The sequence below is a fragment of the Hibiscus syriacus genome, unplaced genomic scaffold (assembly GCF_006381635.1).
Source record: "Hibiscus syriacus cultivar Baekdansim isolate YM2019G1 unplaced genomic scaffold, ASM638163v2 tig00005406_pilon, whole genome shotgun sequence".
In the NCBI taxonomy this organism is placed as follows: domain Eukaryota; kingdom Viridiplantae; phylum Streptophyta; class Magnoliopsida; order Malvales; family Malvaceae; genus Hibiscus; species Hibiscus syriacus.
In genome coordinates this window covers 325,810-397,898 of record NW_024062056.1, presented here as the reverse complement: position 1 = coordinate 397,898, position 72,089 = coordinate 325,810, and the positions used below count along the sequence as shown (strand labels likewise).

The following is a 72,089-nucleotide window of genomic DNA, read 5'->3' as shown; positions in this document are numbered from 1 at the left end:
TATTCACCCACATACTTGTTCTTGAATTCTTCGAGGAAAAATTACCAAGTCATTTGCTCCGATGGTGCATACATTGTCATATTTAACCACCATACCCGAGTTGATCCTCTAAGTAAAGATACAGCTCCACCCAACTTTTTTGGATCCAAACATTGCATACTTTCGAGCATTATGATGACATCATTTAGCCATAAGTCAACCTCCATAGGACCTTCACCCTCTTCTCCCCGAAAATCTGGAGCTCCCAAGTTCTTCGGCTCTTTTGGGATCAACATTCTTGGTGCTGGAGGAGCAGGGGGAGGTTGAAATCGAGTCAACATGGCATCAAGGGCTTGCATGAAAGTTCCAAAATCAGGTACCAGAATACCCTGAAGTGCAGGTGCACTTGCATTTTCAGAGGGGAGAGGTTGTTCACTATTAGCCTCATAGCTTTCAGTACCAGTTTCTTCTTGCATCTCTTGTTTCTCAGCTTTTCGCGAATTCAAAGATTTCAACATCTATTATAACATACATAATAATAACATTACAAATAGTAAGGAGTGTCATCAATTTTACACTAATGACACCATACTAGTAACGTTTACAATCATTATGGCATGTAATCCCTTTTCTATTTTAAAATAAAACTGATTTCGATTGAGAATCGGCTATACCTATGACTCTGATACCAATAAATGTAACACCCTTCTCCCGTATACATTTCCGTACATGAGATACAAATGTCACATCACTTTTAAAACAGTTCCTCATTTTGAAAACCCATAAAAATTTTCTTTTTCGATTTCTTAACACATAATATTTTTAAGATAAAACAAAACATTGATTGAAATATGCTACAAAGTTCTAATTAATTAAAAATTCAGAGCATTTTTTTAGAAATTTAATTACATGTAAAATAAGTTTTCCAAAAAAATGGGATTGTCCTACTGTCACTGACGAGTCAACCTTAATTGATAAATACTACGGCTACAGCTGCAGTCCTTACTCAGTTAATCGCTGCCTTTACCTATGCGTGAAATCAACACATGTTAAATATGTATTTAGTGAGACATAATATTGTAAAGAACCAATAATGTATACTTAAGCACATCATGGTTATTTGATTTTAAACTAAATTCGTATCATCCATAAGGATTAGATAAGTCCCTCTTATGGAAACCAAACTTCTTTCATGCTATTATCATAAACATCCATAATATGTCCAACATATCTTTCTTTCTTGTAAATTTTAGTTATGGCATCTTTTCATGCCTTAATGCATCATTTCATGTATTTTAAATATGGCATCCGTTCATGCCTTAATGCATCATTTCATGCATTTTAATTATGGATTCGTTTAAGAGTAGTGCATACTCAAAAACCCATTCATAATATCTTTTACATACATATAATCATAACATATTTGTTACTATACAACATACATTAATTCAAAACGTTATAACTTGAATCATTGTTAATTTTATTCATCTCAAATAATTACAATAAATGTACTCACCTGATAATCCCCGCTAATAAGGTGTAGAGATATATGGCTAATACACAACTTTATCCTTCCCCTTTTTCTTGCTAGATTCAGGAGCTTGATTTCGATCTACACAAGCATCCATTATGTACACATAACATACCAATGTTAGTATACTCCTTAACATTATACTTTAATAATATTCAAAAATACCATTATTTTAATTTCTATAACAAATTTCAAACTATCTTGTAGTTCCAAACTCAATAGTATCGGTACTACTACCCTGGTATCAATACTTCTATATTATGGTACCGATATCCCCTTTTAGTATCGATACCATTTCTATATTCTGTGTTGGCATGGTATCGATACCCTTCTCTCACTATCGATACTACTACACTATGGTATCGATACCCCTTTTCAGTATCGATACCATTTTGACATTCTGGATCCATGGTATCGATATTTCCCCTCGATAGTATCAAAACCCCATCAGTATCATTACCACTTGCATCGGTACCGATATTGTTCGACACATTTCTACATATTTACACCTATAGTATCGATATTGTTCTATTAGTACCGATACTATTGCCCAAATTTACCATTTTCAGCTCGATTTTCACTTAACTTTCCCATCTAATCTTATACTTTTACCTCCAACAATGCTATGAAACTCCTCTTTACTTAACACAATTAACTTTACTTCATTTTGCCCACTTTAAGATCTAACATCTTCATGGAACATCTCAACTCAAGAATCATATCATTTTTCTAAACATGTTTTTAATCATATCTCATGCTTCTAATCTCTTATTCAATCCTTTGACAAGTCAATTCTACTTATAAACCTCAATAAAATCACATATATCAATATATCATTTTAAAAAAACCCTTTCCTTAAATCTCATATAAAACATTCTCCACTTAGTTTTAATCTTCTTTAACCCTTCCTTAAGCTTACATATCACTTAATGTTACCATAGCAACCCAAAACTTAAAGGAAGAACTAACTAATTGAAATTTACCTTATGCTAGAGATGAGAGCACTACCCACGTGAGTGAAGAAGAAGAAGAATTGAAAGAGCTTACTTTCCTCTTTTCCCCCTTTGTAATCCCTAATAAGGGATATATTTTAAATTCATTCTCCCTCATAAAAGACTAAAGTGCCCTCTTACTTTATGTATTATACAAATTAATCTAAACAATATATCAAATCATTTTCTCATCTTTTACCACTTATTCAAATAAATCTTAAATTTTCAAATCTTTTCAATATAGTCACTAACATGATATATGGGGTATTACATAAAACCACACAAAACATGTTACTTTTGGATCAAAACAAGCTTTTTCCTTATCTAAATCCAAGAACCCCAAGAACACACCAAAACAAAATAAAAACCCAAGTGTTAATGATTTCATCCTAAACTAAAAACCATGGTTCATGATAACCAAACCCATCTTCCCCACCTAGCTACCCGAAAATCAACTTCAACAAGCACATGACACCGTCGTTGAACCGACGCCTCCTCCACCGCTGAAGAGCTCCATCCACCACAAAACTGAGCCAAAAAAGTGTAAAAAATTTTTAAAAAAAACAAATGGATCTCACCTTCAAGCACAAAATTGAGCCTTCTAAAGTGGCGGTGAACTTCTCCAACGAAGGTAAATGATTTCTCCTCTCCTTTCTCTACTTGAAATGTTTAGTATCTAGATGATGGATTCTTTATGGATAATGATTGGTGATTATCACTAATGATGAACACCTTTATATAGTGATGAGTTTAACCCCCGATTTATGATTCCCGTTCAAAAACTGTTGAGAAACAGTTGTAACCACTTGAGATTGAAGAACATTTGCTCGATTTAATTTGTTTGTATTTTTTATGATTTTTGCATGTCTCGAAACTTGACCAGTGGTGGCAGTACATGGCAGCGGCGCGGCAGTGGCACAACGAATAATACAACCAAACTCACGTGCCGATGAGCTCTCTGACTGGTGGGACGCGCCGATGGGGGAGCCAAGCCTTCTTGGATGATAAAATCATGGATATTGGATCAAATTTAGATCAAATGGTTTAGATGCATTTGTGCTTTCTTGGCATAGATTAATGATGTGGCAGAACTGGGGCCTTTATATCCTTCTCCTCATTAATGGCTTTCATCCATTTGTGTTTGTTTCACTTGGATTGAAGCGTCCATAGCTATTGGATGGAATCCAATCAAGGGTGGAGATTGATTTGTGCTTTTTGGCTTGGATAGGTGACGTCATCACCTAAAAAATGAACCATCAGTTAATGTTCCACCTTTGACTTTTTAAAGCAACTTTTTCCCCAAAAAAATCGGAGGCTAGGCTTGTAGATTTAGGATTTTTTTCCTTTTTATTATTATTATTATTATTTATTATTATTTAATTCATATATTGTAGAAAAAATGGGCTTATGCAAAACAAATGTAATGGACTTCATAATGCAAATGGACTTATTTTTGGGTTATTTATTTATTTATTCATAACAAAATAAATGGGATATTAATGTGGACTAACCTAATATGCAACAATATTTATAAACTATATAGTATACACAACTATATAATATGCAATGTAACATACTAATTATTTAATACTGATATATACAATTATTCATACTAATTATAATATCTAATATAATATGTCATATTATTTATAACATGCAACTATATGACATTGACATGGACTACATGCAACTATTATTATTATATGATATATCTAAACTACATACTATATACTATATATTATATTATAATATGAAAGGTGTCACCACGGGGATAAAATGGGTGATGACAGCAAATAAAGTGTTGGAGCGAAGGGAAGTCAATGAGTTGTCTAAAACCTTGACAACCGAGTCCATCAGAGAATTTGGAGTCAAAAAGAGCAAGACTTCCAAGGCAAAGCTAAAAGCCGAGGGTAGTGGCAAGGGAATCAGTGATGAAGGTAAGTCAAAGGATGAGGAACTTAGTTCCTCGAGTGGAAGTGAAAATCCACTCAATGATGAACCAGATGGTGAGTCTGGGGAAGATGTGTGCAAAATTGGCACAAGTACAAGTGTCAAAGATGTTAAGCTGAGGGTAAGAGTTGAGTAAACAAAGGGTCTCTAAATTAAGATGCCAAAGGTGTTACAAGATTACTCGAGGGAGACGAGTCATCCAAGGTGATGGATGAGCCCAGGATCGAGTTATTCAGAGAAGATGATGAACTTAGGATCGAAAAGGCATTGAGACTTGGCTCAATAAGGTTTGTTTCTTCAAAGGCAAGTGGGAGCCAAGTGCAGGAAGTGTTGTCCAGGTCCGAGGTGCTTACTGATAACTCCATAAAAAGACTCAATTTACAGTCTTTTCACTTAAGTTATTGCTCTTCTAAACAAAGTATGCATAGCATTTTAGTTGTATTTAGTTGCATATAGGTTATATTAGCTTGTGATGGATAAATTTTTGCTTAGGCAAGATTTATTTGGTTTGACTGATGCTGTTGAGGAGAAAGGGTTGCTTGGTTTGTGTTTGTGCAGGAAACTTACAGAGGAAGAACATTTCAATCGTGACAACGTAAATTTGCAAAGGCCAACGTAACAGACGAGAACGTGAGGAGCAGATTTATCTCGCCGAGGCAAGGTTTATCTGAAGAAGTCTGAAGCATAAGTGATGAAACCGCCTATGTCACAAGCCAGCTGGATTATCTACTTCACGTGCAAGCAAAGCCTTAATTATTCTGACAGTCGCCTTTCCTTTTTAGTCTGGAAATTTAATAACGGTTATTTAAGGAAACTCCAAAAGCATGCAAAGCCCTATGAGATATTTCCTTATAAATAACCAGCCGTAGTCGACAAAAAAGAGGATGCAAGGAAAAAGAGAGAATAGCTTTACCCAAGGCATGAGCAAGCAACTGTAGTGCTTCTTCATCATCTACCCACCGACCTTCCTTGGTGTCCTCCATAGCCAGACTTTAGCAGAGCGGTGATCAGGCCTCGAGAGAGGGTGATCACCAACGCAAGCATAGTGCTGATCAGAATCGTCTCAACAGAGCCCCCGGTTTTGGGAGTCGTTCTTTCTTTTTTCTTAACTTTTTTTCTATTTAGGGTTTTATTAAACGTTGAATTATGGATGATCTTTTATAGCACCATGAATGTCTTACTTGGTGTTAAACTTTGTTTTGCATGAACAATATTTTTATGTTTTATGAATGATGAATTATGTTTTGCGAATGACTGTTTTGCTCAATGTTTAAATATTTTACCTTATACTGTAAAAGCATCAAGAGATCGCCTGGGGTATTGGTAAAACATGTCTTGGAAATATAAGAGCATTAAGAGATAGCCTTTTGTCTAAATAGTGATTCTTAGATTCAAGAGAATTAAGATAGATCCACGTGAGCAATGGAATGAATCCGGGATGATGAAGTTCTAACATGTTACCTTAGAGATAAGGAGTAAGTTTCAATCGACTAAAAGGGATAGACGCTAGAGTATGATAGACAACGCCTATAAATTACGCTGAGAGGTATCGCTACAACAACAGTTTGATAAACCAAATATTGTAGTTAACGCTGAGGAGTATTGCCATAGAAACCGTCTAAGAATACCTAGTAATCCTGTCGGGCAGTTTAGTAAGTCATAATAATTCATTCTAGACTTAGAAATAATTGTTTTCAAAGCAAGGGTTTAGCATAAGTGCTCTATGATATGTCTGAATATGTGAGGTTGTTTGCATCAACACTTGTCTAGTTTTTTACTTTAGCATTATGCATACTTATTTTGCCTCAACCAAACTTTTCTGCAATTATTAAATCAATTCTTTGTCTTAATAATATTAGTTCTTAAGTCGATATTTAGTAGGACTTAGTTTGTGATATTAGTTCTAGTTATGGTGAAAATATATTTCTCGACCAATCCTTGTGGAGACGATACTCACTTACCCTATATTACTTGAATCGATTGTGTATACTTGCACAGATTTGCTTGACTTAACATATACATTTACAAGCGATCAAGTTTTTGGCGCTGTTGCCGGGTATTGACAACTGACAAAAATTTTTTAGCCATAACAAGTTCTTTTTGTGTCACCTTATATTTATGTAGTCTAACGTAGTTTACTATTTCCTTTTTGTAGGTTTTTATTATTGCATGACCCTGAGATCTTCTGGTAAGCCTTTGGAACCATTTGACCCTGAAATTAAGCAATCACTCAGACAAAGGTTGCGTGCCAAAAGAACCAGGGAACAATTAAACCAAACTCAAATGCAAGACAACATGGGAGATTTAGAACCCGATGCAGCTATCAATCTCCAAGTTGCAAGGCCAAGAGTGATAAGAGATCATTTGAACCAGATTCTCGATTATCTCAATACAGGCATAGTGGCACCTGAGATACAAGCCACTCATTTTGAACTCAAATCGGTGATGTTCAACACGCTAAACTCTATTGAACAATTTAGTGGATCACCCAACGAGGATGCTAGTCAACATGTTCGTGCTTTCCTTGAAGTATGTGACTCGTTTCGGAAACAAGGAGTACATGAAGATGTGCTCAAACTGAAACTTTTTCCTTACTCCATACGCGATAGAGCAAGAGCCTGGATCAGCGGAGTTCCTTCCGGCTCAATGGAGTCATGGGAAGATTTATGCAAGAGTTTCTTACTGCAATATAATCCACCCAATATGAATACACAGCTTCGCAATGACATTGCTAGTTTTCGCCAAGGAGATGATGAGTCAATGTATGAATGTTGGGATAGGTACAAAAGCCTACTTCACAAGTGTGTTAACCATGGCTTTCATGATTGGACACAAGTGGTAATGTTTTATAACGGAGTCAATGCACCAACTCGAATGATGCTAGATGCCTCAGCAAATGGCACCTTATTGGACAAATCACCCGAAGAAGCTTTTGATATCCTCGACAGGATAGCAAATAATGATTATAAATTTCCAAATACAAGAGTGGGAACCGACAGAAAAACATCTGGAGCATATAAATTAGAGGGTAAGGATTCAGTAGCCGCTCAACTTTCTGCCATAACCAATATGTTGAAAAATTTGCAACGTCCTAGTGAGATAAGAGAAGTTAAGGTGACCAATAACACATGCTTATTTTTTCACGGCAACCATTATGAGAGTGAATGCCCATAAAACCATGAGTCAACCAATTTTATGGGTAACTATAATCGGAGCAATAATAACCCCTATTCAAACACGTACAATCCTGGTTGGAGACAACACCCAAATTTCTCATGGAGTATTCAAGGAAACAACAACAATCAAGCAGCAAATTACAGGCCATAGCAAAATAATTCTGATCATCAACATTTTCAGAATCAGTATCATCAGTAGCCCTGGCAAAACAATAAAGGTATAGCTTCTTCCTCTAATACTAATTCTAATACTTATTCCTTGGAGTTATCATTGTAGGAATTTATGAGCTCGACAAAAGATTTCATGGCTTCCACAAAGACTTTGATGCACGAACATTCGACAACAATTAAAATCAAGGAAAATTATTACAAAGCCAAGCAACACTTTTGCAAAGCCATAGTTCATCCCTAAGAGCATTGGAGAATCAAGTGGGACAAATTGCTATAGCACTACATTCTCACCCACAAGAAAATCTCCTTAGTGATACGAAGATCACTAAACATCATGAGAATGAACAATGCAATGTACTTACACTAAAGAGTGGAAAATAAATCAACCAAGATAACAAGTTTAGGGGAGAAAACACAAACAGACTTCGCCATGGCTTAACACAACCAGAGGATCAAGCTGAAAATGTTGAACGAGAGAAAGCGCTGAAGAAAATGAAAGAATTGCAGAACATAACTCAAACAAGGAGAAATTCATGGCCGAGGCCAGAGATTCTTCAGCAATAATAGAAGACAATGCGAGACCTCCACCACCATTCCCTCAACGGTTAAAGAAGCATGATGATGATATCCAGTTCAAGAAATTCGTTGATGTTCTGGATCAGTTGTGTATCAATGTACCCTTACTAGAAGCCATCGAGCAAATGCATTCCTATGCCAAGTTTCTTAAGGACATTGGTACAAATAAACGAAAGGTATAATGTGTTGCCATGGCAACAGAAATCTGTTCAACAGTAAGCAAAATCCCACCAAAGCAAAAAGACCCTAGCAGTTTTATAATACCATGCTCAATTGGTAATGACTTCATAGGACGAGATCTTGTTGATTTGGGATCAAGTATGAACTTAATACCAAAGTCTATATTTATGAAACTGGACGGGTATCACGGCTGTCCAACCTCAGTCATCTTATAACTAGCTGATCGGTCATATGTGCGGCCAGAAGGCAGAATAGAGGACGTCATAGTAAAGGTGGATAAATTTGTATTTCCAGTTGAGTTCCTTATACTAGATTGCGAAGCCGATGAAAATACCCTTATCATTCTAAGACGACCCTTCTTAGCCACTAGGAGAATCCTAATCGATTATGAAAAGGGAGAGTTTACAATGCAAGTAGGAGAGCAAAGCGTCACCATCAATATATTCAATTCCATGAAATATGAGGTTGATCTAGAAGAATGCCAATGCATTAGAGAAATAGAAGAAAAAACAATCCTTGGACGAGGTGAATCGCTAAGACTCGATGAATACAATACTTTGTACCATGACCCTACAACCGAGATACACGAACAAGATATATTTGGTCCAAGCAAATTATTTCCAGAAGACGATCCAGAAAATCATGGCCCTGACAATGGAAAACTGAACAATGAACGCCCCGAAAATGATATCAATGCACGATACGGAGAAAAGATAAAGGATCAATCGAGACTTCTTCATAATAGATCAAGTATAAAATTAGAACCCTTAGATTATGATGAAGTTAAGTCTCAAGAACATGCACCAAAATTGGAACTTAAAACTCTGCCATCACATTTGAAATATGTTTATCTAGGAGTTGATGAAACTTTACCAGTAATAATTTCTACCAACCTAACCTCCGAACAGGAGAATAGTTTGTTGAATGTTTTGTCACAGCACAGAAAAGCTCTTGGGTGGACAATGGCAGACTTCAAAGGAATCAGTCCGACCATATGCATGCATAAAATCAACCTCGAAGATAGCCATAGCACCTGGTAGAACCCCAAAGAAGACTCAATCCAATCATAAAGAAGGTAGTCATTAAAGAAATCATAAAATGGTTGGACGCAGGAGTAATATATCCTATATCCGATAGTTCATGGGTCAGCCCAGTGCAGTGCGTGCCAAAAAAGGGAGGTATGACTGTGATTAAAGGTGAACATGACGAACTCCTCACCACAAGAACAGTTACGGGCTGGCGCATATGCATGGATTACAGGAAGCTCAAAAAAGCCACAAAGAAAGACCATTTCCCCCTCCCCTTCATCGACCAAATACTTGATAAATTAGCGGGAAAAACATTCTATTGTTTCCTCGATGGATACTCAGGGTATAACCAAATAGCCATAGCACCGAAGGACCAAGAAAAAACCACTTTCACATGCCCATATGGTACCTATGCATTTAGACGAATGACGTTCGGATTGTGTAACGCTCCAGCTACATTCCAAAGATGCATGATGGCAATCATTTCAGATATGGTGAAAGAATGCATGGAAATATTTATGGATAATTTCTCCATCTCGGGTGATGATTTTGACCGATGTCTCGATAATTTATCCAAGGTACTGAAACGATGTGAAGAAGCCAACCTAGTACTGAATTGGGAGAAATGTCATTTTATGGTGACCAAAAGAATAGTGTTGGATCACAAATTTCATGCTGAGGTATCAAAGTCGACAAATCCAAGGTGGACTTAATTGTAAACCTACCCCCACCCACCAATGTGCGAGGTGTACGCAGTTTCCTTGGACATGCAGGCTTCTACAGGCGGTTCATAAAAGATTTTCTAAAATCTCTAAACTCTTATATCTTCTGCTTCAACAACATCATCCATTTGAATTTACTAATGATTGTTTGAATGCCTTCACATATTTGAAGAAAAAGCTTTCGACAGCACCAATCGTTGTCCTGCCAGACTGGAATAAACCTTTCGAGCTCATGTGTTACGCTAGTGACTATACAGTCGGAGCAGTGCTAGGGTAACGAATAAGTAAAATCTTTCATGTCATATACTACGCGATTCGTACTCTTAATGATGCACAAGTAAACTATACCACCACTGAAAAAGAACTTTTAGCAGTAGTATTTACATTCGATAAGTTTAGGCAATACCTAATAGGCACGAAGGTAAATGTGCATACAAATCACTCAGCCATTAAATATCTGATTAATAAAAAAGATACGAAGCCTAGATTAATTTGATGGATATTATTACTACAAGAGTTTGATTTAGAGATTAAAGATAGAAAAGGTATAAAGAATCAAGTGGCAGACCATTTATCTAGGCTAGATAAAGAACCTGATTGTCTTGGCATAACAGAAATTAAAGAGGATTTCCCTGATGAGAAAATATTATTTTTCACTGTTGCACCGTGGTATGCTGACATTGTTAACTTTCTTGTTAGTGGAATTGTTCCTTCTGATTTATCTAGCCAGGGTAGAAAGAAGTTTCGACATGATGTGCAACATTACTACTGGGATGAACTATTTTTATTCAAACAATACGGAGACTAAATAATCCGAAGATGCATTCCAGAAGAAGAGCAGAGAGATATTCTACACCATGCCACTCGTCACCATATAGAGGGCATTTCGGCGGAATGAGAATAGCAGCGAAGGTGTTCCAATTTGGATTTTATTGGCCAACCTTATTTAAGAATGCACATGAATTCTATAAGTCATATGATAGATACCAACGAACAGGAAACATATCAAAAAGGCATGAGATGCCATGGCAAAATATTCTGGAAATTGAAATATTTGACGTATGGGGAATAGACATTTTCCCACATTTTTTGGAGATTTGTACATTCACTTGGCAGTGGATTATGTATCAAAATGGGTTGAGGCCATTACTACACCTAAAAATGATTCCAAGACGGTGTTAAAATTTTGCACAAAAATATATTCACCCGATTTGGAACACCACGAGCTATTATCAGCGATGAAGGCACACATTTTGACAACAAATTGATTGCCAAGGCATTGAAGCGATATGGAGTACGACATAGGATTGCTATGGCGTATCACCCTCAAACGAATGGACAAGTCAAAGTGTCAAACTGGGAAATTAAACAGATCCTTTAGAAAATGGTCAACCCAAGTCGAAAGGATTGGTTGCCGAAGCTAGATGAAGCACTATGGGCTTATCGCACAGTATTCAAGACACCGTTTGGAATGTCACCGTTCAAACTGGTCTATGGAAAAGAATGTCATATGTTCGTTGAATTAGAACATAAAGCCTATTGGGCCATAAAAAGCTAAACATGGATGGCCAGTTTGCTGGAGAAATAAGACTCTTGAAACTGAATGAGATGGATGATTTCAGAGCACACGCATACAAGAATGCCCGCCTATACAAAGAGAAAACAAAACGATGGCATGACAAAAAAATATTACCGAGGTATTTCTATTCTGGATAACAAGTACTGCTCTACAATTCATGTCTTAAGTTATTCCCGACAAGCTAAAATCATGATGGCCAGGACCATTCATCGTACACCAATTCCATAGCAATGGAGCAATTGAAATCCAGAACCAAAATGATGGTTCTATCTTCAAGGTGAATGGCCAGAGACTCAAGGAGTACAAAGGAGCTCCAGTCATGCGCGACAAACCGGCATCGTTGACACATGATGCCCAAGAGTTTGCTTTTTTTTCTTGAACAAAATTCATTGCCTAGGCAACGAAAATTTTGAATTATATACATAAATAAATTGAGTTATTTTCTGCTTTCATTATCCGTTTTATTTTTTTTCTTTTTTCTTGTTTCTTATTATAGGCAAGCAAGGAACACGTCGCAGCATGGGGAGTTAGAGCATGCATGAGAATAAAAGAAAACCCTAGGATGCATGGTTTTGGCGGTAGAATAAAGAGGGACAGATATCTTTTCCCCCACTTTATGTCCAATCAGATATTTTTCATTAAATGCAAAAATATTTCCACTACATGTAAGGATAAAAATAACCCGAAACCACTCATTACTTTCCAAAGAAACAAACCTCCCAACTTCTTCTTCTTCATCGTGCCTCATTCTCTCTCTACTAAACAAGAAAAAAAATTCTTTCAACAAATTTCACCCCCTCGCCACCACTAATTTCAGCCAAGTATAATGGTAAGAACAAGGAAAGCCCCATCCCCAACACAGAGTTTCAAACTTTTCCAAACAGCCGAAGCAGAAGCGCGCTTCAAGATCTTTCAAAAACATCAAGTATATTTGGAAGATGGATTCGTTTTCCCAGCCTCGGATGAGGAACCGTTTGGACCGAAAATGATGGACGTAATAAAGAAACACAACTGGGAGAAGTTTGCTCGCCATCCCAAAGCTGTAGCACCGGCGATGGTAAGGGAGTTCTACGCCCATCTCAAAGACCCGCATGAAGGTTTGGAGTGGGGAGAAAAATCAGTTGTCGCGGCTAGAATGGTTGTTATGGTCACGTACACTCGAGAAACGCGTGAAAAGATCGAACTCCTGGAGTACCACATGGAAATTTACTTCGAGCATATCAAGGCGAGGGACATACAACTCAACGCCTTTTTCAAAGAGTTGCTCCCAAACACTAATACCAAACCGCCAACCTTCCCCAATGTCATCCTCAAATACAATGCGAGTGGCAGCACATTCCATGCCTCGACATCACATGTCCCTCCAAAAGTTCCCCAAGAAGTTCCTACCGATATGCCACCACTAACAACCCATGTCCCACCCGTACCAGATGAAAGTCAAGGCGACACAGAAGAGTTCCTCAGCTCCTCCTCCTTTTCCACCTCCGAGAACAGTCAAGATAGCCTACCCAACTTCTTCCCCGATGAAGATTTTACTCCAACATCGAAGCAACCCGAGCACGGTCCTATACAGTCCCCAGCCAGTCAAGCTACACCGGTCCCAGCAACAGATCCTAGTCCAGTACTAATTCCAGCACAACCAACTCCTACTGCCGAGCAGTGAATTCCAGCACAAGCCTCGACCAGCAAAAAGTGCTATAAGAGAACGACAGACCGTATACTCTAGCCATCTTCCTCAACACCAGCAGTAGTAGACTCGGGATCCGAAAGTCCCTATCATCCCAAATGACGTCGAACGAGGGTTTCTAGCCAAGACACCCCACCACAGTGAGTTTCTATTTTAGTTTTCTTTTATTTCGCATTTGCATTTAGCTTCATGTAGTTTTAGACTTCATGCATTGGGGATAATGCATCCCTCAAGTTTGGGGGAGGTATTGTACCATATTCTGCCATACTTTGTTAGAAAGCAGTTGATCATAATTGGTTGAAAATTTTTGGTTGTCATGACATAGTAGGTTAAGATTATTGTTAGGAATGAATTAAGGATGCCCAATGATGAATGCATAATTTGATTGCCTAGGCCAGAATTATTGTTAAGACTTTCTAAAGAAGAGAACCAACCTTACGCCTGATTCTTTAAAGTTTTATAAACAAGATTGTAGGTTGTCTTTACTTCAGGTAAGCTGTAAATTTTTGGAAAAGAACTTTCTGCTTGCCGAGACTTCAAAAATATTTTAAAGGTGAACTGAAAACTCTCTAGTGTTTAAAAATTGGAAAAATAAGAAGGAAAAAAGAAATGACACTCCTCTGTACAAAGGCATAAACAGAAAAACTCCATAAGAAATTAAGAGTAGCCACAACATATGAGTGAATGAAAGTAGTCATAGGATGACTCTGTCCGACTAGCTTGGGGGTGAAAGGTATGCTCCCTTTCACCTAGAGTGTGGAACGGTAGGTGTGATGAGCTGACTCCCCTGTATAAAAAAATTGATAAATAACTAGTAGTATAAACTAAGCCTGACAAATAATTTATTGCCTTGACAAACTAGAAGTTCTTACTTAAGTTTTCTAATTACCTTTATGCATAGACTGGTTACAATCACGCATACACTATAGCAAGGAATCCTGACTAGGGAAGGGACTTGACTGATATGACTGTCGAACATGAGGCCAAACAATTTTTGCTGAGGGCTGAAATCTCAAACCCTATGATTTTCTTAACACTGCTTGCCATGATAATTTTGATTTTCTTCTAGTTATTGAACATTGCTTGAGGACAAGCAATAGCTTAAGTTTGAGGGTGTGATAACTCCGTAAAAAGGCTCAATTTACAGTCTTTTCACTTAAGTTATTGCTCGGCTAAACAAAGTATGCATAGCATTTTAGTTGCATATAGGTTATATTAGCTTGTGGTGGATAAATTTTTGCTTAGGAAAGATTTATTTGGTTTGACTGATGCTGCTGAGGAGAAAGGGTTGCTTGTATTGTGTTTGTGCAGGAAACTTACAAAGAAATAACATTTCAGTCGTGACAACGTAAATTTGCAAAGGCCAACGGAACAGACGATAACGTAAGGAGCAGATTTATCTCGTCGAGGTAAGGTTTATCTGAAGAAGTCTGAAGCATGAGTGACAAAACCGCCTATGTCACAAGCCAGCTGGATGACCTACTTCACATGCAAGCAAAGCCTTAATTATTCTGACAACCGTCTTTCCTTTTTAGTCTAGACATTTAATAATGGTTATCTAAGGAAACTCCAAAAGCATGCAAAGCCCTAAGAGATATTTCCTTATAAATAATCAGTTGTAGCCGACAAAGAAGAGGAGGCAAGGAAGAAGAGATAAGAGCTTTACCCAAGGCATGAGCAAACAACTGTAGTGCTTCTTCACCGTCTACCCATCGACCTTCCTTGGTGTCCTCCATAGCCAAACTTTAGCAGAGCGGTGATCACCAAGGCAGGCATAGTGCTGATTAGAATCGTTGCGACAGAGCCTTCAGTTTTGGGAGTCGTTCTTCCTTTGTTCTTAACTTTTTATCTATTTTGGGTTGTATTAAACGTTGAATTCTGGATGATCTTTGATAGCACCATGAATGTCTTACTTGGTGTTAAACTTTGTTTTTCCTTAACAATATTTTTATGTTTTATGAATGATGAATTATGCTTTGCGTATGACTGTTTTGCTCAATGTTTAAATATTTCACCTTACGCTGTAAGAGCATCGAGAGATCGTCTGGGGTATTAGTAAAACATGTCTTGGAAATATAAGAGCATCGAGAGATAGCCTTTTGTCTAGATAGTGATTCTTAGATTCGAGAGAATTAAGATAGATCCACGTGAGCAATGGAATGAATCCGGGATGGTGAAGTTCTAACTTGTTACCTTATAGATAAGGAGTAAGTTTTAATCGACTAAAAGAGATAGACGCTAGAGTATGATAGACAATGCCTATAGTTTATGCTAAGAGGTATCGCTACAACAACAGTTTGACAAACCAAGGGTTGTAGTTAACGCTGAGGAGTATTGCCATAGGAACCGTCTAAGAATACCTAGTAATCCTGTCGGGCAGTTTAGCAAGTCATAATAATTCATTCTAGACTTAGAAATAATTGTTTTCAAACTAAGGGTTTAGCATAAGTGCTCTATGATATGTCTGAATATGTGAGGTTGTTTGCATCAACACTTGTCTGGTTTTATTTTACTTTAGCATTTTGCATACTTATTTTGCCTCGACCAAACTTTTCTGCAATTGTTAAATCAATTCTTTGTCTTATTAATATTAGTTCTTAAGTTGATATTTAGTAGGACTTAGTTTGTGACATTAGTTCTAGTTGTGGTGAAAATATATTTCTCAACCAATCCCTGTGGAGACGATACTCACTTACCCTATATTACTTGAATTGATTGTGTATACTTGCACAGATTTGCTTGCCTTAACATATACATTTACAAGCGATCACTTGCCGAGGATGTTCAAGTGAAGAATTGTCCTTCAGAGACTATTAGACAAAATTCGAAGGGGGTCAAGACATTGAGGGACAAGGTAACCATAGAGAAACTACCGATTTACAAGGTGGTACGTTGTAACACCCCCAACCCGTATCCAACCCGGATACGAGTCCGAAGTGTCACATTGACTTTTCAAACATTTATTCGTATAAAATAGTGAGTAATTTAAAAACTTTTATAACATTTAACTTATTCAAAACGTTTACAAATATATATTAGAGTTCATACAATTTATATCTTTAGACTACATGCCAACTACACTCTATATACAGTACATATATTTTCTGATCTGACATTTGGTAAGGAGAACTGACCTGTCTTGCCCCGCATTACTCTTTACTCTTCTCGAAACCTACGTGTGAAACAATTACACGCTAAGTCATTGACTTAGTGAGGCATATAAAACATATAATATTTCATATAACATAAGCATACATAAACATATACCATCATTATCATTAAGAAACACACATAACATCATATGGTTCATGTAACACATTTCAAACCACTTACCTTTGATAACCATTTATAAACCCATCGTATACATATCACCTTCAGTATGCTTGTTTAATCACTTTATTAGCCCATGTACACTAGTAAGAACTTAAGGTATGTGAGTACATTGAGGTTGTGCACACATATGCTGTCACCACAGCTCGATCAATGTCCCGAAGGACCAGTCCATAGATTCCGAAGAACCTAGGTAATCAGTCCATATGTTCCGAAGAACATAGGTAAACAGTCCATATGTCCCGAAGAACATAGGTAAACCCTCGACCCTTGGCATGCCAACTATACCCCTAGCTCTCATATCACATAACATGGGCATTATCATTTATAACAATTCACATTACTTATTCATATTCTTTCTCTTATAAACACATATCTTTTCTTTTCAGTCACGTATCACATGTACGTGTAATCATTGATCTCATAATCACATGTTCCTTCTCTTCTGTCACATACCACATGTATGTGTAAATATATATCTAATATCATATGTTGCATGTAATCACATAGATCGTATCATATAGCTTCTTTCACATAGCTCACTATCATATTTTCATATCATATATCTTATAATAGATTCTTATATCATCATTTGTTTCCTTTCTACCTATTCATAATCACATAACATATACAAAGCATATCATTATCTTTAGTCATGCATACATACAATCAATGTAATACAGATAATCACATATAATTATAACAACACATAATCATGTCCATGACTTCATGCATATTACTCTAGGAAATAGACTCATCGCAAGTATTATTTCCATTAAACACTACATATTACTAGTATGCACTCACCTTGGTCTCACTAGTCAATTCCAATCTCTTATCTTTCCCTTGATCGATCTTACTTGTCAAATGTTCTGGAATTGCTTTACGCGCAGAATCTACATAAATGTACATTTGGAGGCAATCATTAGATATTTACACCTTGTAATTGGATACTAGCAACTTAAACAAACTTATTAAACCAATATTCACATTTTTCCTTTAGGGGGGTATCGATTCCCTACTGGGGGTATCGATACCCTCATGACATTCTAGAATTATGTCGTTTGAGAGGGTATCAGTACCCCTTTGAATGGGTACCGATTCCCCCTAACCCAGAAATCATTTTTCAGCACGAAAATTACTTTATTTCCTCTCAAACACTTCATATATCATCCCCTTTTTCATTCTTAACTCTAGTACACATACTTAAACCAATCTATATTCATTTATTTCATCTTAAACCTCAAAATCCTATCTTCCATATGTAATTCAATAATTACATCAATTTTGCAACATGTTTCAAATCCAATTCTATTACTTCATATCTCTTACTTAGATTGATGACAAGTCAAATTCCTTCTCAAAATTCACTTACTAACTCTTTTCCAGAATTTTCTTAAGAAACTCATTTTCTTTAATCTTTCATAACTTCTTTATCTTTTGATTTTAGGACAACTTAAGCTTTCCATAAGCTTAAGTATTACCTAATGATCAAAACACACTCTTAAAATTAACAAATAATCAGCTAACAAAGAATCTTACCTTTGCAAGCTTGGCTCTTTCTTTCTCTCGTACATGAAGAAGAAGAAGAAGATGAAGAGAATATCTCTTCATCCTTATCCCCTCTAACATATATATCCTTATCATTTATTTTAATTCATTTATTAGTTAAATGACCATTTTGTCATCTACTTCATTTGATAATTACTAACAATTTTTAGGATTTATTTTCAGATAAATCATTAAACTAATCTATTTTTCTACTTTAATCACCAAATTCTGAAACTTTACCATTTAGTCACTAACCCATAGTTTGGAATGTTACAACTCTCCCCTCCTTATAAGAAAATTCGTCCTCGAATTTTCACTGCACATCTTAATAAGAACATATCTTCTAATGTTCTTATGTTGCTTCCCTGACTTATTCTTTCTTGTCATCATCAGAAACTTACTTTTCAATCCTTTAATTTTTCAACTATCTTTTTCGTTTATACATTCATCTTCTGTTGCTTATCATATAAACAATAACCAGTAATACCAATCCATTGTTGTCTTTTCTCTCATTCGATTATGCATTTTTCCTTTGACCTTTCTAAAATTCCATATAATGTCACTCATCACATTGACAGTAACATCCATCTCATCACTCTATATCATAAATCCATCTATTTCTTCATAACTCTCTAATTACCTTATAACCATACCAAACTTGTATTTCGTCATCATTTGACCAAAACACAACTTTAAATCTTCTTCAATTGTGATTAAACATATACTTTAAGGAGTCAAACAATATTTTCACATCACCTTGCACACGTTTCGTGTTTCTATATCGAACTTATCATTTACACTTCCATACGAATCCTCACTTCATTCACTATATCACATTTACGTAATCAAAATATACAATTATATCCAATACAATTTCATCACAAAATCTTGTTAGTCAACGCTAACTCTTTCATTCTAAAGTACAAATCCTTATCATATCCACACTCTTTCTTATACACAATACTATCCCTTTGTTTCAAATTCGTAACTCTGATTTCATTCATATAATGTTACTTATCTTGTAGACAGTAACATCAATTCTTATCACTCAAAATCAAAAATCAATCAATTGATTTCTTTCCTCATTTTCTAATTAATTCACCACAATCCAAACTTTTACTCATTCTTATCATCTATTGTACTTGTATTTCCTTCAAACATACAAATCTTTATCTTCTTCACCACAATACCTTACTATGATCAAACTATACAACTGTATCCAAATCATCTTCATATTTGGTTATCATAACCTGTCAATATATTATAATTCCATTACATTTTCATCACATACTCTTGTCAGCCAATGCTAACTCTTTCCATCTAGAATACAAACTCTTTTACAAACAATAACCGCGTCACTTGATCTTTTAACATCCTTATGGTGACACTCGTTCACCATATTTCATCTTATCCACATAATAACAAACTTCTCAATTTAATTTCTCCACTATGGAGAAATGAACATCTTCTAGCATTATCTTCATATCATATATCCAAAGGTCTGTAACAACAGAGCCTTCCTCAAATTCACCCTTGAGATCGGGTGCTCATAACTCTTTTAACTATTTCGATACATTCAATCTATGAGTTAACGAAGTATACAATTAAAAACACATCGGAATATCATTCAACATTATGAATCATTCTCTAATCTTATACAGACATTCCCTGAGGTTTTCGCTCTTCTCCCTGCCTGGCCAGGGCAGGTGAATGCTATTACCTTCAGGTCTATCGTCTTGTATTTCACTTTGGAAACTCTCATATTTTCATGTGCTCATATCATTTCTTCTATCAGATATCATGTGTGCATATGCTCATCCAATTCATATTATATAACATATGTCAATTGCATATGTTCACATATCATCCATCATATCATATAAACATATATATAAATTTCATAAATCATTCTCAGTATTCACTTATCTTATATAACATAACAATTTAACTCTATGAACAAGACAACACACTCCTTACCCTATCAGATCAGAAAATTTTTCACTTTGTGTTGGCATGTACACTTTTTAAAACACTTTCGACTTCGTTTTTAGCCTAGAATCGGCTAAACCGTCGCTCTGATACCATTAAATGTAACACCCCCAACCCGTATCCAACCCGGATACGAGTCCGAAGTGTCACATTGACTTTTCAAACATTTATTCGTATAAAATAGTGAGTAATTTAAAAACTTTTATAACATTTAACTTATTCAAAACGTTTACAAATATATATTAGAGTTCATACAATTTATATCTTTAGACTACATGCCAACTACACTCTATATACAGTACATATATTTTCTGATATGACATTTGGTAAGGAGAACTGACCTGTCTTGCCCCGCATTACTCTTTACTCTTCTCGAAACCTACGTGTGAAACAATTACACGCTAAGTCATTGACTTAGTGAGGCATATAAAACATATAATATTTCATATAACATAAGCATACATAAACATATACCATCATTATCATTAAGAAACACACATAACATCATATGGTTCATGTAACACATTTCAAACCACTTACCTTTGATAACCATTTATAAACCCATCGTATACATATCACCTTCAGTATGCTTGTTTAATCACTTTATTAGCCCATGTACACTAGTGAGAACTTAAGGTATGTGAGTACATTGAGGTTGTGCACACATATGCTGTCACCACAGCTCGATCAATGTCCCGAAGGACCAGTCCATAGATTCCGAAGAACCTAGGTAATCAGTCCATATGTCCCGAAGAACATAGGTAAACAGTCCATATGTCCCGAAGAACATAGGTAAACCCTCGACCCTTGGCATGCCAACTATACCCCTAGCTCTCATATCACATAACATGGGCATTATCATTTATAACAATTCACATTACTTATTCATATTCTTTCTCTTATAAACACATATCTTTTCTTTTCAGTCACGTATCACATGTACGTGTAATCATTGATCTCATAATCACATGTTCCTTCTCTTCTGTCACATACCACATGTATGTGTAAATATATATCTAATATCATATGTTGCATGTAATCACATAGATCGTATCATATAGCTTCTTTCACATAGCTCACTATCATATTTTCATATCATATATCTTATAATAGATTCTTATATCATCATTTGTTTCCTTTCTACCTATTCATAATCACATAACATATACAAAGCATATCATTATCTTTAGTCATGCATACATACAATCAATGTAATACAGATAATCACATATAATTATAACAACACATAATCATGTCCATGACTTCATGCATATTACTCTAGGAAATAGACTCATCGCAAGTATTATTTCCATTAAACACTACATATTACTAGTATGCACTCACCTTGGTCTCACTAGTCAATTCCAATCTCTTATCTTTCCCTTGATCGATCTTACTTGTCAAATGTTCTGGAATTGCTTTACGCGCAGAATCTACATAAATGTACATTTGGAGGCAATCATTAGATATCTACACCTTGTAATTGGATACTAGCAACTTAAACAAACTTATTAAACCAATATTCACATTTTTCCTTTAGGGGGGTATCGATTCCCTACTGGGGGTATCGATACCCTCATGACATTCTGGAATTATGTCATTTGAGAGGGTATCAGTACCCCTTTGAATGGGTACCGATTCCCCCTAACCCAGAAATCATTTTTCAGCACGAAAATTACTTCATTTCTCTCAAACACTTCATATATATCCCCTTTTTCATTCTTAACTCTAGTACACATACTTAAACCAATCTATATTTATTTATTTCATCTTAAACCTCAAAATCCTATCTTCCATATGTAATTCAATAATTACATCAATTTTGCAACATGTTTCAAATCCAATTCTATTACTTCATATCTCTTACTTAGATTGATGACAAGTCAAATTCCTTCTCAAAATTCACTTACTAACTCTTTTCCAGAATTTTCTTAAGAAACTCATTTTCTTTAATCTTTCATAACTTCTTTATCTTTTGATTTTAGGACAACTTAAGCTTTCCATAAGCTTAAGTATTACCTAATGATCAAAACCCACTCTTAAAATTAACAAATAATCAGCTAACAAAGAATCTTACCTTTGCAAGCTTGGCTCTTTCTTTCTCTCGTACATGAAGAAGAAGAAGAAGATGAAGAGAATATCTCTTCATCCTTATCCCCTCTAACATATATATCCTTATCATATTTATTTTTAATTCATTTATTAGTTAAATGACCATTTTGTCATCTACTTCATTTGATAATTACTAACAATTTTTAGGATTTATTTTCAGATAAATCATTAAACTAATCTATTTTTCTACTTTAATCACCAAATTCTGAAACTTTACCATTTAGTCACTAACCCATAGTTTGGAATGTTACATACGTGAACTCCAACCTTCGAGTTAGAAGGGAGGAGGCAAGAAGGGGCATCAAACTTTACCGTGAGAAAGTGTTGATGCATGGTGACGCAAAGAACTCCAATGAGAAGGGTTCGATGTGAAGAGTGTAAGACTTCATGGAGTAAGAAGTGCTGGCACATTTTTGAGTAAATGCCATGAAATCATAAAAAAATGTACATGTCAACACAATTCTAGTGTTCTTTTGAGTTTGATTTATTGTCTTTAGTTAGCATAGGTCGAGTAAGACCTAACCTTTAGCTCATAGGAAACAAAGTTTGGAAGGGATCCAAGACTTTGCAGGACAAGGAGGGTCCAATATAAGATAAATCAAGACTTGTAGGAAAGGGTTCTTATGACAAAGATGTATTTGTGGGCGTGTTAGCCCATTTCATCACTTGGTAGCAAGAGCCAAAGCAATCATAGCCTTTATGGGAAGGTCGAGTCTTATAGATGAGGACGTGAGCAAGTGGAGGCGTAGAAATACAACCAAGTTGATGTATGGCGCGAGGGATCATAGAGTTACATGCGGCAGAAGCCAAGGCAAACAGTTCGTATGGGAGGACCGCAACAAGCCAAGGCATTGAGAAGAGTCCAAGGTGATGTTGCCCACGATCTTCGAGTGGAGCGATGAGGGCGTCGCTAAGCTCGGTGGGGGAGAATGTCACGGGCCGTGATACTTGGATCCGTGATATTGGTGCAAGTGTCTCCTAAAGAGGTTTTATGCATAACGTGGGCTTGTCAAGGCCACCAAACTTGGCCCATCATTATCATTAAGAAACACGCATAACATCATATGGTTCATGTAACACATTTCAAACCACTTACCTTTGATAACCATTTATAAACCCATCGTATACATATCACCTTCAGTATGCTTGTTTAATCACTTTATTAGCCCATGTACACTAGTGAGAACTTAAGGTATGTGAGTACATTGAGGTTGTGCACACATATGCTGTCACCACAGCTCGATCAATGTCCCGAAGGACCAGTCCATAGATTCCGAAGAACCTAGGTAATCAGTCCATATGTTCCGAAGAACATAGGTAAACAGTCCATATGTCCCGAAGAACATAGGTAAACCCTCGACCCTTGGCATGCCAACTATACCCCTAGCTCTCATATCACATAACATGGGCATTATCATTTATAACAATTCACATTACTTATTCATATTCTTTCTCTTATAAACACATATCTTTTCTTTTCAGTCACGTATCACATGTACGTGTAATCATTGATCTCATAATCACATGTTCCTTCTCTTCTGTCACATACCACATGTATGTGTAAATATATATCTAATATCATATGTTGCATGTAATCACATAGATCGTATCATATAGCTTCTTTCACATAGCTCACTATCATATTTTCATATCATATATCTTATAATAGATTCTTATATCATCATTTGTTTCCTTTCTACCTATTCATAATCACATAACATATACAAAGCATATCATTATCTTTAGTCATGCATACATACAATCAATGTAATACAGATAATCACATATAATTATAACAACACATAATCATGTCCATGACTTCATGCATATTACTCTAGGAAATAGACTCATCGCAAGTATTATTTCCATTAAACACTACATATTACTAGTATGCACTCACCTTGGTCTCACTAGTCAATTCCAATCTCTTATCTTTCCCTTGATCGATCTTACTTGTCAAATGTTCTGGAATTGCTTTACGCGCAGAATCTACATAAATGTACATTTGGAGGCAATCATTAGATATCTACACCTTGTAATTGGATACTAGCAACTTAAACAAACTTATTAAACCAATATTCACATTTTTCCTTTAGGGGGGTATCGATTCCCTACTGGGGGTATCGATACCCTCATGACATTATGGAATTATGTCATTTGAGAGGGTATCAGTACCCCTTTGAATGGGTACCGATTCCCCCTAACCCAGAAATCATTTTTCAGCACGAAAATTACTTCATTTCCTCTCAAACACTTCATATATCATCCCCTTTTTCATTCTTAACTCTAATACACATACTTAAACCAATCTATATTCATTTATTTCATCTTAAACCTCAAAATCCTATCTTCCATATGTAATTCAATAATTACATCAATTTTGCAACATGTTTCAAATCCAATTCTATTACTTCATATCTCTTACTTAGATTGATGACAAGTCAAATTCCTTCTCAAAATTCACTTACTAACTCTTTTCCAGAATTTTCTTAAGAAACTCATTTTCTTTAATCTTTCATAACTTCTTTATCTTTTGATTTTAGGACAACTTAATCTTTCCATAAGCTTAAGTATTACCTAATGATCAAAACCCACTCTTAAAATTAACAAATAATCAGCTAACAAAGAATCTTACCTTTGCAAGCTTGGCTCTTTCTTTCTCTCTTACATGAAGAAGAAGAAGAAGATGAAGAGAATATCTCTTCATCCTTATCCCCTCTAACATATATATCCTTATCATATTTATTTTTAATTCATTTATTAGTTAAATGACCATTTTGTCATCTACTTCATTTGATAATTACTAACAATTTTTAGGATTTATTTTCAGATAAATCATTAAACTAATCTATTTTTCTACTTTAATCACCAAATTATGAAACTTTACCATTTAGTCACTAACCCATAGTTTGGAATGTTACATACGTGAACTCCAACCTTCGAGTTAGAAGGGAGGAGGCAAGAAGGGGCATCAAACTTTACCGTGAGAAAGTGTTGATGCATGGTGACGCAAAGAACTCCAATGAGAAGGGTTCGATGTGAAGAGTGTAAGACTTCATGGAGTAAGAAGTGCTGGCACATTTTTGAGTAAATGCCATGAAATCATAAAAAAATGTACATGTCAACACAATTCTAGTGTTCTTTTGAGTTTGATTTACTGTCTTTAGTTAGCATAGGTCGAGTAAGACCTAACCTTTAGCTCATAGGAAACAAAGTTTGGAAGGGATCCAAGACTTTGCAGGACAAGGAGGGTCCAATATAAGATAAATCAAGACTTGTAGGAAAGGGTTCTTATGACAAAGATGTATTTGTGGGCGTGTTAGCCCATTTCATCACTTGGTAGCAAGAGCCAAAGCAATCATAGCCTTTATGGGAAGGTCGAGTCTTATAGATGAGGACGTGAGCAAGTGGAGGCGTAGAAATACAACCAAGTTGATGTATGGCGCGAGGGATCATAGAGTTACATACGGCAGAAGCCAAGGCAAACAGTTCGTATGGGAGGACCGCAACAAGCCAAGGCATTGAGAAGAGTCCAAGGTGATGTTGCCCACGATCTTCGAGTGGAGCGATGAGGGCGTCGCTAAGCTCGGTGGGGGAGAATGTCACGGGCCGTGATACTTGGATCCGTGATATTGGTGCAAGTGTCTCCTAAAGAGGTTTTATGCATAACGTGGGCTTGTCAAGGCCACCAAACTTGGCCCATCACTTGGAGAATGTGGTGGAGCCCATTCACATTGGTCGTGCAAAATAAAAGTGGCATCATATCTAGATATGATCACAGGAGCTTGTAAATATACAAAGAGACAACAAATTAAGAAGATATTGTGGGGGAGTTTTACCATATCTAGTGTGAAGACCTATCCATGAAAAGAATCCTACTAATGGATGTAATTAGATAGGATTGAGTTTGGTTTCCTTTATTTAGGGGATCTTGTATTAATTGGGCAGATCTTAACTGTTGATGTAAATCGATCTTGGTCATTGATTGAAAGGGAACTCAACTATAAATAGAGAGTCTCTCCTCCTCATTTGTAAATCATCTCATTCCATTCGTTCTCTTGATAGAGTAATAAAGCTCTGAGGCATTTACTCTATTATTTTGTTCTTTGTTCTTTATTCTCTTGGTGCTTGTTGCTTCTCTTGGTGGCTTGGAGTAGGCACGCTTGTGTTTGCAATTCCACATCATAATCCAACCTTGGTGGCTTAGAGTAGCCACGTTAGTGTTAAAGCTTATGCATCCTAAAAGACATGAGGGCTTGGTTCCAACCTTGGTGAGTTTGCATGCTCACTAGATTTGGGTAAGGCTTACTTAGTCGTAGAAAAGACCCATAAGTGTCAACAAACGTCTAAGGTCGCACGTCTCGTCAGACCTTAACTCTGATACTCCGACAGTTTGAGCTTGAAGGTTCTGAGGGCGTGACAATATCATGATGATCTCGAGCCATTATCTCTTTCGAGTTTTCAATAAAAGCACCATCCACGTTAATCTTTATGAAACTTGTCTTTGGTCTCGTCCACGTCCCATCTCGGTCAATCTTGATATTCTCCCTTCTAGACCTCCCAATTGAAAATGCATCCACAAAGTCAGATTGAAGTCCCATGCCGTGTTGACAATCTCGCGCTCTGCTTGCATTTCTCCATCATGAACCCATTTATTTCGTCCGTCCCGAATGTTCCAAAGTAGGACAATCAGATTTGTGAAGCCCTCCGGTTCAAGCGCTGAGACTGTCATTTCGAGCCATTCTTTGCACGATAACCCTTGTCAGTCCACAATTGAATCTTTCAAATCTGAAATCAAGAGAACTGAACGGGTTTTTGGACAGTTTTTCAAAGTATGAATAGCAGATTCTTGGTCCGAGTTACAAAGGGGGCAAACCGCATCTGACAGTCGAGCATTCCGAAGCTTTTCCCCCATAGGCAACACGTCACTGCATAGTCTCTGTCCAAAGATTTTGATTTTTTGGAAGTGTGGGCAGCTTAGTCAAGATCTTCCAAATTTTAGACCTATTCCGGACGGTACCCTCCTTCGTAAGAAGCAAATTATATCCTGACTTTGTTGAATAACATTCAGAATTGTGGTGTTCCCATAAAAGCCTATCCTCTGGCATAGGGGAGATGAGCACTCTGAGAATACGATCAGCATCCTCTCTAATGAAAATCGAACGGATTTTCTCATCATCCCATCTTGGTTGACCTTGGACCATAAACTCATGACATCTAATAGGAGTGTTTGAGCTATCCAAGTACCTCGAAGAGAAGGATAGTGGAGACGAGCCTTCCCATCTATCCACATGAATTTGAGTAGCTCCATGAAATCTCACCCTCCAAAAGAAACCCTCGGCCAAAGCCACCTTCGCCTTCCACAAGCTTGTCCAAGCATACAAGGCCTTCTCTCCCAATTTAGCCTCCAAAAGTAACCTGGGCTAGTTTATCCCAACTCGACCTTAAATGGACATATCCTTGGCCCAAAATAAGCTGGCTAGAGTTTATATATATATATATATTATTAGCTTAACTGTAGCCAACAGCTTTGCTCCTCAGCAGTCAGCTGCAAATTTTTTGAGATTTAACTTTAGTTCTTCACTTGCTCGTTTTCTATTGACTTAAAAACTGTGTTTTACAGGTCAATTTTGTATTTTTTTTTCGTGCAAAGAACAGAGTTTCTGAGATGAGGTAATTTTAAATATTTGTTTTTTTATCATTTGGACTCATTTTGTTTTATTTTAATGTAATTTATACAACAAAATATAATGGACTCTATTTTTTCAAAAAAATCCGAGGTTTGTAATGCTGTTATTGATTACTTGAATGAAAATAGTTTGGTTCATTCGGCTCTGTAGGATAATTTGCTGGGTACATTCACCTAGAGAAGATGAAATGGTTGTCATTATCAGCTTTGCTCATTCTTTGTTTCATTGACTGTACTGTGGAAATTTGTTTCTTTTAAAATTTAAACTTAAATTGTAAATCTTTTAGCTTGTGAATTTGGACTTTAATTGGTGGTATGATATTGTTTGCTGCATCTGGATTCATATATTCTTGTCCGATTTAATGAGTTGAACTATTAATTGTTTTCCAGTGCTAATGTTGTGATGGTTATGAGTTGTTTTTGTTTCTTGATTAATCCTTGGTTATTTTCGTTTATGAATCACATAGTTGTTTCATATATTCTCATTTATAGCTTTTTTGTTCATGAATGATTTTGGGTTTCTTATTTGCAGTATGCTTCAAAGCGATGCGCTTAGAGAAGCTATTTCGACCATTGTGGCTCATTCCAAGGAGAAAAATGGTAAGTTCTCAGAGACCATCGAACTCCAGATTGGGCTGAAAAACTATGACCCCCAGAAAGACAAGCGGTTCAGTGGTTCCATGAAGCTGCCACACATTCCTCACCCCAAGATGAAGATCTGCATGCTTGGAGATGCTCAACATGTGGAAGAGGTAATTCTGCTGCTTTCTTAGGTGAAACTTTGTTTTCTTACATTGCTTAGAACCAAAAAAAAAAACCTTCTCGACTCGAATAAAACTACATGCTTGTACAGCTTGATTAGCCCTTTGTGTGATGATTTTTTTCTTGAAGCAGTTTGATTTGTGTTTACAGGCTGAGAAGATTGGTATGGATTACATGGATGTAGAAGCACTGAAGAAGCTAAACAAGAACAAAAAGTTGGTAAAGAAGCTTGCCAAGAAGTATCATGCCTTTTTTGCCTCTGAATCTGTCATAAAGCAGATCCCTCGTCTTTCGGGTCCTGGTCTCAACAAAGCAGGAAGTTTTATACATTGATGCTGGTATTGCATTTTTGACAATTTAATACAGTACTCCCATAGTCATATGCAAAGATACAATGCTTTTTGCACAATTGCAGGGAAATTCCCGGCCCTTGTTACTCACCAGGAATCTCTGGAGTCGAAAGTGAACAAGTCCAAGGCAATGGTGAAGTTCCAATTGAAGAAGGTTCTTTGCATGGGAGTAGCCGTTGCGAATGTAGTTATGGAGGAGAAGCAGATCTTCCAGAACGTGCAAATGAGCGTCAATTTCCTGGTTTCATTGTTGAAGAAAAACTGGCAAAATCTGAGGTTTCAATGGTGCTTGTTCTTTTAGGCCCCTCATCTTCATGGATTATATTGGATTTTGGAATCATTTTCGCTCTTTTGATTACATGATATCGATGGAATGTGTAGGTTGCAGGTGAGATTATTCTACTTGAAAAGCACAATGGGCCCTTCAAACAGAATCTTTTGAGTTAATATTTACCTTTCATTTGGAGTTGTGCATGGATGGAAAGCAGTTGTAACTTAGAATCAATTTTTTTACTCTGAATTTTCAAAATTTTATGCTCTTTGATGATGTGCTTCATAGAGACACTAAAAGTTTTGTTTTGCATTTCAACTCAGCTTTCCATGTTTATTAAATTTCAATTTTTTCATCCTGAATGAAGAAGAAACTCACCTGACAAAATGCTTAACATCTATGACAACTGATCCTTATTGAAAAGAACATATTCTTCATCGAAATCGAAGAAGAAAAGTGCATTATTAATGCAAGGAGCAATCCAGAATTTATAATTTTTCTGCTCTCACCAGCCCCTTACGTTATTATATTAAGTGAAAATCAGGGGAGGCATTTAACATATTTTTGTCGCATTTGATTGGTTAGTACATTTGGCGTAGGAGAATCTTTGAAAAGATTTTAACTCTATAATTTAATAATTCAGATTCCGTTTAAGCATTCTGTTTAAATTTTTGATTATCATCTGTTTTCAGCTTTAAATTTTGTGATTATCATCTGTTTTCAGCTTCCATTACTTGCTTCTGCCGGGCGTATTGGTCGAATTCTGGGGTTTTCTTTGATTTCTTTTTCGGGAAGAACATATATATGGTTGAGCTATGATATTACTTCTTCTTTTACCGGCTGAGTTCATCTGGAAAACTTTGGGAACTTAAAACCTAGAGAAAGTAAAAGGAATAGCTTAGCGTTCGTATTTTTGCACTAGAAGAGTGTTGAAATGTGCTAAAAAGACATCATTGATTTCTGTTGGTTTTATGCACTAATCATTTACGTAAAATTTTGGAAGTGGTCCTAACTTTGGCAATTTCATGACTGATGCATTCAAAGACTTGAAATTTTTTCAAGTACAGTATGGTAGTAAAAGTTTTTTGCACAGTAAGTTCAAGTCCTGCAACTTTTTCACATGATTCATTGTGAGGGTGATTGCTTTTTGGCATTTGTTGATAGGAACGGTAGAAAAGTTCAAATGCGGTATTTTTTTTTTTTTTTGTAGTTTACTCATTTATGCATCTTGCTGTCATAAATGTTGATTCTTGTTTGTGCCTTTTGCCAAATGGTAGAATGTGGCCTTTGATGTTAACTTTTGTCCTGCATCAAGTGGGACAAGGAATTGGGCAATAAGTAGATCACAACTTTTAACATCCATTGCATGCCTGTTTCTTAAATCTTTCCAAGAAATGCCCAGTATGTTCTTACTCTTTTTGCAATAAGTTTTTACAAGTGTTTGAAGTATGGAGCCAGAGATCCCGTACCTAGCCATGTCTCGTAGTGCTCGATAGAAATGGTTGATATGGTTCATTTAGAGTTTTCACATCTTTTTATGGATCTCTCTTTAAGTGATTTTAGATTATAAAAATTCCCTTCCCTTTGCCTGAAACTATGGATAAAAGTTGAATGATCTATGATACCTTCAATTTGTATTTGAAGCCTGATCATGCACTAGAGAATCTCAATGAACCAATAGATGCATATATTATTTGTATTTGAAGCCTGATCATGCCGAAGATGAGTACATTTTAGAGGCAGCTGAGGCAGCAGGAGTGGATCTGCCCTATTGTTGCAGAGCTGGAGCTTGCTCCATATGTACTGCAAAGGTTGTTTCGGGCTCGGTGCATCAACTACCTTGAGGATGATCAAGTGAAGGAGGGTTATATGCTGACTTGTGTTTCGAAGCCGTCCTCAGACTGAGATTCACACTCACAAGGAACTTGATCTTTATTCCCCGTCAAAATGATCCTTTTTACCAGATATTCTGGGGGTAATAAAATGTGTTTAGGGTCTGGGAAGTAGTTGTGTGGAGCTCTTGGTAGCAATGTAGAGGGCTCTCAAGGACAATGAGTTTATCTACTGTTGCTTGTAACGTTTATTTAAGAATGTCATCTTATAGATAAAACATTGGCGGTTGAAACACCAGTAATGTCTGCGTTTACAAGCGAGACCAAATAAGGGATTAAGTACATATAGGTCTCTAAATTTTGTTCAAATAAATGTTCAGAATTTACAATTACTATTTTATATGGTTTAATGTAAAATAAGTGTCGAAATTATATTTAAAATTTATTTATGACATGTGTCATGTCCATAATTTTTTAGAAAAATTATTTTTTTTAAAAAATGATAAATGTGACGCATATCACTTTACTGTTTTTAACGGTAGACACCTAAAAACTTAACGAAGAAAACAAAATGCAGTTATTTTTAATAAAAAATTCTTTAAGCATCAAAAGTTAATTTTAAATACAATTTAGATATTTATTTTTGTATAAAGTCATTTTATAATTACAAATAAGATTTTTTTTCTATTAAGAATTTCCTTGGTTCGTTTAAATGAAAGCTAATGGAAAAAAAACTCGGTTTTCACTGAAACCTGTGGACTTTTGGGTAAGCAAACCAAAGGGAAATCATTGGAAGATTTGTTGAAATCCCTAGAAATTCCTTCCAAATGTCTTCATTCAGAAGGAAACGACACAAATCTGCGAAGAAGACAATATAATAAAAAATTAAATTAAAATTGTTATTATAATATGCATTTTAAATTTCAAATTGGATTTTATGTTTGTATTTTTACTAAGTCGAGATATTATTTTAGTATTAATAATATCCGAATGCTTAACCATTTTCTTATCTTATATGGTAATGTCATTATTCAACAATAACATATTTAAATTTTATAAAGTTAATCATGTGATATACAAATTCTCCAATAAAAAAGTTTATAAACTTTTCAATGAAGTCCGGAAATGCCATATGAGTGTACTAAATTAATGCACGTAACAGTGTCTACACAATAATAATTGTAAAAAGAGTTTCTGTAATTTATAATGATAGTATTGTAGTATTGTCCACTATGTACAACAAGAAAATGCATCAAAGAATTATATAGGATGAGGTGGAAAAAATGAAAAAACCTACTTGTTTTGTGTTTTAAAATGGAGAAGCAAATAACAATGTCAACAACAGGGAAATGAAAGCTTACCTCATGAACTCCGTCCACTATCCTCGATCATCAGTCCTTTCAGACTTTTGGCCAACCAGATGGCTGTCTCCCTCGGGGACACCTTGGCTTTACCGAAAGGCTTCAGAATAATCGAGAGCTCTTCCAATCTGTTATGTTGCAGTAACTCTGCAGATAATTCAAGCAGCCCTTCAAGTGCCTCTGCCCTTTGCCTGAATGACTTGATATCCAAAGTTTCTATTGCTGGTGTCTCCTCTTCTGTCCGAAAAGAGCTCGGGTTTGCGGGTTCTGGTGAATCCGGCTTCGGAGATGAGGAAACAGAGTTCCTGACATCCATTTCTTTAACGCCGGAATGATCCAAAACATTTGGATTAGAACTTAGAGGCTCAGGACATTTCACAACATTTATGAGTTTCCCAACATCCACACTTTGGACACCCATTTCTACTTTTTCCATCATTGGCTGCTCGCTGCCAACTCGGAAGCTACTGTGCCTTATAATATGTATAACATCGTCAAAGGCTGGAGGACGTGAAGTTGCAGGCCGGGTTTTCTATTGAGGGATTATTCACATTTGTTCCTTTACCTGGCTGTGAATTCTTTTGGCTAGATGAAATGGGTGAGGCAATGCAAGGAATAGGTTCTGCCATTGATGAGAGAAGTTCCATTACAGTGAAGTTTTCATCACCACTGAATGCAGAAGAAAATTTTGAATGGAGTATCGTATCGGGCCTACTACAAGGTTTGCTTGCCACGGTTTCATCCTTACTACTCAAGCTTATCTGACAATCTTCCCCGGTAGTTGGGCTACTTACAGGGGCATCATCCCTACTACTACTTGGCCTACTAATAGGGCGATCATCCCTATTGACTGGCCGGCTTATAGATACATCCCTACTACTTCTCCTGCTTAAAGGAGTTTCATCCGTACTACTTGTGCTGCTTGAAGGAGCACCATCTGTACTAATTGTCCTACTTACAGCAATATCATCTTTAAGGATGGGTATTTCTTCTGAATTCGGACCCGGAAGCTCTAAAGGGGAACTCAAACTAACTTTTGCATTAGCTGATGTAAAATGCAGAAGATCCTGGGTTGGAACAGATTCTTCTGTTGAACACATGACAGATTTATGATCATGCTCAGGTATCTCTGATGGAAGTGAAGCGAGTGAGCTAGAAGCTGGATGCAATTCCAAGCTCTTGACACGAATGGTTTTCTCATGATCATGCGTCTGTTCCGTCATGTCAATAAAAGGGATTGTTTCATCGTCACAAATCTCAAATGCTTGAATTGAGATTGAAGATGAAACAGAATTGCTGCTATCTGTTTGTACCCTCTTGTTAGTTCCAGTTAGAGCTATATCAACCTCTTGCGTAGCGTCCATGGAAACATTTGTATGGAAGGGCAGTTGAGAGGGAATAACTTTACGGATCTGGTTTATCTCAGTAGAACTTAAATTTGGTATGTGAAGTGCTCCATCTGAAGCATCAGTTCCTGCAGGCTTCATTCTTCCCATAACTGATGATATTCTTGCAACATTGGAAGGAGTTCTTTGCCTTGTATTAGATGATTGTCCATCTTCAGCCACATGCTTCCCAGGCACAGGGGGAGGAATCCCTCCATGTCTAGGATTAGTCTTTGGGGAGGATTCAATTAAATGTAACTGGAGAGGAAAAAAAAAACTTGCAAAATAAGTGAATATACCAATAATGAATTAATAGAACTGCCAAGCCTAAGTTATACCTGGTGCTTCAAATGAAGGGATCCTTGTATCCTTCTTGAAGAATCTAACGGTAATTTTGCTGAAGCGGAAGTAATGGTATCTGCAATAGACTTTGGAACTGGAGTGGATGTCGCTGATTTGAGAACTCTGGGTGATGCCTCAACATTATTTCTTTGAGTCAATCCACTTACAGCTTTTGCTCGGTTGCCCCTCATCGGCGAACTGTTTTCTCTTACTTTCTCTTCTTTCAGAGCCATCATTATACTTTTGATGGATTTCGGTTGCTTTGATTGAACATTAGATCCTTGTTCTGCATTTGAAGGTTTCCTCAAACCTTTTTCATCAACTTTGGCAGAGAAAATAGCAGGGTCATTCTCTTCTTCACTTGGTGGGTGGTGCTGAGTCCCATCTTCATCATCATTAGATATTGAATCTGTGTCAGTGCCCTTACTATTGCTATTTGACACCATAGTGCCGGTGTTTCTGTCACTTGAAAACAAGCTATCTTTATCACTACACGAGCTATTACTATTCTGACTCTCAGCCATATTTTTCCCATTATCAGGACCAGGGGAAATATGCCAATTTTTTGATGAAAAGCCGAAGGAGGAGCGATACTGATCAACATATGGCTGCAAATAAGGGTGCTTCAAAAGTTCCGAAGCCTAAGCAAGTTGAAAATAATCAAATTGGTATATTGAAGTCCTGCATGTGGAGAATTCTTAGAGTTGGGAGAAAAGAAATGCTTACACTGGGTCGGTGCTCTGGATGCTTTCTTAGCATGCCCTTGATCAGCGTTTTCCTGCATGTTTAACTTTAAACAAATTACCTACCACGTAGAAAGGAGTTAATGACATTTGATAAAGGCTTATTACAAAATACTAAATAGAACAAAGTCCCTTGCGGTCTTAAGGTTTCCATGAAACTAGTTGCAAATTTCCTGACTAAATATTTGATTTAGAAGATCTGCACTTTATCCAAACATAAAATACATAAAAGATAGTAGAGAACTAGGACAATGAAGAGTCAATAAAGCATTGAAAAAATTAGTAGGAGCGTGAAAAATCATAGAGAATACTTGGTCATCACGAAAACATATTGGTGGGCTCTAAAATATGCATTAAGACTTACAAAGATGGTGAGTAGTAAGAAGGCAAAGACCCAATGGAAGAACGATTTATCTTGCTTATTAACCCTGCCATATCCTAGAACAAGAAGTTTGATAGAAGTTAGTGGAGGTAAAAGGTAGCAGTTGCAAGGACATCACATATTGAAAGCATAGCGTAAAACAGTGGAGACTAGAACATGAAATTTTGTAACATTCGACTGAAATATCCAGTCATGATATCAAATGAAACTCATGCTACTTCCCACAATAGGCTATAAACTACACCCAAAAAGAAGGGTTGTCATAATCACAATGCAGAATACAAGAAACATATTCAACCAAAAGAACTTAAGAACACTTACAAAAGCTTTAAAAGCAGGGCGATGAGCAGCCATCTCATATATACAGCACCCTGTTAAAACCCTGTTAAATAAGAAGCAATTTAGCTAAAAAAAAGGTCTACACGTGTCAAATATATACTCATTAGGAGACATACCCAGGGACCAGATATCAGACTTGAAACCATAAGGAATATCTGCAAGCAATTCAGGACACATGTAATTGGGAGTTCCAACCACCTGAGACATGTTACAAAACAATTAGTAACTTGCACCAGAACCTGACTCATTCATGTGAGGAAGACTAACTACAAAATGGTAAAATGATATCAAATGTAAATGACCACAAATATAGCCCAATAGATGTTATAATGTCTTTGGACATTTATGATAGATGAGACATATGCAGCACTTCAATATCTACTTTCTTTTTCCATTTTTTAGATTCTTTTAAGTTAAATTATTAAAACAATAATGACAATACCATTTGAAAATTATATATACATCTCTCTCTATCATCTAGTATAAGCCCATTCCAAATAAAGAACCAGAAGCTAAATACTTTATATATTCTTCATTTTACAGTATTTGGGTCATCGATCACTGAAACACTAAGGTATTAACAAGACTATTCATGTTAAATTAGCAGTCTTATTATAACTTGGCAATATAGAAACAATTTATCCTTAGCATATGAAGTTAAAATCTGCACAAAGTTTAACTGCAAGCTGTTTTTTTTTAACATGTGGAACACATTTTTCTCGTTCCTTTTATTTAACACACATTATTTTCTACTACAGTTCCTCGGCATATTAGAATGAGACAGCAACCTTGGTAGAACGGAACAGGTAATGAGCAATCTACTTTATAGGTGCCAACCACACTAATATGAAAGGTTTTTCATAAAATATACAGCAGCATAGAGAGCTTGAGGCAAGTGCAAACAGACAAAAAATCTCTTATTTCAAGCTAAATAGGATGAGCTCATCAACCAAGTATAGGAAGAAAAAGAAGAGAAACAATAGAAGATGGAATTCTTTCCCATCCTTGGAGATGGTCGAAAAGATATTAAATAGGTTATTACAAATCATTTAACATGCTACATACCGAAGAAGCCAAATCATCTGCCTTTAGAGTTTTGGCAAGCCCAAAGTCCCCTAAACCAGTACAAATCAGAAAGAAAAAAAGTTTAGGATAGTAATCCCAACATATGTAACCAAGTAGGATATCAAATATAGCTCAATGATGACAAAAAAAAAAGTAGATAACATGTAAGAAGCCAAGAGGAAAAGCAAGAAGACAAACTCACCAAGGCGCACATCTTGATCTTTGGTAAGAAAGATATTGGAACACTAGCAAGAAGTGCTAAAAATGAGTCAAGAAATCATAAGTTGTTATCGAAGGACAAATTTAAATTTACCAACATACCTTAAGGTCACGATGCAGGACAAAATTTGAATGCAAATATTCAACTGCCAGAAGCAGCTGTGCAAACCATTTGCAAAGTTTCTGTACGGTGTTCATGATCATTTTTAAAAGTTAGTCATAACTCAAAGCCTAAGAAAAAAAAACTAACTTGTAAAACTACGGGGAATAGAAAAAAATTGTACCTCCTCAGGGAAATACACCCCATTTGACTTTTTCATCAATTCAGCCCTGTTAAAAGGAATAAGAAAAAGAACAATATTGACAGATTACAAAGATTGCAGAAATTCAAAAACAAAAGAACTCAAAATCATAGTTCTCAATTCAACTTAGAAACTTACATATCTCCACCTTCACAGTATCCAGTAACAATACAAACATAGCAACCCTACATAACAATAAAGAAAAAAGAACTTGATATCAACATTAAGAAAGAATGTCACGTACTTAGAAAGCTACTTGTAAAAGTTCAATTTTCAGTCAAGATTCATAGCAAAAACAAAAAAAGTAGAATTGTATCTTACTTTCTCAACCCAAGCTTCCTTAAATTCAACAATGTAAGGATGCTGAATCCGTGCAATAAGTGCCATCTACATTCCACGAAATTCAAAAACCATTATATATAAATCGGAAATTAAACTCTAGAACGGACTTAAAAAAATATATATTAAACTAACTTCTTGATGTGCAGATCTCCTGCAACGCTCCGTTTGTCGCGCCAATCTGATCTTCTTCAACACGTACCTGAAAATTTTACACACAAAAAAGAAAATTTACCAAAAATTTAATAATGCGAGAAAGTAGAAAGAAAAAAATACTTTTTCTTCTCGGATTTATGATGAAAGAGAATGGCTGCACCGAAAGCACCACGCCCGATCTGCTCCATGATCTCATAATGATCCATCCGAGACTCCATCGCTTTTACCTCTTCACTCGATCTTTTTTCCTTTCGGAACAATAATACAAGCAAAAATAGAAATAAGAGCAGGTAAAAGAAAAAAATCGAAGAATCAATTCACGTTCGTCTTAAAAACAATTATTTCACCGGATCTCAAAAACATTGCCGAATTCTTAGCTTCAATTTCAATGCTGGAGATACGTTTCAGTAACCAACCGAACAGTGTTAACGATCATTTTTCAAAGTTATCGAAATCTTCGTCTACGTTCCTCTCCTCCTTTCATGGCGGTTGAGCTCTAAAGTTTTTCTCTTTCACTTCACTCAATAGCAGGAAATGGGGGGGGAGAGAGAGAGAGAGAGAGAGCTTATTTTAAACTATTTTTTTAGTTACGAGTTTTGTAGGGAGAAAGTGAGGCGGTTAAAATGACTAGAGCACGATAGTGAGTAGTTAACCAATGTAAAACTTAATTAGCTCTTTAGTTATGGGATTGTCTTAGGAAATGTGGGTTAATATACGGTTAATATACAGCGTTATCAGATATATTAAAATATATTTAATAAATTTATTTTAGCGCTACCTAAAATGTTGAGTAATAATAATGTAGTAGTTCTAAATCATGAAGAAATATTAAAAAAATTGGCAACCGGCAAATTTAACTTGTCGGTTTGTGTCGATCTAAATTAAAAATATATCGATTCATATTAATATAACAGGTAAAAATATGACAAAACCGGTCACAAAAAGACAATACCGATAAGCCCTATCGGATATATTTAAAGTGTCGATACTTTAATATAAGTATCGACACTTTGTGAATTTAAAAGAAAAGCAGTTTTAGCGCCTATAAAGTGTCGATACTTTATAAAAATGTATCGATCCACAACGATATAACAGGTAAAAATATGATAAAATCAGTATCAAAATGATGAAACCGGTAAAGCGCTACCGGATATATTGAAAGTGTCGATACTTTAATAAGTACGTGTAATAAATTATCGATACTTTCAAAGAAACAGGTAATTATCCTATTGAAAGTATCGACACCTGACATAAAAGTATCGACACTTTAGTAGTTGTATCGATTAAATATAAATAACATATCCGATGAAAATATAAATGACATAGCTAAATATCCTCTGAAAATAGATAGAACGGACGAGTTTTTGAAATCGAAGCGTAATTGTTACTGCATTTCAGAAGGCGTTTCTAAAGCGAAGTTTGTTTGTTTGTTGCTGCAGTCGAATCGAAAAGTATGTTGTCAAAACCCTAATTTTTTTATTATTACAGTAATCGTAAATAGGGTTTTTATGTGTTGTTTGGGTTTTGGAGTAAAGAAACATTTAGGACCGATTACAAGTAGAAAGTGATATTCAAAGTAAAATATAAATGTTGATACTTTTATTAAATATTATAGGTAGAAAATGATATTATAGGTTGTATAAATGTGCCGACACATTTTGTAGTGGCCATTCAAATTCTTTTGAAGAAAACCGTTTTACCACAAGAGTAGTTATTTATATTTGTATATTGAATAAAGTGTATATAACAAGTATTTGATTTGATTTGCGTAAACTGATATATGAAGGAAAAATGGAGTTAATGGGTGGAAAAATTATTGGTGGCGCAGATGACATTGAAATTGAGGCCGAGACTCGAAAGCAACCAAATGGTGGATATATGTACTTCTAGTAAGTATCAATGTCTTTTTGTTATTATTGTTGAAATGGTAATTGGATTAAAGTATTTAAGAACTTTAAATTGATGACAAATTTTAAATGTTAACAGTATGATCGAACGCAAAAGGATGAAGGAAGATGGCACACAGAGCGGTTCGGTATGTAAAATGAAATTGACATTGAGTATTATTTAGTGTTAATGTATTGATTAAGAAATATTTATGCTTAATATTAGGTAACAAAAGATGTGAGGTTCAAATGGAATTCGATGAGTGATGCTGAAAAGGAACCTTACATCACACAATCAAGGAATGATAGTAAAGAATACAAAGAACGGAGGAAAACACATGAAAATAAGGTATTCATTAAACTTGTAAATACGTTGATACAAAATATATAAGAACTATAATATTATATATTGTTAAAAAATGTAGGAAGTGTCGACAAGGTGCAGCATTTAAAGGGTGAATTCATTAGTTAAACACCTTAAGGAGAAGGATCAGTTGAATGTGCTGGGAGAAATAGGGTTTGGATCGTTGGTAGGAGTAAGGGATCGACCTATTCGGAGGGAATTGTGTCGATCCTTGATGGCGCAATTTGATGTCAAACAATGTATTGCTAAGTATGGTGATTTTTCATTTCCTCTCGGGATCCCATGTGCTGCAGCCGTATTGGGGTAGAAAATGAAGGCAAAAGTGTTGTAGAAGTCTGTAAGAGTAAGAACTGGAAAGCACTTGCCTCTAAATATCGTTTGAAGCAGAAGGTGACATATGCTGAACTTGAAGAGGAAATAAAAAGTGGATCTTACGGGGGGATGAGCTGAAGGCCATAGTTCTATTGTACCTTGTCGGTATCTTTCTTTGTCGAACGGGTGATATGTCAACGAACAAGGACTATATGAAGCTCATTTGCGATGAAGGCTTGAAGGGTGAATTCAATTGGGCTGAATATATCTATTCGAAATTGATTGAATCAATAATCACCTTTAAAAAGGGCAGCCAGAGATACCTCAAAGGGTGCATAGCAATCTTAGAGGTAAATGACTTGAAGAACTTTTTTGCGTTTTTATATAAAATCATAGTATAGTTATTATATAAAATTATAAATTTTATTATAAATGCAGGTTACACTGTTCGATTTTTGGTCGGGCTGTGAGGCAGTGACGGCTTATGAAAGAACCGGAGTGGCACACATCCGTGCATGGGGGAAGGAGGAGGTGGTTAGAGTGATGGCGAAGTTGAAGTTGGATAGACCGAGGAAGCACAAAAGGGTAATAAATGTAATTAAATAATATTAAGAATATAATCAATGTCTTAATATTGTAATTTAATTTTGAAGGTTATTGGCAAGGAGGTAGAGGAGGCAGTGGAGAAGAAAGAAGAGATGGTTGTATTGGGGGATGACGGTGAGGGGAATGACGGTGAGGGAAAATAGAGTAACTTCAACATTTTGATGTCTGAATTGGCTGATATAAAAAAATCCAATTTGATATCATGCAAAGACAATCAAGAGTTGAAGAGAAACTTGAGAGAGCCGAAGAGAAACTTGAGAGAGTCGAAGATACACTTGAGAGACATAAGGGGGAAGTGGAAGGAAAAATAGATGGAGTGGTGAAAGAAGTAGAGGTGTTGAGGGGTGAAGTGGTGAAAGAAGTTGAGGTGTTAAGGGGTGATCTTAAGATGGTGACGGGTGAAAAAATTTGATGGAGTGGTGAAGGAGGTTGTGGAATTGAGGAGTGAACTTACGGGGGTCAAAGGGGTGGTTGATCAATACTTGGATGAAGGAGATCAATTGAAGGGTGAAATAAAAGAGGTGAAGAGCTATGTAGAGCAAAAATACGATGAACTAAAAAAATATGAAGAAGAAAAGAGGGAGGAGGAAGAAGAAAAGCTGGAAGAAATGAGGAGGAAGGAAGTCGATGTCATTTATACACCGGAGAGTGTTATAGCAGCATATTTGGATTCGGAATGTCCTGCACCCCAGAAGAAGAAGCAGAAGGTAAGTTGAATAAAAGAAAACTTAATTTGATCTTTATCATGTTGTTGTGACAAAAATTTATATACAAAATTGTAGGTTGAAAAAGTAGATATTCCAAGCGGAATTGATGACATCGAAGCTGCAATTTGTGATTATTTATGAAATAGTGAGTTAGAATCGGGGTAAGTGAAATATATTGCTTTGTGAGTGATATTTAAATATTTCATGACAACATATTAATCCTAATGATTCATACAGATATTTTATAATCTCAATGGGAAATCAATTCGCTAGTGTATACGACGTTGCAACGTTGAAGCCTACGGAATGAGTTGGCGGTGTGGTAAGTAGAAAGTAGAAAATATTAAAACTTATTGAATATGTTCTGATTGTGTAATTAATTTTGTTAGGTTATTGATTTGCTCGCCTGGACAGTATGCTACGATTCTCAAAAGTTACTCCGGAGGATTTGCTACCTTCCATACCTCTTAGCAGTGAGTTAAATTAATAAATGTTGAAAAGTAATGTTATAAACGGTAAATTAATAATGTTTGTTGCGTAATTGCAGCAACAGGCATTGGATGCCAACAACAAAGAAAGTGTTGAGAGTATTTCTATCTTTTGGGGTCCCATATTGGATAACTATGTGAAATCTGTGAGAAGGTAAGACACCATACCAATTGCAAATGATGTTTTCGGATATAGAATGTTGAATTTTATCAAATTGGGTGTGAAATTTGTTGCAGATCATGATCACAATAAACTGCCATAATTCACATTGGTATCTGTTGGTGTTGGATATGGTAGATCGTGTTACAACAATATATGATAGTATGTTTACATCTAAAGCAGCTAAACAGAGAGTGAATGATGCTAAGAGATTGGTATGTATGTATGTATGTATGTATGTATGTATGTATGTATGTATGTATGTATGTATGTATGTATGTATGTATATATGTATGTATGTATGTATGTATGTATGTATGTATGTATGTATGTATGTATGTATGTATGTATGTATGTATGTATGTATGTATGTATGTATGTATGTATGTATGTATGTATGTATGTATGTATGTATGTATGTATGTATGTATGTATGTATGTATGTATGTATGTATGTATGTATGTATGTATGTATGTATGTATGTATGTATGTATGTATGTATGTATGTATGTATGTATGTATGTATGTATGTATGTATGTATGTATGTATGTATGTATGTATGTATGTATGTATGTATGTATGTATGTATGTATGTATGTATGTATGTATGTATGTATGTATGTATGTATGTATGTATGAAAGGACATTATGTAAATTATAATGCATAATTTTTTGGATCATAACTTCTTCTTTTTTAATGCAGATTAAAATATTAAATTTTTATAATAAGAAACGCATTTGGGTTGAATACTGTGGATCTCTAGGAAAGTTCCCTTTGAAAAATTTCAAATTTGTGGAGCATAAGAAGAATAAGCAATTGAATGGGTATGAGATGTTATCATAAATAGAAAGCTTAATTTATGCAGGATTCATAATTGACATGTGTGGTTTTCAAATTTTTTAACAGATATGATTGCGGCATGTATGTGATGATGTGGATGGAATCGATCGGTTCTACAGGGGCAACTGGTGATTTTGTAAGTGGAATTAAAAATTTGTTTGTGATAAAATTGTTAAAATTTGTAGATTGAATGTTGTGGTTTACAATACTTAACGTTCTGACAATTTGAATATAGGTTGTTGGAGAGTGTGATCGATCGCGAATATTAAACGATCTCGTTAGCCACAATCAAAATCAACGAAGACAGGAGATAACAAAAGCTGCCATGAGACACTACAATAACAAAAAGATGCAATGATATAAATATAGGGTTAATTTTTTATAAGATTTATAATTTTGTATGTGCATGTAATTATGTATGAGATGAGAAAAGTTAGGAGTAGGTTGTTGTACATTTTCTTATACACATTAAGAGTCATGTTGATATGTACGATATATGGAGATTGTTGTAAAAGGTAAATTGACAATGTAGTTGGTAAAAATAGACTTTTTACTGAAAAATTAATAAACACTGATTTGTTTCCAACATTTTGTCCAGTATGATTCCCAAATGTTAAGTTTCCAAAAAATAAGTCAGCATATGTGTAATGTAATAGGTAAAATTTATCGATCCCAAAAACATATGCATCCATAAGTATAATGTAATAGGTAAATTTTTAATGTAACCGGTATAAATATACCGGTTTTATGAGAGAATATGTCTACAACATGTATCGACACTTTTTTAATTTTGTGTCGATACTTTTGGTCCAGAATGGATGCAAAAAAGGGTGAACGCATAAAGTGTCGATACATTTTCAAAAGTGTCGATCCCAGAAATATCGAAACCCATAATTATAATGTAATAGGTAAATTTACAATGTAACCGGTATAAATATACCAATTTTATGAGAGAATAGGTCTACAACATGTATCGACATTTTTTAAATTTTGTGTCGATACTTTTGGTCCAGAATGGATGCCAAAAAGGGTGAACGCATAAAGTGTCGATACATTTTCAAAAAGTGTCGATCCAAGAAACATCGAAACCCATAATTATAATGTAATAGGTAAATTTACAATGTAACTGGTATAAATATACCGATTTTATGAGAGAATAGGTGTACAACATGTATCGACACTTTTTTAATTTTGTGTCGATACTTTTGGTCCAGAATGGATGCCAAAAAGGGTGAACGCATAAAGTGTCAATACATTTTCAAAAAATATCGATACATTTTCAAAAAGAGTCGATATCAGAAACATCGGAACCCATAATTATAATGTAATAGGTAAATTTACAATGTAACCGGTATAAATATACCGATTTTATGAGAGAATAGGTCTATAACATGTATCGACACGTTTTTAATTTTGTGTCGATACTTTTGGTCCAGAATGGATGCCAAAAAGGGTGAACGCATAAAGTGTCGATACATTTTCAAAAAGTGTCGATACATTTTCAAAAAGTGTCGATCCCAAAAACATCGAAACCCATAATTATAATGTAATAGGTAAATTTTCAATGTAACCGGTATAAATATACCGGTTTTATGAGAGAATAGGTCTACAACATGTATCGACACATTTTTAATTTTGTGTCGATACTAATTTAAATATCGCGTATTTTTCCCCCCTTCATTATTTATTCGATACAAACTCCAAAATCGACAAATAAACCCTAAACCTAAAGGCTTCTAAACTCTTCCTCTCCGACGGATACTAGCGTTATCATAACAGTGTCAGAAGCGCGGTCTTTCTCAAAGCTCTTCTCAACCCAGTTCTTCTCAACCATAACCTCCTTCTCAAACAAACGATTCTTCTGAGGAAATCAGGTCCTTCGAAACTCTGAACTTTAGATCCGATATGGAGAAACAAAGATGCCAGACGAGTTTTAAGTAAGGAAGATTCATCCCGAACGTGTCATTGACCTGGGTTTCTTGTTTGATGATAAATATGCATTTAGTTTTAAATCCACATTTATATCTTGGGATTGGCTTAAATTTCTTAGTGTAGAACCAAAATATTACCCCAACCTAGTTAGAGTCTTCTACAACAATGCTTCCTTACAGCACGAGTCTAATAAGACTAATATAATAGGAATTAATACCCATGTCATAGGAAAGGAAATATATATATCTCCGGAAACTATTGCGAAGGGTCTAGGTGTCGAGAATAAAGGGGATTCAGATGAAAATAATTTAGATACTACAATACAACGAGTTGCTAGAAATAGCCCAATTCACCTAGATGTAGAGTCGAGAGTGTTTCACAAAATGCTCACATGGTATATCCGCCCTAGTGGGGGAAACATTCAATGCTTCGAGACAACGATTATTGGTGGATAGCAAAGTATAAATCCAAATCCAAAACGGCTCCAAACATTGCTAAATTGATATTTAATACAATTGTATATATGGTCACAAAGGGTGCAACAATTTCAACTTCACTACCATATGGATGTGTCATCACCCATCTGTTGAAGAATAAAGAAGTTGATTTTTCGCATGACGCCCCTGTTCGATTAACCCGCAAGATTGACATGTTATTTATTAAAAAAGCGGGATATGATTTTGTTGAAAAACTTGGTTGGAAGCGTGTCAAGGAGGTCGGATTAGATCAAGAGAGGGAGGAAATTGATCCCATTGGCCATGAAGACGAGCAACCAATTGGAGACGCAATGATAGAAAAAGCTCCAGTTGGAGAGGATGTCACAATTAAGACCGTGATGGAATACATGGTCAATTTTCGGGAGCATATTGATTCCCTTGTAATTGGAATGTGAGCCGATATTTCATCATTGCGCGATGAAGTCTCCATGTTGCGTGACGAATTACATCAACGAAATCAAACGAGTTAGGTAATTCATTATTTATGGTTCTAAATATTTACACGTTCTGAAATATATTTTATTTTCTTTTAACATATGTGGACAACCAAGCGGTCAATGAAGATGACGATGAAGAAGATGATGATGATGATGATGATCCAAACAAGTATATCGTGTCTACAACGCCGCCTTCAAGAAAACTTTTAATTTTTTATCTCAATGGTGTCCTTGCCTACATCCCAAGACTGCCTGCAGGTTTTAATTCTATTCTTTTGTATCCATTATTTTAACATATAAGCGTAGAACTTTAATCTCATTTTCTTCATGTTGTAGATGTTGTCCTCAGAACAGGATTATTTGAATTTATGCAATTTTGTGCAAACAATTTTGTTGTTGCCATTTGGTCTTCCAAGATGATGTTAGAACTGTTAAGCAATTGAATTACTGTAGCCAAAATCGTTAATATACAATTGAACGTTGACATTCAAACTTGATTACAATCTCAGGCATAACGTCAACCGTGTACTTGAGAAACTACCTTTATTTTCTGAGCATTTTCTATTCGTTTGGGTAAGATGAATGTCATTACAGTTTGCTGACTTTTCTTTGTCTACGATTCCTACATATTTATGTTCGACTGTTTGTGAACAGGATCAAGCAAAATGCAAAACATACGATAATGTTACCTACTGTAAAGATCTCAATGATGTTTGGAACGCGTGTCCTAATTTTAACGAGCTAAATACACTTTTGGTCGATGATTCAGCGGAAAAAATGATTTATAATCCGGTAAGTTGTATTTATGCAATTTGTTTTTCTGGTTAAACATGTGTTCATACATTGATTATTTTAACAATTTATGTGTTTATATAGAAATACAATTACATATGTCCACATACCTTTGACGATGCTTCCCATTCGAACAACAGTGCTCTAGGTATGACACAAATTTATTCATGCTTATGCGAATTTAGTTTATTGTTAGTAAAATTGCACCTCATTAGTTTGATAATTGAAATTATTTATGTATGTCCTCAGAAAAAGGCGGAAACATAAGAGAGTATTTGGAAAATTTGTTGAAGGCGCCTAATATTCCGGACTTCGTTAGAAATAACTCTTTTTTATCGGATTAATTTCGTTGTCGGTACATTATTTGAACATTGTTGTGTATGTATCTTTTGGTTTGATTATATTGTGTGTATATTTTCATTAATTATTCCATATTTGCTTCTCTGTATACAGATACATTTGAGGATTTTTGAAATATCAATACTAGTTATTAATGTATTTTACATCTGCGTACAAATATATCGAAACACATTATTAAAAAAAATGTTTTCTATGATCTCCACAACAAAGTTTTCATACTTAGAAATATCGGTATATTTATAATCGTTTTCTATAATGTATCCAAACTTAAAGTTTCACATAAAGTGTCGATCCATATATAAAAAGTAACGACCAAAAAAACATCAAAACCCATAATTATAATGTAATTGGTAATTTTTCAATATAACCGGTATAAATATACCAGTTTTATGAAAAATATGTATACAACATTTATCGACACTTATTAATATTGTGTCGATACTTTTTGTCCAGAATGGATGCCAAAAAAGGTGAACATACAAAGTGTCGATACATTTTCATAGAGTGTCGATCCAAAAGGGTTGCACGTATAAAGTATCGATACATTTATTAAAAGTGTCGATCCCAAAAATATCGAAACCCATAATTATAATGTAATAGGTAATTTTTTAATATAACCGGTATACATATACCGGTTTTATGAGAGAATAGGTCTATAATATGTATCGACACTTATTAATATTGTGTTGATAATTGTTGTCCATAATGGATGCCAAAAAGGGTGAACGCATAAAGTGTCGATACATTTTCAAAAAGTGTCGATCCCAAAAACATCGAAACCCATAATTATAATGTAATAGGTAAATTTACAATGTAACTGGTATAAATATACCGGTTTTATGAGAGAATAGATATACAATATGTATCGACACTTTGTTGAAAAACCCCAGGTTTTATTGGCTATGCTGTCAACATGATTAACCTGGATAATTCCAGTTACAAAACTGATTCCGGCCATGATTGCGGGAGACTATACTCTACAGATTGTTTGGCATTTATGTGATGATGCGGATGAAATATTAAACGGTCTCGTAATCCATAATAAAAATAGACTAAGAGAGTAAATTTTGTAAATATAAGGTTAATTTTGTATAATTTACATTATACTCAAACTGAGCTTGACTTGAGGACATGTTAGTTTGTTATGTCCCTCACCGTTGCAGTACCCACATCGCCTAATTATCTTCTTGACCTTGTTCTTCGGTACTTCTTTTCGCTTGTGTTGTTTTCGTTAAGGGTCACGAACGTTGTTTACTACAATGCTCTGGTTGACTGAATCATTCAAACCAAACGAGTTTTCTAATTCTTCTATTAGTCTTTTCATCTCATCTCTTGCGGTTTTGAAAGACTCGTCTGTCTTTGATGCAATGTAGCATAACCTACATGACGTTGAACGTAGAGCAGCGAACCGTGCCATTTGCATCACTTCTGGAGACACATTCAAGTCAACATAACTGGGTACAGAAGCCTTCGCATCATTAGTCCACCTACTTTGAATCAAAGTTCCGGGAAAATATGTGTAATCCAAGTGCTTCAAAATATGAAGTTGATGGCGACACGGAAGTCCAACGGTCTCGAATTTTTTGTAGGAGCAAATTAGGGTTTTCGTACGAGAATCAAAACTAATTTCAAATTTCCTATTTTTTCTTTGTACTTTAACAAAATATAATGTTGACATTCATGTGATAAGGACTGAATCTCTGCCTCAATCCGGTACAATGTTTCCCGTAGAAGTTCATCTTGGAACGCACAAAAAGATTCGCAGGTAAAAATCACAGCAACATGGCTTTCAAGGTCGAACAGTTTTGTGATCTGGAAGGGCTTCGTATGGGAACTTAAGTAATCCGCTTTCAACTCGTTCATACACATTCTACTAATTCCATCTTCAATTGCACAAACAACATCTAAATATGTCTTCTTGTGTTTCAGTGCAATCGCTAGTGAAGCATTCATAGACTCGCACCTTTGTGTTAAGCGAATATTGGCAAAGAAATGATTGGTTAGATATGCTTGTTCCCATAAGTGCCGTGTATTTCCCTTCTCAATCACCCATGGATACTTTTCGACGTTGAATTCTGAAACAACCGAACACCATTGAATATCAAATTCCTCGGTTGTCTACCAGGAAGCCATGCATTTTGAGAATGCTGCTGTAAATTTTGGGTCACCAATGTTAGCTTGTGCGTTACGAGAAAGATGCCAATAACATAATTTGTGCTTAGCATAAGGGATAATAGATTTGATAGCCCTCTACATTGCCCTATCCCCATCGGTGACAACTGAAATAGGTGATTTATTCATCATGGCTTCTAAAAAATTTTGTAGCACCCACTCGAAAGATTGAGACGTCTCGTCAACAATTATGGCAGTGGCAAACACAATTGTGTTATGGTGATGATTGACACCGACAATAGGCATAATTGGTCGACCATACAAATTATCTTTGTACGTTGTGTCGAACTCAATTACATCACCAAAGCATGTGTAATCCGATCTCGATGTAGAATCCGACCAAATAAGATTATACAATGCCCCTGATTCGTATATTGAGTATGCCATAAAAAACCCGGGATCATCATGTTTCTTATAATCAAAGTAGGCAATAAGCGCATTCACATCTCCAACGACGATTTCCTTTGCTTTACCTCTTTAAAGTGCATTGTAGAAGTCTTTATGTGTAAATCTAACATTATGATAGCCCCATGCCTGTTACGTTAAATAGTTCATTACTTGTGACGTGCCAACACCGACCTCTTTCAATGTTATTGCCTCATCGATATCAGTCTTACTTACAGCTCTATTAGAACGCATAAATGGTGTCATAGCAGGTGTGCACATTGCATGATTATGTTCCTGATAAGACTTACTTATAACCCATTGATCGTTTGTATTTGTTGTTGTAACTACGACTCTAGCCTTACATCCTGTTCTTGTGATTGGCGTATGAGCACGTTGACGATTAACAGTATTGACTTTTGATGCTCGAAACCCTTCTTTGGAACAACAAAATTCTTGTATCTTCACATTCCCTTCCACGTCAAGCCGTGTTGTTCCCTTACGTGCACTAAACCCATGTTCCCGTGTGAATCCCTTGTAAAAGTACCAAGCTTGATCACGTGAACAGAAGAGCTGACCAACTAATCTGTCAAATTCATCAACATTATGTACTTCATGGCATTCCTCGGTTGCCTTAACATTGTCTGCATCAGTATGATCCATGGAAAAAATTTTATTGTGTAAGTTCAGTGGTCCCGGAGTTGATGGAGATGTAAGCAAATGTTCATTGAACATGTTTCAGTCGTGTTGCTTTCAATAGGATGTGGTATTGGTAGTGGTAGTTAAAGGGTGTGTACAATATTAAATTCGCAGTACATATTTAAGTATGTACAATAACTACCTAAATATGTGTCAATACATTTTATACAAGTATCGACCCAAAAAACATCAAAACCAATAATTATAATGTAATAGGTAAATTAACAATGTAACCAGTATAAATATACCGGTTAATTAGAAAACAGGTCAACATAATGTATCGACACTTGTGTAATTTGTGTCGATACTTATTGTCCAAGATGAATGCACAAACGAGGTGCACGCATAAAGTGTCGATACATTTATTAAAAGTATCGATCCCAAAAACATCGAAACTGATAATTATAATGTATTAGGTAAATTTACAATGTAACCGATATAAATATACCAGTTTTATGATAAAATAGGTCAACATAAAGTATCGACACTTGATAAACTTGTGTCGATACTTTTGGTCCAGAATGAATACCAAAAAGGGTGCAACCATAAAGTGTCGATACATTTATAAAAAATATCGATCCCAGAAACATCGAAACCCATAAGTATAATGTAATAGGTAAATTTTTAATGTAACCGGTATAAATATACCGGTTTTATGAGAGAATAGGTCTAAATAATGTATCGACACGTTGTTAGTTTGTGTCGATACTTTTTTCCAGAATGAAATATGAATGCCCAACCAGGTGCAAGCATAAACTGTCGATACATTTAAAATTGTATCGATCTAAAAAACATCGTAACCGATAATAATAATGTAATAGGTAAATTTGCAATGTTACCGGTATAAATATACCGGTTTACTTCGAAAATAGGTCAATATAAGCGCTACCTATTACATTATATAAGAGTTACCTAATATGTTATTGTACTTGATAATATTTCCGGATAAATGCCTATTTTATTATATAAGCGCTACCTATTACATTATATAAGCGCTACCTAATATGTTATTGTACTTGATAATATTTCTGGTTAAATGATATAATATTACCGATCAAAATTTTAACCGGTCACTTGTTTAACCGGTCACGCCGTTTTTAGCCGTTTTTTAACCGCCACACATCAGAACTTCCCCTTTAGTTATTTGATTATTGTTTTGTGGAATGGTCAAATGGATTAAGGATAGTGGTTTCTAAAAGTATTTTTAGGTCAAAAAGTTTATTTTAATCATAAAACTAATATTAAACGGATAAAAAGTAAAAAAAATTACGATGGAAACAATGATAAAATCTATGATTTCAAGATTTTTCAGTTTTAACTTTACGATTAGAAGAAAATTATAATTTTACTCTTATAGACTACACTCAATTATGTATTTACATTTTATTTTAATAATTCAATACTAACATCCTTCAAAAAATTATTTATTAATTAATATTTTTTTTAATTACTAATTTTTTAATATTGTCTTTGTCAAAAAAATATTGATAATATACTTTTTAATAAATATTTTATATATATAAATATTATTGATGAGTTATCTTATCATATTTTTTATATTTTATTATAGTTTAAGTTAATATATTTTATATATCATATTATTAATAAGTGTAAATATAATTTAAATGTTATATTAATAATTTATAACATAATGTCTATAATAAATATTTTATCTTTTTAAATTTACTTTTTAACAATAATCTCAAACAATTAAATTTTAAACTATACTTTTGTACAACACTTTTAAAAGTTCACTTCTACAATATTTTTAAAAGTCACTTTTTAAAAACTACGCCAAAATGACCCTAAATAATGATAAATGAATTAGTATTTGATTAGTTAGTTTTGATAATTAATATTAAAAAATCATATATATATATATATATATATATATATATATATATATATTTCTACTTTTTTAAAATATTAACTCCGACACATAACAATTATACAAATAAATAAAATTAAATGTAGAAAGGTTTAGAAACTTAGAATGACTAAACATTATTATGTTTCCACTCACTTACGTAGTGTCTTCTAATCTCAGTAGATATCTTTAATATCCATTATTAATTTAGTCTCACCTTAAATTGCGTTTGATTTATGGAATGTAAGATTATTTTTAGAATAAAATTAATGGAATGTTATGTTACTATGAGAATATTGTATTATTCATTTTGGTTTGCTTAAAAGGAATGTAAGATTACAACGTTTGGTTAGAGGAATATAATATTACTTGGATGCATATTTTACCAAATTATCCTTATGATATATATTTTTTAACAAGTAAAATTTTAATAGTAAACTCATATATTTGAATGAAAATTTATAAAAATATTTTAATTATTACACTGTCTAATTTTAAAAGAAAATTAAATTTAACATATAATTAATATATCAAACTTATAATTTTAAATAATTTTCATAAGTATCATATTTATTTATATAAAATATAATATAAGATAAAAATAATAGTGTAATCTCGAATGGACAAATATATTATTTTTAATGTATAAGATCTACTTTTTAGTAACTTAAATTAAATATTATTTTAAATAATTAAATTTTTTAACAATAGTAATATTTTTATCTCATGAAATTATAAAATAACCAATATACTAAATATTAAAAATATAAAATAATTTTGACTACTCAAATTTATCAATATTTTACTAAATTAAGCTCTTTGTATATTTTTATTATTAAGTTTATAATTTTAAGTAAAACAAAAATAATAAGAATTGAGAATGATCTATATAGGAAAAAATTATTTTTTCAGGGGTATTTGTGTCAAAGCGGTGTGAATTGTTTCATTACCTAAGAATTTGAGATAATGTCATTTCCACCATTTTAATTAAAAAAATATTACTATTGATAATAAATTATTACTTGATAATGATATTTTCTATAAACCAAACATGATAATACAATTTAAAAAAAAATTATTCTCCTTAATAATAATCTTTTCCATAAACCAAATATGAGAATAAAATTTTAAAAAAATATTATTCTCTTTAATAATGATGTTTTCGCAATCTAAAAATAGATTATGTGGTGCTTTCACATTTGAAAAACAAAACGTACATTTTGTTATTTGGACTTGAATGAGTATATAATGGATACTGCAGAAGAAGTTCATGGGGGATGCTATACTCTGTGCCGACAAAACCATCTGGCACCCAATAATCAATATAATACACATGACAATAAACTAAAACTAATATTGGAAGGACAGCTTGTCTAATATAATATTTTTTGAAGGGGGAAAAGCATTTGCTACTAAAATCATTCTACGCCAATATCTCCCCCCCCCCCCCGTTATAAAAGAAATAAGAGTGCAACGAAAATGAGTTGGACGACCCCTGTTCCCACCAAGTTGCAAAATCGGAAGCAATGAATGATTGATCAGTGTGCGTAAGCCCACGTGATTTGCCTCCCTCACTGTTAAGAGAGAGAGCTAACATGCGCCGGGTCTAAGTAATTTCTCAGTTTCCCCAATGTTAACATCTGGTAAACGCCAGTTTTTTTTTCACGTTGGCGGTTTTCCGATCGGTCCACCTCGGCTCTCCTCTGCTCCTGCAGCACTGCTCTCGGTTAACATGCGCACATGCAGGCAACGCAATAAAACCAAACCTTGTTCTATCAAAATGATTTAGGGTAAACTATGCATTTAGTATTTAAACAATCGATTTTGATTCGTTTTAGTATCTAAACTTTTAATTTTTTCAAAATCATATTTAAAATTTAATTTTTGTTTCATTTTAGTAAAACGTATCTAAATTACCAGTTTTTATCCGTTTTAATACCTAAATTTTTAATTTTTTTTCAAAACTTAATATTAAATTTTGAACGGGATACTATAATGAAACAAAAATTAAATTTTAAGTATGATTTTAAAAAATTAAAAATTTAAATACTAAGACGGATTAAAACTAATAGTTTAAGTACTAAATACTTAATTTATCTAATAATTTAAGTAAATTTCAAAAGACCGAAACAGTTGAGATCTAAACATCAAAAGCAGGTCTTGTGGTCTTATCACTTGTTCAAACTTAAATGTAACCACAGCTGACAGTGAAATGGGTTGGGCCAGGTTCAAATCCACAATAATTGATTCTTTTGTTTTTTTTAATAGTTTTATTATATAATAATTAATTTCGAATCACATTAAAGGATCAGTATAAAATTTGATTCCAAACATCAAGCAGTAAAGATTTTGATACGATGGATTTAATAATTTGTATAATTTTTTTTCAAATATATTCGAGAATTAATTAAAAACTAATATAGTTTAAGAAAATACTAGTATTTTTAACGTGTGATATTTAGTTACAAATTGGCTAAAGGGAAAAAAAATCCCAAGAGCAATAACGAAAATATCATTGATCCAGCCAATGACAGAGTCCATCGAAATCGAACCACCCATTGGACTCAAAATTAAAAAAAAAGTACAATAGAAATTTAACCATTAAATTTTACTCTCTTATCTATTTTGTTTATTAAATTTTAAAAATATTTTAATTTTTACAATTTAAGAAAAAATAAAAAATTTCCCTCAAAGTAACGTTGTTTTACATTTATATAAAAATCTATTTATAGTGTCGTTAGTAAGAAAATAATTGAGTTAAAAATAAATTTAATGTATTAAGTTTAGTAAAAAATTTTAAAAATAAAAAATACAATAAATGAAATTAAAAAAAAGGGGTAAAATTCAGTTCGTAAATTTGTAATTTACTCTCTATGTTTGACCTTATATTTCTTTACAAACGCTAAAGACAAATTCTCCTTTGATGTAAACTCGAGTTGCTTTCCCAAACAAATCCTGTTTCCATAATCTGAACCAACGAGGCAAAAACAACACTGAAGACACCGTGTAATATGGAGGAGGATGAAGAAGGGTGGTGATCGTTGGCGGTAGAATTGGTGGTTCTCTCCTTGCCAAAACTATCCAATTCAATGCTGATCTCACTTTCATCGATCCGTAAGTTTTCTTGGCTTTTTTTTCCCTTCAAAATATTTGTTTTTCTTCTATTTCAATTCATTTCTAATGAAAAACTCTGAAATGCGAGTTCAATGAATCCAACAGCTTAATTTAATTTCTGGCTTTGTTTTATTTTCCATGGTGCAAGCCGTTTGATATGTATAAATAAATAATATGGGATTGAAGCAGTATATATAGGATTTGGTGTTGTTTTGGATAAGTTTAGCTTCTATTTGGCTCCTTAAAAGCTCTTAACGCCGACAATTGATCGAACTGGATTTGGTAAACCGCCGTGGAAAGGAGAGTGATTAATTGGAAGATCTTTGTTCTAATTTCAGGAAGGAGTATCTTGAGCTCACGTGGGCAAACTTAAGGAACATGGTGGAGCCATAGTTTGCAGATGATCAGTGATAAACCATAGAGAATACCTTACAAATGGACGAATCATTACATCCGCTGCCATAAACATCACAGACACTGAAGTATTGACCACCAACGGCGGTCACGGTGTTTATGATTATCTTGTAATTGCTACTGGACATGGCGATCCTGTTCCGGTAACTAAGGTGGAGAGACTCCATCAATATGATGCAGGTAAAAAACTGCAACAACTCATTGTCTTCTTATTCTATTATTAGATGCAGTCATTCGAGTATTGGTGAGTCGAGGCTATGAACTTATTGTAAATGTTTTGTGAAACTGAAGTGTATTATTAAGTGTGGATATACTGTGGCCGTGGAATGCATTATTGAGGAACAAGATAAAAAACTGATGTATATTATGTGTACAAGATAGAACAATTTTGGATTATGTTCTGCTCAAATTAATTCTATTATATCCATAATGCTGGCAGAAAATCAAAAGATACAATCTGCTCAATCTATTTTGATTGTTGGAGGAGGTCCTTCTGGTGTTGAACTTGCCGGAGAAATTGCTACCGACTTTCCGGGTAAGAAGGTTACGCTGGTTCATAAGGGACCAAGGTTGCTGGAATTTATTGGAACCAAGGCTTCTGACAAGAGTTTAGGTTGGCTGAGATCAAGGAAAGTTGAAGTAAAACTAGAGCAAGCAGTTGATCTGAATTCAACTTCAGATGGAAGTCAAGTATATAGAACCTCAACCGGAGAAAGTATCCAAGCGGATTGCCATTTCCTTTGTGTCGCAAAACCATTGGCCACGGAATGGCTTAGTGAGAGTATATTGAAGACTAACTTGGATAAAAACGGAAGGTTGATGGTTGATGAGTATTTGAGGGTCAAGGGTCGAAGCAACAAATTCGCAATAGGAGATATCACCGATATCCCAGGAACTCAAACAAGGTTACTTAGCTCATAGACATGCCTTGGTGGTGGCTGAGAACATGAAGTTGTTGATGGATGGAGGAAAAGAAAGAAAAATGGCCAAGTACAAGCCTGGTTCGGCGATTGCAATAGTTTCCCTCGGAAGGAAAGATGCGGTCGCGCAATTTCCGTTTACGACTCTCCGCGGATGTATTCCAGGCTTGCTCAAATCCGGAGATTTGTTTGAAGGCAAAACCAGAAAACAGATGGGTTTACAACCTTAAGTTACAGAGATCTAGATGATACTCACAAAACAGGTCCATTCTTTCCCCCAATATACTCTCCACATATCCCCGTCGTTTTGATCATTGCACTTTCAGATTACTCTTGTTTTGAATATTAAATCGAGTACAACATGATGACATTACCTGTTCTTTTATTGACATACTATTTTTTATATGTCTATCTCATTTTTCTTATTATTTTATTTTTTTTCTTTTAAATTATAGTTATATACATGTGTCACATGTCGATGTTGGAATCACTATTTTCTGATTTTTTTTATCACTTAAGATATTCACGAATTCGCTCTATCATCTCTACAACTTAATGAATTTTAAAACTTGTAAAACTATAAATCACTCAAATATACAATCTCTATCGTTGCTCATGTACATAGTTAGTGAAAAGATAGATAGTTGGGGTGATATAAACAGAATAATTCAAAATTTTGATATTTAAATTGAAAATTTTTATAGTTAAGTAATGAGATTTACCTCTTATGAGTGTCTATACAATCTGATATTTATGACAATAGAGAAGTGCTATATGTTGAAGCCTTTAATGAACATGTTTGGCACCAAAAAGCAAGCAGCCGACTGTCGAAATCTCATAAAGATGAACTGAACTGGAAGTTGATTTCATTGCCGTCTACGAAACCAATACTTACAAAGGATTGCAACCAAAGAGTACAAAAATGCATCAATTTTATTCACTCCAATACTTCTTATCGGAGTCTTTATCATCTTCCCCATCGGAATCAGCCTTGAGACTAATCTTGAACTTCCTAACATCCTCCACCGCTGCATTTCTGAACAGCCCAATATCAACGGCGCCGGAAACCATATGATACCCACGCTTTCCCAGCTCCTCCGGCGGATCATGAGGCATTGCGAAACCGCCCAAGAAGGCTCCACCACCGTTTTTCGGGTCCGACTTTAGCACCCCTTTCTCCGCCGTCCTCAACACCTCCTTTACCTTCTTGTGACCCGGGTCCCAAAGGTAACCCACGCTGGCGCTTAAATCCAGCGGACCCATTTGAATACAGTCGACCCCTTCGACGGTGGCGATGTCCTCCACTTTTTTTACACCGTCCACAGTCTCGACTTGGCACATTATTAATAGATCCTCCATGTAGTTACTCAGATAGTCTTCGTTGATCCCGTAGTTGGAAGCTCTCACCACCGTATGAGCAGATCCACGGATTCCGTCGGGAGGGAAACGGCAATACGAAACCGCCTTTTTAGCGTCTTTAGCGGATTCAATCATGGGGAACATGATCCCTTGTGGGCCCAGGTCAAGGGCTTTTTTGGCCCAAGCGCCGCGTGACTCGGGGAGGCGGATGATGGCCGGAGTGTTGGTCTGGGTGAGGGAGCGGAGCATTTGGAGGGACTCGTGGATTCCCCCAGGGCCGTGTTCCATGTCGATAACTACGAAGTCGTAGCCAGAGAAGGAGGCGATTTCGGCCAAAGTGGGGGAGAACGAGAGGAGGAAGATGCCGTAGAGGGTTTCACCGTCGCGGAGGCGAGATTTGAGAGAAGGCGGGGAGGGAGAAGTTGAGGGATTCCGGGAGCTTTCGAGAGGGAAAAGTGTGGGGAATTTGGTGAGGCTTGAGGGTTTGAATGAGGAAATGGATTGATTGAAAGAGGGAAAGGAGAACGATCTGGAGGAAATGAAAGGAAGAGCCTTTACCGGGGAAATTTTAGGGGCGCCGGCTACGGCGGTTGTGTTGGTTAGGGCCGCCATCTGCTGTGGTGGGTACTTGGGCTTCGACGTAAAAGAACTTTGCTACCAGGAATATATTTATAACAATATTTTTCCTTCTCAAACCTGGGCTTGTGTTGTGTATACAAAAATCTTCAAACCAAAAAATCCAATAAATAAAAAATTTATTTAACGAACTCCTGTCGTATTTTGTCAAACTAAATCAAAAATAGATTTATATATAATCAAGTTTTTTTTTTAACTTTTTATGTCGTTAAATCAACCTAGTTACACTTTTTGATATGTGTAAATAACATGACATGGGATTGAAGCAGTATGTGAAGGATTTGTAGTTGTGTTGGTTATGTTATTATTATTATTATTAATATAGTGTTTGTGGTAGTATTCATTCTCAATCATTTGAAAATAAACGCTCAAATATCCTATAATTTTTCGTGCTCGAATTTGCGTCATCCAACAACAACAACAACAATCAATCCTTTATCCATTGGTTTGTGCTTGTTTTGGGTAAGTTTAGCTTCTATTTGGCTCTTCAATGTTGACAATCGATGGAATTGGATTTACAGATGTAGACTGATGAAAGGAAGCTGTTTGTTTTAATCTCAGGAAGGAGTATGTTGAGGTCACATGGTGGAGCCATCCGAATCACGGAAATAACCAACGCTCCAACCACATTACCACTAACGTAAGGAAAGTAATGAATGGCCAACTTTTATTACTACAAGGACTGTCTCAGTCCTCCGGATTATAAACATGAGAAGAGGGTTTTTTACTGTAATGACCTCTTACCACTTATACACTGCAATAATCCAGGAACTCAAACCTTGAAGTTGTTGATGGCTGGAGGTAAATGAAGAAAGCATAACAACCAAGTACGAGCCCGGTTCGCCGAAAGAGCTACAATAAAAATTCAAAGACTAAAATGACAACTAACAAAATTAGAGGGCCAAAAAGGTCCTCCTTGTCTTTTCTTTTGTGAATTTTAAAAGCTCTACATGATATTGAACACTTTTCACAAACCAAAATACTGAGGTTAATACAAACAGAAGCAGGGTAGATGTATAATCACAACAAAACCTTTACAATCTGTACAAAATTCCATGTGGTTTATTTCAAGAGAATTGGAAGCAAATTCTGCAGCATCCCGCACCCTGCTCTTTTCTATTTTGGAACTCTATGACATATTGTACAGTTTTTACTTCTTTGAATATGTAAGATACGGATCCTGTGCTATTGCCAAAACATCCGGCCTTTCTGCTTGATTATATGTTAGACATCGACGAATCAAATCCTGCACGGTTAGATATCGGGTTATGTCATTGTTAAGCGACCAAAAGTTATCCGAATTGTGAAACTGCTGAAATAGAACACTAAAATCCAGAAAATCTGCAGCACGTGCACAGAAACAGATAACAAATGCCTCCTCCTACCCATAGCTTTAGCTCAATTGGCTCATGAAGTTATATCCTAAGAGAAGTGGCATTTAGCAAGTCCAGAATTCTCTCTAGAATGAACAATTGAACATTGAGTTAAAGTCCGAAATAAATGTAATTAATAATTTAAACCTGCTTTTGACGCTCACTAACAGAATTGTTTCATCCCGTAGCAACTGACAAAGATAAGAAAGTACTGACCTTTGCCTCATTGGAGACAGTAGGCCTTAATGGGAATTCAACTTTATGAGCTTTAATAATTGTGTCTTCACGCAATATTCGCTCTTGAGTCTGGTCGTGCCCAAAAGGACGTCTACCAAAAAGCATTTGGTAAAGTAGAACACCAGCTGACCAAACATCAACCTGGTTTTAATGGAATAACACATCAAAAGAAAATTTGATGACACAAATAACAAACCATTCGGGTGCATAGGTCTGATAACTTCTAAGCATTCGAAGAAGAAAATTTCGCAAGGGCAGAAAATTTTAACTTTTCATGGTAATGAAACCATCTGCTAATAAAGTGAGAAGGAAAAGATTGGGGATGGAGTCACCTACCTTTGATGAAATCAGAGGCGTTCTGCTAAGCTCAAAGCATTCCGGGGGCAAGTACCTGAAATCACAAAATAAAAATCAACACAGCGTTGCACATTAAAAGAAATGAGATATGACCACACACATGAACAAGCACAAAATAGAAAGAATAGTAGATAACCGGCATAAGAGACATGAGGAAGTTGCAGCAGAACTGGGGAGAAAAACCAGCAAAGGTAGACATTTTCAAGGAAGGACATTAAACTGCATACTTACCAATAAGTTCCAGCTCCTTGGGATGTAAGTTCCATACCCTGGGATCCAACATCATCCTCTAATATTTTGCTAAGACCAAAATCAGTTACTTTTGCTACACCTAACTCATCAAAGAGAACATTACCAGGCTTCAGATCATAATGGATAATCTTCTGTGCTCTTTTGTTCAAGTATACAAGGCCTTGAAATATTTGAACTATGATAATCCTAGCTTCTTTTTCGGGCAATACTGGTGTTGCCTTCAAAACAGCATCAAGGTCTTTGCCTGGAAGCAATAAGAGAAATCAGAAGATAAAAAGAAATTAAATATGCATGGCAGATCTATCAAACCATTATCCAGACAGAATTTGTAGGTATTCTCTACCAAGAAACTAAACCAAAAAAGCTCCCAGACAAAAAAAGTGGTCGTTAGTTTACCACTACAGTACTCTAAGACAGTGCAGAAAGCATTCTGGTCAATCTCAAATATGTCCCAAAGCCGAACAATGTGATGGTGCACCAATGTCTTGTGTATGTTGTACTCTCGAATTGCATGTCTTATGTAACTTTGCTTCTTATCCTCACTCCACTGAGCATTCAGGCCATGAAGTTTACATGCAACGTATCTATGCTCTACCAAGTCATAAGCCTGCCGGAAATTTCTTAACTTCAAATCACTGCAAAAAGATATATTTTCACAATTGCCAATTTTGGCAAAGGATTTCTAGACTTTTGACACATCTAATAGACCGTGTTTAAACATGCTTAGAAATACATTTCAAAGATATAAGCTTGCCAGTGTTCTGACCTTATAAACCTCACTGAATCCACCTCTGCCAAGAAGATTTAAAAGGGCATATCTATTATTCAGTATTTGAAAATTGTTAAAACGGGATCCATCCTCATCTCGAATGCGCTTCATTTCACGTATAAGCCTTCCCTTATCTAGTTCATAGCGATCTCTTTCACGGAGAAGACTTTCCTCCTCCTAAAGAAAAATCATAACTCAATCATGGTGGATTGCAAGAAAAAAAATCAACATAACTGGTATGGCTTTTTAATAATATCAGATAAGGCAAAAACTTGTACAGTTAAACTTACACGCTTAATAGAGGCAAGACGCGATTTGTATATCTCATCCTGGATAAGGGTATCTTCTTCTTGCACACCAGATTCTACATCACTAACATCACCCTTGTCTTCAAACAAAAGAAAAGTTGTCTTCACATAGTGCTTAGAAGTATACTCCTTTAAAAACTTATTTCTCTGAGTCATGCTGGATGTGTGTGTATAAAATTTAGGTGCATATACAGAGTAAGGTCTTCAAGTAGAAGTTGGGTGCAAGTAAATGTCAGGCATCACTACTTACGGGTAACTTACGACTCACCAGTGCCAACTCAATAAGTCAACTTTAGGTCATAATTTTTTAAACATACATATCGTGCAAATAATGGCTAAAAGAGACTAAAGTATAAGCATTAAATCTACAGCCAGACTCCTGATTAGCAAATAAGTCTCCAACGAGTTGGCTCAAAACAGCACATCGTTTACAAAATAGAAGCTTGTTGGCTGCCAAGCATGCAATAAGTTCTATAGAACATGGCGTCCATTTGGTCGTACGATGGCTAACCAAAAACTTATTTTACTTATTTCAAATTGAGTAATAAGATATTAGTAAAATAGTGGTCCGCTACAAAGATCCTGACTGATCTTTAACAAATTTGTTTTTTCTTATTTTGGGCTACTGCTATGTAATTACAAAGATGGGTAAGGGGTTGAGACAAGGGTGTAGCTTGTCCCCTCTTTTGTTCAACATTGTTGGTGAGCTCTTAAATCTAATGTTGAGTAAGGCTGCTGTTCTTGGCCTTTTCGAAGGTTTCAGTATTGGTAAGGTCGGTAATCTCTTTAATTTGACACATATCCAGTTTGCAGACGATCTAATCTTATTCTGCAGAGACTCCTCCAGCCAAATTCTTAATATTAAGAGAGTTTTGAGGGTGTTCAGTTTAATTACAGGGCTTCATCTTAACTTGTCCAAGAGTAAATTGTTTGGGATTAATATGACAGAAGACAGTCTACAAGATTTTGCACTGGAAGCTGGTTGTGGGGTTGGATCTTTTCCTATGATTTATCCAGGTTTACCGATTGGGGCGAATAAGAATTCTGAGTTATTATGGGAGCCCATTTTACAGAAAGTTTACTCGAGATTAGCAGGCTGGAAAGCAGTTTCACTTTCGATGGCTGGAAGATTGGTGTTGGTAAAATCGGTGTTGTCATCCTTACCTATTTTTTACCTCTCTATTTTTAAGATTCCGGGGAAGGTAAATCAGAAACTAAATTCAGCAATGGCCAGATTTCTTTGGGGTGAAGTTTCAAACAAGAAAAAGGTTTATTGGGTGAATTGGAATACGGTATGTCAACCATTTGAAGAAGGTGGCTTAGGAGTTTTGGATTTGAGTTTGGCTAATAGAGTTTTGCTTGGGAAATGGGTTTGGAAGTATGCAAATGAAAAAGACTCTCAATGGAAAAAATTAATTTGTTGTTCGCATAATATCAGTACATTATCTTTGTCAATAGGCAAAGCTGTTTCTCCTCAAGACTCTTGGCTATGGAGAGGGATTCTGAGTAACTATGAGAAAAAGGATGAGATTGGAGAGTGTTTGAGGTCCAACTCGAAGATACAAGTGGGGAACGGTAGGTCAATTGAGTTTTGGAATGATATTTGGGTCAATGGATCTTCTCTAAAGATTCAATTTCCTAATATTTTTTCCCTTTCTACTAATAAAAGGGGTAAAGTGGCTGAATTTGGTGCCTTTGAAAATAATGGATGGGTTTGGAATATTAAACTAAGGAGAAATCTTTGTGATTGGGAGTTTGAGCAGTGGTGTGCGTTAATGAGTTTGATTCATAATATTGTCTTGAATGAATCTATGGAGGATTTTCTAGCTTGGTCGGGGAAAGGCGAAGGCGTGTATTCGGCAAAATCGGGTAGACTCACTATTTCATGCAGAATGGGAACTCCTTTTCAGTGGAAGAAATGGGTGTGGTCTGGAATGGCTCCTCCTAGAGTAGAAACATTTCTTTGGCAGATTACTCATCAAAAATTGGTAGTTAGAGTGGAATTGAAGAAAAGAGGGATTTCGATAGAAGATGTTTTGTGTCCTTTATGTCATAAATATGAGGAAACAATCCATCATCTGTTTATTTCGTGCTTGGTTGCAGAGGAATTGTGGTACAGATTTGTAAGACTATGGGATATTTCTTCAGTTATGCCTCAAGAACCTTCTTCCCTTCTTTGTTCCTAGTCTTATCTAAGGGAGCAATCTACTATTTGGAAGTTTATTCCAGGAGTCGTTCTATGGTCTTTATGGAAAGCTAGGAACTCAGTGTGTTTGAGAACTGGAAACTAGACACTTCTTCTTTGTTCTTCATTTCCAGGGTTAGAACTGGAAAGCTAGGAATTGATCTATTCCTTTCGTCTGAATGGGCTTCGAAAGGAAGATTAATCCTAGAGTCTGATTGTAAATCAGCAGTTGATTGGATTCTGTCACCAGTTTCTGCCCCTACGTTTCTCAGTACTTTGGTTGGGGAAATTGGGACCTTAGTTTCTGCTAGGGGTATTATTGTTAGATGGATTCCTAGGAGTTGCAATTCGGAGGCAGATAAGTTAGCTAAGGAGGGGATTGGTTGATGATTATAGCTTTATGGTTGGTTTGGTTTGTATTTTATTCTGGGAAGTTATGATGTAAGATTATGTAATTTTGGTTTATTAATAAGATGAGGTACTCTTTTCCTCCTTCCGATGTTGCCTCTTCCACAAGAGCCAACTAAGAAGGAGGTTTTTAATGAGACCTATTCCTATCAAAAAAAAATATCAACACTTATTTCCTGTGATTACAGGATATTATAGTTCAATTATATTTATCATTGATATGCCAACTTTGCTTTAAGAGGTTGACTCTCAGAAGGTTTATACCTTACTACCTTTAAGGCATACTCCTTGCCTCATAAAAGGCAAAAAAACTCATCATCTAATTCTTATTATACTTTTATTGTTTACCATAATGGTAGTTAATCACATGTGCACTCTACTTAAAAGCAACATACATAAGCATATTAAACATAATGCTTTAAATAGGAACTCACATCCTTAAGTTATACTAATTATGATTCCATAACAATTAAAACAAACTTGATATATGCATAAATTTATTCCATATAATATCCGAACTTAAACTAACAAAGTGTAAAGACAATAGGAATTCTTAAATCCTGTAATCACAGAAGTAATGAATTACCAGATTGTCGCTTCTTCAATTGTTTCCTCTGTCGTTCAACAGCCTCCTTAACTTCTAACAATTGTCTCTAAAAGAAAATGAAAGGGAGACGTATTAAAAAATAAATAAAATAATCATGATTGCTACACTAATTAATTTTTACTTTTATGATTACATAGACAATATAGAAAGAATAACATACAAGATGAGCATTCAGATCTTTAAGTGCTTGCCCATCCTCCCACGTTTCGGAAATGATTGTTCCAGCTCTGAAGGCAAAAAGAACATGGGGTAAATTCATTAATCAAGAGACACAATGAGTTGTAACACTGTTATACAACATCAACATGAATGATGCACATAATAGCTTTCCTCCCTTATGTAGAGAGAATTGTAAGAAATATCGCATTTATATGATTCACCAAAACACTTTTTCCTCCCACATAGGTTTAACAACAGTAACACACATTTAATTAGCACCATGGAATTATGGACACCGTGGTAACTTTCTCTCTCTCAGACAGCATTGTGTAACGCATCAGGAATCGGTACCAACTATCAACAACATAAACTAAATACGCGAAGCAATTTAATCTTTATATACCTGATTACTCCCACATTTCCGAGTCTCAAGGAATCCTGCCTTACTTTCATCCTAGCTTCTTGTCTCTCAGCTTTGGAAACAGCGATCAACAGATCAGATATCATTTTTGTTCTCTGAACCACAATCAAATAAGAAGCCCAGGATTAAAACTGACACCATAAATTGTTATCAAGCAGACTTAACAAACGTTCGCTTTCTAGTACTTTTATTTTCATTTTCCTCTTTATGCATGGGTGGCATATTTACAAAGTTTGATGTTCTGCGTTTGTGAAACGAACTACATTTTAGAAGATCAATTATGCGCATAAAATTAACAGTCCACAAGTATATTACAGACAAGCTTCCTCAGAAGACACATGGTGAATGGGAAATATAAGAAACTTCATAAGTCTGATTGAAGAAAAGAACAAGCCTCCATTATAGCTAATAAAAAAAATTAGGTCCTTTAGTTTCGATTATCACATAACGTGTAATTCCCATCAGAAACGAATTAAATAATGTGGGACGAGAGTTCTTTTTAGAAACATTGCCTAAAAAGAAAAATGTCATTCATCAAAGGCTTTCCACTGTAGAACTCTTGTTCACTACAGTTTAAGTCTACAAGATTTAGCTGCTTTTGTATTAAAACAGAATAACAGAACGATGTGAAAACCATATACAGTCACCATCCCATCTAAAATATGTTAATTTTATCTGAAAAAGAAAAAAGGATCCCTTCCTGGATTTTGTTAAAGACATGAACATAAAGTTTATATATTTCTTACTTCAAGAATTATAATCCTTTCCCCAGTCCCCCCTGGGGAGGGAAACCACAACGAGGAAAATCCCGTTCATCTAAGATCTACACTATGAATGTACTAGAGGTGTGATATAGGCTCACGTCAATGGTTATTGACTAAGTTGAGAACTTTCAGTATATTAAGATCCATCGATTAAGTATAATAAACACCTTTGGCTTCATTTGCTGATCATAATCTTTAATATCTTTAAATTCCTGCAAAAACGCAATAAATACTAAAAGGTAAGTAATAAAGTAAACAAAGAAGTTTGCACCATATATTAGCAGAGCTACTTTAAGAACCTTTTCTAGTTGCCGACAAAGATTTTGATAGTCAGAGGTTTCTTGTCGACATTTCCGTAGGTCCTCCTCCAATGCTGTAGCTTTTGCACGCAAAGATGTTACCTCTTCCTAAGTAGGTTGCCAACCAAAAGAATTTGAACTGAGTCATAAAAATCTTCCGTGCATCTAAGGAAAATGATGCAAGTATATATTTACAAAAGAAAAGTTAACTGGTTGCAAAGCAAATCACAGTCCTTTTTCCTCCACATTTTTGAACAAAAAAATATTGCCTCAAAATTGAGGAGCAACTTTAAATAGTTTAAATAAACACGAACTTTACGAAGATACATACCTCTAGTGAAGTGCGCTGATCAATCTGGAGCTGCTCTTTGAGCCTACTATCCTGAGATACAAATAAAAATAGCAAACTGCCTAAGAGTGTATGTGATATGACTTATATAACTTATACTGTATAAAAGAATTAACAACTATGTAGTTTTCCCAACTAGTCTGGTATGCAATAAAGGAAAGGAACAATTTTTTTCTTTTGTTTTCCATGTTTTTCTCTATTTGTTTCAAATTTAAGAAAGGAAAAGCTCTTCTTCAAATTTTCTTTCTCAATAAACCAGTTAAATGTAGAAGGAAAAAAGACACTTGGACAACTGGAGTCTTACAGGTTTAAGATCCAGTATAAAGTAAATGCATTTTTTCTTATCAATAGAAGTCATACATTTTATTTATTTTTCCCCATGTCTCCTTCCTCATGAACAGTGTAAACTCAAAGCACAATAAATAGGACTCCACAAAATTAGCTTAAACACTGAAACAGGAAAAATGCTAGCCATGTACTTGAGATTAGTTTATTTTCCTTCTGTGTTTCACATTTCCTTTTTAAAACTTTATAATTTTGACCTGTAAGGCTGTAATTGCCCCAAGCTTAGCGCATACACTAAAACAAACGGTTCAACATACCAAAAAGGCTGCTGGAGAATAATATAAAGTGCATTTTTGGTGCTGGCGACTTTAACTATTATAAGGGAGAGAATCAAAAGCATAGCATCCAGTGGCAGTAAAGCACACCTTATGGAAAGAGTTCTCGAGTTGACCATTTGAAAGTGTTACAACCGAACCAGATATTTGTTGTCTTATCTGATCATTAGCTCTAGAACCACGGCCTCTGCTTGAAACAGAATGTAATCTTCCACGGCCTTGTTTTCTTCTATTTCCTTCAGAACTTGCCTTGGACTCCACAGGTTCAACAATCTTTTGCCTCCCTTCAGTCACTGCCTGGCCAATTTTTCAAAAAAGGAGTACATAAATAATCCTTTTCTAGAAAGCAATAAAGGAAAAGTTACAGTGAATACAAAAATAAATAGAGACGATATGTGAAGCTATCCAATAGACTTCTTCGGAAAAAGATGATTGAAGAGCTCAAAAGCAAAGAGATAGCTTCCAAGCCTCCAAAAAGAAAAAGAATAAAACTCCCGACTCATAAGTCATAAACCTACCTCAACATGTTGAAAAACTGGCAAGTTATTGTCTCCTTGGATTTTCTGGCGCTTCAGTGTGTTGGCTTGTATTAAAAACTCGCCTTCATTCTAGAATCATGTTACATGTGAAATAGCATCAATTTAGTTCTTAAAACTTGAACTAAACAATTCAAATTTATATAGAAATGGTGCAAATGACAACTTCATTTGCCAAAAAAAAATTATTAATTAGAATATTTTATCCCTTTCAATGACCCAACATAACAAAATAAAACTCCAGTTCATTTACACTCATCGTTTCTACCAGGCAGGCTGTATCGCAGCACAAATAAAGTCAATGCCAGGTTAACCACTACATTCCAAATCAATAAACAATTAGTATACCAACATCCATATCTCAATTGTTCTACCTAGAAATAATGTGTTGATGGGAAATGTCCCCCCCAAACCGAACCGCATTTGAAACGGAGATGAAATAAAAAAAAATGTTAAAAGAATTGTGAGGTCATTTTACCTCGTCATCGGAATCACTTGAACTATAAGCCTCCGACAAGTCCTCAGCAGAAACGAATTTCGAAGCTGAAGATGGAGAAGGACAAGGCGGTTGTTGCTGCTGCTGCAGTTGCTGGTTTTGCGGCTGTTGCTGAGAAGCAGTGGCTGAAGAGGCCTTGCCTACCAAGCGAGCTTCGAGCTTCGCGATCTTAGTGGGTAAAGATAGGTCCGATTGGTTTGAGGAATTAGAAGAGAAATGTGACAACATATCATCTGACATTGCGATCAAACCAAAAAAAAGAATGATCAGATGATTACGGGGGAAACGGGAACAAAAATCCTAAAGAAAAAAGTTTAGGGTTTTTCAAAGAAGAAATAAGGCCTGCTTAGGGGAAGATTTTCTCTTTTGAAGTTTTGAAATTTGGGCAAATGGAAAATATCAAATGGATTTTGTAACTGCCATTAAAATAAGGTAACCAATTGAGGTGGAATAAAATGGTAAACTACACCAGTTGGTCACTAATATTTAAAATATTTAATTATAGCTATCATTCTTTATACATTTTCATTTAATCACTAGTGTTAACTTTCGTTTCCGTTTATATCATTCGTATATTACTTTTTGTTATTAACATGTTTCGTCCTATTGAATTGACATGTTTTATCATTTAATTGGTTAATAAAAAATAGATAAACAATGAACAATGATGCATTATGTTTTGAAAAGATAAGAAGAAAGCACTCTTAACTATCTCTATATATGATCCATCAACACAATAATCCTATCATATTCTGAAAATGGCTACATTCGATGGTTGATGGTAAACACTCATCGATGACGTGAGATTTTGATCGAATTATAGGATTAAATTGATATTTTATATAAAATTTAAGAAATAAATTAAAAAATAACTATTCATGATGTGTTAACAAAACAATGATCAAATTGTAACAAATCAATAGCGTAAGTGATTAAAATATATATTTTAAAATAAGTGACAAAACATTAACAAAATTAAAACAAAAGTGATCCTTCTTATATTTTACCCATTGTTTAAAAGACTAGGTTGTAGATTAATGAATTGTGGGTCCTTCATTGCACGTGCCGTCATGTGTTATTGCTCTTTTGCTTTGCTCTTTCTTTCCTCCGTCGCATCTAAATTAAGAGTAAATTATAAGTTTAGTATTTAAATTGTTAGTTTTAGTATTTAAATTTTTAATTCTTTTAAATTATATTTAAAGTTTAGTTTTTATTTCATTTTAGTGTCTCGTTCAAAATTTAATATTAAAGTTTGAAAAAAAGTTTAAGTACTAAAAATAATCAAAACTGATGGTTTATGTACTAAATACGTTAAGGTTTTAACGGTGAGTACTTAAATAAAATAAAAATTAAACGTTACGTATGATTTTGAAAAAATTAAAAATATAGATATTGAAACGGATTAAAATTGATAGTTCAGATATTAAATATATAGTTCACCCCTAGATTAGTTTATTAATCTTACATGTGGACGAAGTTTTGCGAGAACTAGTAAAGGTTGAGATTGCACATTTTTTGAGTGTTTAGGTGCGATTTATATTTTATATAAAATATAGGCTTAAGTAAAAAATAAGTGTTCAAACTATACATATTTTTACGAATAGGTGCTTACAATATTTTTCGGCTCATCCAGGTGTCTAACATTACAAATGTTACAAACTATACGACGAATCGATGTTTTATACCCCTCAAACTCTAAGTTGAAAATCGGGATCCCATTAGATTTCTACGACCAATCGGTAGTAAATACGACAACATATGACTAGGATGATGGCAGGGACTACGCTAACGACAGTGATCGTGGTTGGAAAAGATGGCAATAGCGGACCAAAGGTAGAATTTAGAGATTTTGAAGATTTGAGGTTATTTTATAATTCAAGATATTTTAAAAGAAAAATAAATTTTAAAACAATCAAATTGTGACATGTGTCACTTAACGTGTGTAATTAACGTTGTTGAACGTTGTTAACAGCCTAGGTACCTAAATGAATAAGCACCTGAATGGACTGAAAAATATTGTAAGCACCTATTAATAAAAATAAGTATAATTTTATCGATTATTTTATACTTAAAGCCTAAAATATATGCGAGTTAACTCTAGATTTTAATCATCATATAATTGGACAAGTAGATTGTTTTTGCTTTTGACAAATGTATTATTCTACGTGATTGATATGGATCAGATAAATTGCAGGTCAAATCAGATCAACACTAATTTGTTCCATAATCTGTTTCGTGTTTTGACGGAGAAATTATTTGTATCAAATATTATTTTATATTTATCTCAAATTTATTAAAAAAAAGCATTTGCTTATAAATATCAACTAATAAACTTTACCATAGTCCATTTATAGATGCATTGTTTCTTGTCTAAGGATATATATTTGTTCAGAATACGATGAATTATGATTTAATTCGATTTGATTGAATCAGTTTTAATAGTAGGTTTGGATTTAGTTTTGGGATAAAAAATCGATCCGAAGTAAAATAATAAGAGAAAATAATTTTAGTGATCGAAAATGTCTTATAATATACGATTTTAATTAATTTTTTTTGAATTTTCGAACATGACCAACAAATTCGCAACACGAACTCCAATTTCGCAACACATGTTCCAAAATCGCAACGTGAATAGATAAATCACAACGCGAATAGGTAAATCGCAACGTGATTTTCAAATTCGCAACGCGATTTTCAAATTCGCAACGGTAATTACCGACATAGGTAAACAGTACTATCGCAATGTGATTTTCAAATTCGCAACGCTAATTACCGATATAGGTAAACAGTGCTATCGCAATATAAACAATACTATTGCAATGCGATTTTCAAATTCGCAACGCTAATTACCGATATAGGTAAACATTACTATCGCAATGCGATTTTTAAATTCGCAACGCGATTTTCAAA

At 35.0% G+C, this 72,089-nt stretch overlaps 3 protein-coding genes and 2 pseudogenes across 4 annotated transcripts; 2 read left to right on the top strand and 3 right to left on the bottom strand.

Annotated features, from left to right (window-relative positions):
• Positions 1–12,154: 12,154 nt before the first annotated feature.
• Positions 12,155–29,670, top strand: LOC120199290 (60S ribosomal protein L10a-like). Of its 2 annotated transcripts, none has more exons than XM_039200416.1 (6): positions 12,155–12,161; positions 23,360–23,364; positions 28,177–28,226; positions 28,775–28,994; positions 29,155–29,320; positions 29,420–29,670. In XM_039200416.1, the coding sequence occupies exons 3-6, from the start codon at positions 28,222–28,224 to the stop codon at positions 29,653–29,655; spliced, it is 627 nt and encodes a 208-aa protein (XP_039056347.1). In that variant the 5' UTR covers positions 12,155–12,161; positions 23,360–23,364; positions 28,177–28,221; the 3' UTR covers positions 29,656–29,670. The 2 variants fall into 2 exon arrangements, with proteins under 2 accessions (XP_039056347.1, XP_039056348.1); XM_039200417.1 differs by lacking the exon at positions 12,155–12,161 and adding an exon at positions 18,464–18,472 and having other exon boundaries at positions 23,357–23,364.
• A 3,086-nt stretch (positions 29,671–32,756) lies between these two features.
• On the bottom strand, positions 32,757–38,610 carry LOC120199289 (annotated as a pseudogene).
• Positions 38,611–56,088: 17,478 nt separating this feature from the next.
• Positions 56,089–57,289, top strand: LOC120199287 (annotated as a pseudogene).
• Positions 57,290–57,890: 601 nt separating this feature from the next.
• Positions 57,891–59,046, bottom strand: LOC120199286 (2-keto-3-deoxy-L-rhamnonate aldolase-like). Its single transcript, XM_039200415.1, has one exon. The coding sequence runs from the start codon at positions 59,013–59,015 to the stop codon at positions 57,978–57,980; it is 1,038 nt and encodes a 345-aa protein (XP_039056346.1). The 5' UTR covers positions 59,016–59,046; the 3' UTR covers positions 57,891–57,977.
• Positions 59,047–59,993: 947 nt separating this feature from the next.
• On the bottom strand, positions 59,994–69,557 carry LOC120199285 (serine/threonine-protein kinase TOUSLED-like). Its single transcript, XM_039200414.1, has 16 exons — positions 69,162–69,557; positions 68,666–68,755; positions 68,238–68,444; positions 67,510–67,560; positions 67,179–67,286; positions 67,047–67,091; positions 66,098–66,210; positions 65,696–65,762; positions 65,515–65,581; positions 62,318–62,415; positions 62,025–62,204; positions 61,655–61,865; positions 61,238–61,502; positions 60,986–61,040; positions 60,629–60,790; positions 59,994–60,285 (listed from the first exon to the last, which is right to left on the bottom strand). The coding sequence occupies exons 1-16, from the start codon at positions 69,417–69,419 to the stop codon at positions 60,190–60,192; spliced, it is 2,073 nt and encodes a 690-aa protein (XP_039056345.1). The 5' UTR covers positions 69,420–69,557; the 3' UTR covers positions 59,994–60,189.
• Between the last annotated feature and the right edge of the window lie 2,532 nt (positions 69,558–72,089).

Coding starts and splice junctions, on each gene's coding strand:
- LOC120199290 (XM_039200416.1), top strand. Junction 28,995..29,154: donor ATGCTCAACATGTGGAAGAG/GTAATTCTGCTG, acceptor TTGTGTTTACAG/GCTGAGAAGATTGGTATGGA. Junction 29,321..29,419: donor TCCTGGTCTCAACAAAGCAG/GAAGTTTTATAC, acceptor GCACAATTGCAG/GGAAATTCCCGGCCCTTGTT.
- LOC120199285 (XM_039200414.1), bottom strand. CDS start 69,419: ATGTCAGATGATATGTTGTCACATTTCTCTTCTAATTCCTCAAACCAA. Junction 68,445..68,665: donor CAGTTTTTCAACATGTTGAG/GTAGGTTTATGA, acceptor AAAATTGGCCAG/GCAGTGACTGAAGGGAGGCA. Junction 67,092..67,178: donor TTTGTCGGCAACTAGAAAAG/GTTCTTAAAGTA, acceptor GCGTTTTTGCAG/GAATTTAAAGATATTAAAGA.
- LOC120199286 (XM_039200415.1), bottom strand. CDS start 59,015: ATGGCGGCCCTAACCAACACAACCGCCGTAGCCGGCGCCCCTAAAATT.